This window comes from Macaca nemestrina, chromosome 1 (assembly GCF_043159975.1).
Source record: "Macaca nemestrina isolate mMacNem1 chromosome 1, mMacNem.hap1, whole genome shotgun sequence".
Lineage (NCBI taxonomy): Eukaryota > Metazoa > Chordata > Mammalia > Primates > Cercopithecidae > Macaca > Macaca nemestrina.
Genome location: NC_092125.1, coordinates 161130763 through 161202851, shown reverse-complemented (window position 1 = coordinate 161202851; position 72089 = coordinate 161130763). Strand labels below are relative to the sequence as shown.

The following is a 72089-nucleotide window of genomic DNA, read 5'->3' as shown; positions in this document are numbered from 1 at the left end:
TTATTCTATGAATTCATATATTCATAGTGACTTTTAACATTTTAAAAGTAAGAGGATCTACACCAAGATGGCCGAATAGGAACAGCTCCAGCCTCCAGCTCCCAGCATGAGCAACATAGAAGATGGGTGATTTCTGCATTTCCAACTGAGGTACCAGTTTCATCCCTCACTGGGGCGTGTCAGACAGTGGGGGCAGGACAGTGGGTGCAGCCCAGTGAGCGAGAGCCAAAGCAGGGTGAGGCATCGCCTCACCCAGGAAGCGCAAGGGGGAAGGTAATTCCCTTTCCTAGCCAAGGGAAACTGTGACACACAACACCTGGAAAATCAGGTCACTCCCACCCTAATAGTCTGCTTTACCAAGGGTCTTAGCAAAGGCACACCAGGATACTATATCCTGCACCTGGCTTGGAGGCTCCCACACCCACAGAGCCTCCCTCATTGCTATCACAGCAGTCTGAGATCTAACTGCAAGGCGGCAGCGTGGCTGGGGGAGGGGTGCCCGCCATTGCTGAGGCTTGAGTAGGTAAACAAAGCAGCTGGGAAGCTCGAACTGGGTGGAGCCCACGGAAGCTCAAGGAGGCCTGCCTGCTTCTGTAGACTCCACCTCTGGGGACAGGGCATAGCCAAATAAAAGGCAGCAGAAACCTCTGCAGATGTAAATGTCCCTGTCTGACAGCTTTGAAGAGAGTAGCAGTTTTTCCAGCACAGAGTTTGAGATCTGAGAATGGACAGATTGTCTGCTCAAGTGGGTCCCAGACCCCCGAGTAGCCTAACTGGGAGACATCCCCCACTAGGGGCAGACTGACACCTCACACCTCCCATGGCCGGGTACACCTCTGAGATGAAACTTCCAGAGGAACGATCAGACAGCAATATTTGCTGTTCTGCAATATTCACTCTTCTGCAGCCTCTGCTGCTGATACCAGGCAAACAGGGTCTGAAGTGGACCTCGAGCAAACTCCGACAGACCTGCAGCTGAGAGTCCTGTTAGAAGGAAAAATAACAAACAGAAAGGACATCCACACCAAAACCCCATCTGTATGTCACCATCATCAAAGACCAAAGGTAGATAAAACCACAAAGATGGGGAAAAAGCAGTATAGAAAAGCTGGAAATTCTAAAAATCAGAGCACCTCTCCCCCTCCAAAGGAATGCAGTTCCTCACCAGCAACGGAACAAAGCTGGACAGAGAATGATTTTGACGAATTGAGAGAAGACGTCAGGTAATCAAACTTCTCTGAGCTAAAGGAGGAATTATGAACCCAGCACAAAGAAACTAAAAAACCTTGAAAGAAGATTTGATGAATGGCTAACTAGAATAATCAATGCAGAGAAGTCCATAAACGAACTGATAGAGATGAAAACCATGACCCGAGAACTACATGACAAATGCACAAGCTTCAGTAACTGACTCAATCAACTGGAAGAAAAGGTATCAGTGATTGAAGATCAAATGAATGAAATGACGTGAGAAGAGAAGGTTAGAGATAAAAGAGTAAAAATAAATGAACAAAGTTTCCAAGAAATATGGGAATATGTGAAAAGACAAAATCTATGTCTGATTGGTATACATAAAAGTTACAGGGAGAATGAAACCAAGTTGGAAAACACTCTGCAGGATATTATCCAGAAGAACTTCCCCAACCTAGCAAGGCAGGCCAACATTCAAATTCAGGAAATACAGAGAACACCACAAAGATACTCCTCGAGAAGAGCAACTCCAAGACACATAATTGTCAGATTCACCAAAGTTTAAACGAAGGAAAAACTGTTAAGGGCAGCCAGAGAGAAAGGTCGGGTTACCAACAAAGGGCAGCCTGTCAGACTAACAGCGAATCTCTTGGCAGAAACTCTACCAGCCAGAAGAGAGTGGGGGCCAATATTGAACATTCTTAAAGAAAAGAAATTTCAACCCAGAATTTCATATCCAGCCAAACTAAGTTTCATCAGTTATGGAGAAATTAAATCCTTTACAGACAAGCAAATGCTGAGAGATTTTGTCACCACCAGGCCTGCCCTGCAAGAGCTCCCAAAGGAAGCACTAAACGTGGAAAGGATCAACTGGTACCAGACACTGCAAAAACATGCCAAAATGTAAAGACCATCAATGCTAGGAAGAAACTACATCAACTAACGAGCAAAGTAAACAGCTAACATCATAATGACAGTATCAAGTTCACACATAACAATATTAACCTTAAATGTAAATGGGCTAAATGCTCCAATTAAAAGACACAGACTGGCAAATTGGATAAAGATTCAAGACCCATCAATTTATTTTATCCAGGAGACCCATCTCAAGTGCAGAGACACACATAAGCTCAAAATAAAGGGATGGAGGAAGAACTACCAAACAAATGGGAAACAAAAAAAGGCAGGGGTTGAAATCCTAGTCTCTGATAAAGCAGACTTTAAACCAACAAAGATCAAAAGAGACAAAGAAGGCCATTACGTAATGGTAAAGGCATCAATTCAACAAGAAGAGCTAACCTAAATATATATGCACCCAATACAGTAGCACCTCGATTCATAAAGCAAGTCCGTAGCGACTAACGAAGAGACTTTGACTCCCACACAATAATAATGGGAGACTTTAACACCACACTGTCAACATTAGATGGATCAACGAGACAGAAATTTAACAAGGATCTCCAGGAATTGAACTTAACTCTGCACCAAAGAGTCCTCACAGACATCTACAGAACTCTCCACCACAAATCAACAGAATATACCTTCTTCTCAGCACCACATTGCACTTATTCCAAAATAGACCACATAGTTGGAAGTAAAGCACTCATCAGCAAATGTAAAAGAACAGAAATTATAACAAACTGTCTCTCAGACCACAGTGCAATCATACTAGAACTCAGGATAAAGAAACTCAATCAAAACCGCTCAACTATGTGGAAACTGAACAACCTGCTCCTGAATGACTACTGGGTACATAACGAAATGAAGGCAGAAATAAAGATGTTCTTTGAAACCAATGAGATCAAAGAGACAACATACCAGAATCTCTGGGACACATTTAAAGCAGTGTGTAGAGGGAAATTTATAGCACTAAATGCCCACAAGAGAAAGCAGGAAAGATCTAAAATTGACACTCTAACATCGCAATTAAAAGAACTAGAGAAGCAAGAGCAAACACATTCGAAAGCTAGCAGAAGGCAAGAAATAACTAAGTTCAGAGCAGAACGGAAGGAGATACAGACACAAAAAACCCTTCAAAAAATCAATGAATCCAGGAGCTGGTTTTTTGGAAAGATCAACAAAATTGATAGACTGCTAGCAAGACTAATAAAGAAGAAAAGAGAGAAGAATCAAATAGATGCAATAAAAAATAATAAAGGGGATATCACCGCTGACCCCACAGAAATACAAACTACCATCAAGGAATGCTATAAACACATCTATGCAAATAAACTAGAAAACCTAGAAAAAAAAATGGATAAATTCCTGGACACATACACTCTCCTCAGACTAAACCAGGAAGAAGTTGAATCCCTGAATAGATCAATAATAGGCTCTGAAATTGAGGCAATAATTAATAGCCTACCCACCAAAAAAAGTCCAGGACCAGAAGGATTCACAGCTGAATTCTACCAGAAGTACAAGGAGGAGCTGGTACCATTCCTTCTTAAATTATTCCAATCAACAGAAAAAGAGGGAATCCTCCCTAACTCATTTTATGAGGCCAATATCATCCTGATACCAAAGCCTGGCAGAGATACAGCAAAAAAAAAAAAAAGAGAATTTTACATCAATATCCCTGATGAACATCGATGCAAAAATCTTCAATAAAATACTGGCAAATCTAATGCAGCAGCACATCAAAAAGCTTATCCACCATGATCAAGTGGCCTTCATCCATGGGATGCAAGGCTGGTTCAACATATTCAAGTCAATAAACATAATCCAGCAAATAAACAGAACCAAAGACAAAACCACATGATTATCTCAATAGATGCAAAAAAGACCTTTGACAAAATTCAAAAGCCCTTCATGACAAAAACTCTCAATAAATTCGGAATTGATGGAACATATCTCAAAATAATAAGAGCTATTTATGTCAAACCCACAGCCAATATCATACTGAATGGGCAAAAACTGGAAGCATTCCCCTTGAAAACTGGCACAAGACAGGAATGTCCTCTCTCACCACTCCTATTCAACATAATGTTAGAAGTTCTGGCCAGGGCAATCAGGCATGAGAAAGAAATTAAGGGTATTCAATTAGGAAAAGAGGATGTCAAATTGTCCCTGTTTGCAGATGACATGATTGTATATTTAGAAAACCCCATCATCTCAGCCCAAAATCTCCTTAAGCTGATAAGCAACTTCAGCAAAGTCTCCGGATACAAAATCAATGCGCAAAAGTCACTAGCATTCTTATACACCAATAACAGACAAACAGAGAGCCAAATCATGAGTGAACTCCCATTCACAATCGCTTCAAAGAGAATAAAATACCTAGGAATCCAACTTACAAGGAATGTGAAGGACCTCTTCAAGAACTACAAACCACTGCTCAATGAAGTAAAAGAGGACACAAACAAATGGAAGAACATTCCATGCTCATGGATAGGAAGAATCAATATTGTGAAAATGGCCATACTGCCCAAGTAATTTATAGATTCAATGCCATCCCCATTAAGCTACCAATGACTTTCTTCACAGAATTGGAAAAAAAACTACTTTAAAATTCATATGGAATGAAAAAAGAGCCCGCATTGCCACGACAGTCCTAAGCCAAAAGAACAAAGCTGGAGGCATCACACTACCTGACTTCAAAGTATACTACAAGGCTATCAAAACAATGTGGTACTGGTACCAGAACAGAGATATAGACCAATGGAACAGAACAGAGCTCTCAGAAATCATACCACACATCTACAACCATCTATCTTTGACAAACCTGACAAAAACAAGAAATGGGGACAGGATTCCCTACTTAATAAATGGTGCTGGGAAAACTGGCTAGCCATAAGTAGAAAGCTGAAACTGGATCCATTCCTTACTCCTTATACAAAAATTGATTCAAGATGGATTGGAGACTTAAATCTTAGACCTAAAACCATAAAAATCCTAGAAGAAAACCTACGCAATACCATTCAGGACATAGGCATGGGCAAAGACCTCATGTCTAAAACACCAAAAGCAATGGCATCAAAAGCCAAAATTGACAAATGGGATCTAATTAAACTAAAGTGTTTCTGCACAGCAAAAGAAACTACCATCAGAGTGAACAGGCAACCTAGAGAAGGGGAGAAAATTTTTGCAATCTACTCATCTGACAAAGAGCTAATATTCAGAACCTACAAAGAACTCAAACAAATTTACAAGAAAAAAACAACCCCATCAAAAACTGTGCAAAGGATATGAACAGACACTTCTCAAAAGAAGACATTTATGCAGCCAACAGACACATGAAAAAATGCTCATCATCACTAGCCATCAGAGAAATGCAAATCAAAACCACCATGAGATGCCATCTCACACCAGTTAGAATGGCGATCATTAAAAAGTCAGGAAACAACAGGTGTTGGAGAGGATGTGGAAAAATAGGAACAGTTTTACACTGTTGGTGGGACTGTAAAGTAGTGCAACCATTCTGGAAGACACTGTGGCGATTCCTCAAGGATCTAGAACTAGAAATACCATTTGACCCAGCGATCCCATTACTGGGTATATAGCCAAAGGATTATAAATCATGCTGCTATAAAGACACATGCACACGTTTGTTTATTGCGGCACTATTCACAATACAAAGAATTGGAACCAACCCAAATGTCCATCAATGACAGACTGGATTAAGAAAAGGTGGCATATATACACCATGGAATACTATGCAGCCATATGAAAATATGAGTTCATGTCCTTTGTAGGGACATGGATGCAGCTGGAAACCATCATTCTTAGCAAACTATCGCAAGAACAGAAAACCAAACACCGCATGTTGTCACTCATAGGTGGGAATTGAACAATGAGAACACTTGGACACAGGAAGGGGAACATCACACACCGTGGCCTGTCGTGGGGTGGAGAGACGGGGGAGGGATAGTATTGGGAGATACACCTAATGTAAATGATGAGTTAATGGGTGCAGCACACCAACATGGCACATGTATACATATGTAACAAACCTGCACGTTGTGCACATGTACCCTAGAACTTAAAGTATAATAAAAAAAGAAAAACATTTAAAAAGTAAGAATAAGTGAGAGCTCATTGAGTGTTCTTGCTAGGCACTATATGATTTTTTCTTGTATTACCTCATCCAAGTTGCATTATATGTAGAAGAGTCTCTTTAGATTCTGTGGGATCTTTGTCTAATTACAAAAAGATAAAGTTTTATTTATTTGGGCTCCTTTGTTTGCATTTTGAAGAACTTCAGGAAAGATAAATATAAAACTGTAAATTTTTGTACCAATCATTTTGAAGTTTTAGTTGTGTTCATATTGACATGCCACATTGTCCTTGTTACATGGTAGGCTTTCAATGTATATTTAGATTGGCTAACTTTACTAGTCTATTGTTATCTTGTGTTATTGCTTTCTAAATTATATTTATATGCTTTAGAGGTCATACATTATTTTTCTGGATTAGTGTTGGAATTTAATTTTAAAATAGGCATGAAAACAATAATTAATACTATTTATTATGTCTAATTTATGCTAGCCGCTGTGCTAAATATTTGACTGAATAATTCACATTTCATTCTTATTTTTTTTTTACATAAGGACTTGTTTTTATTATTACTATAGCTTTACAATGATATCATCATTATTTTATTATCCTTATTGTTATCATCATCATCATAATCATTGCTCTGTTACTTTCTCTTCTTACAAATAGGAAAATTTACGTTAGTTGGGAGAATAACAACCTTGATAGGAGGTGCAAATCAATTTTATTTAAAGCCACTGAGTGAAAAAATATAGCTGCTCAGATCTCACAGGACATCATTCTTTTCTTTGAATCTTACAATTTCTATGATTCAACTATGACTTCAGGCAAATGATCCTGGTCTTATCTTTTCTATGACCTCAGCTCCAGTTCCAGAGCTCCAGTCTCCTGCTAGACCCTGTATCTGAATTTTCTGCCATCATCTTACAATCTAGAGATCTAAAACTCAAACAAGCATCTCTCCCGATAGGCCAGCTCCTCTTCCCTATTTCGGGCCATGAAGCTTCATTTTCCCACTCATGAGGCTGAACAATTTTGCTCTTTCTTTGTCTCTCCATGGCTCTACCTATGGCCATATAATCGTCAAACTCTCTATTGAAAATTTTTTTTTAAATTTATTTATTATTATGATACTTTAAGTTGTAGGGTACATGTGCATAACGTACAGGTTTGTTACATATGTATACTTGTGCCATGTTGGTGTGCTGCACCCATCAACTCGACATTTACATCAGGTATAACTCCCAATGCAATCCCTCCCCCCTCCCCCCTCAACATGATAGGCCCCGGTGTGTGATGTTCCCCTTCCTGAGTCCAAGTGATCTCATTGTTCAGTTCCCACCTATGAGTGAGAACATGCGGTGTTTGATTTTCTGTTCTTGTGATAGTTTGCTAAGAATGATGGTTTCCAGCTGCATCCATGTCCCTACAAAGGACACAAACTCATCCTTTTTGATGGCTGCATAGTATTCCATGGTGTATATGTGCCACATTTTCTTAATCCAATCTGTCACTGATGGACATTTGGGTTGATTCCAAGACTTTGCTATTGTGAATAGTGCTGCAATAAACATACGTGTGCATGTGTCTTTATAGCAGCATAATTTATAATCCTTTGGGTATATACCCAGTAATGGGATGGCTGGGTCATATGGTACTTCTAGTTCTAGATCCTTGAGGAATCACCATACTGTTTTCCATAATGGTTGAACTAGTTTACAATCCCACCAACAGTGTAAAAGTGTTCCTATTGGCCGGGCGCGGTGGCTCAAGCCTGTAATCCCAGCACTTTGGGAGGCCGAGGCGGGCGGATCACAAGGTCAGGAGATCGAGACCACAGTGAAACCCCGTCTCTACTAAAAATACAAAAAATTAGCCGGGCGCGGTGGCGGGCGCCTGTAGTCCCAGCTACTCAGGAGGCTGAGGCAGGAGAATGGCGGGAACCCGGGAGGCGGAGCTTGCAGTGAGCCGAGATCGCGCCACTGCTCTCCAGCCTGGGCAACAGAGCGAGACTCCGTCTCAAAAAAAAAAAAAAAAAAAAAAAAAAGTGTTCCTATTTCTCCACATCCTCTCCAGCACCTGTTGTTTCCTGACTTTTTAATGATCGCCATTCTAACTGGTGTGAGATGGTATCTCATTGTGGTTTTGATTTGCATTTCTCTGATGGCCAGTGATGATGAGCATTTTTTCATGTGTCTGTTGGCTGTATGAATGTCTTCTTTTGAGAAATGTCTGTTCATATCCTTTGCCCACTTTTTGATGGGGTTGTTTGTTTTTTTCTTGTAAGTTTGTTTGAGTTCTTTGTAGGTTCTGGATATTAGCCCTTTGTCAGATGAGTAGATTGCAAAAATTTTCTCCCATTCTGTAGGTTGCCTGTTCACTCTGATGGTAGTTTCTTTTGCTGTGCAGAAGCTCTTTAGTTTAATGAGATCCCATTTGTCAATTTTGGCTTTTGCTGCTGTTGCTTTTGGTGTTTTAGACATGAAGTCTTTGCCCATGCCTATGTCCTGAATGGTACTACCTAGGTTTTCCTCTAGGATTTTTATGGTATTAGGTCTAACATTTAAGTCTCTAATCCATCTTGAATTAATTTTCGTATAAGGAGTAAGGAAAGGATCCAGTTTCAGCTTTCTACTTACGGCTAGCCAATTTTCCCAGCACCATTTATTAAATAGGGAATCCTTTCCCCATTTCTTGTTTCTCTCAGGTTTGTCAAAGATCAGATGGCTGTAGATGTGTGGTATTATTTCTGAGGACTCTGTTCTGTTCCATTGGTCTATATCTCTGTTTTGGTACCAGTACCATGCTGTTTTGGTTACTGTAGCCTTGTAGTATAGTTTGAAGTCAGGTAGTGTGATGCCTCCAGCTTTGTTCTTTTGACTTAGGATTGTCTTGGAGATGCGGGCTCTTTTTTGGTTCCATATGAACTTTAAAGCAGTTTTTTCCAATTCTGTGAAGAAACTCGTTTGTAGCTTGATGGGGATGGCATTGAATCTATAAATTACCTTGGGCAGTATGGCCATTTTCACGATATTGATTCTTCCTATCCATGAGCATGGTATGTTCTTCCATTTGTTTGTGTCCTCTTTTATTTCACTGAGCAGTGCTTTGTAGTTCTCCTTGAAGAGGTCCTTTACATCCCTGGTAAGTTGGATTCCTAGGTATTTGATTCTCTTTGAAGCAATTGTGAATGGAAGTTCATTCCTGATTTGGCTCTCTGTTTGTCTGTTACTGGTGTATAAGAATGCTTGTGATTTTTGCACATTAATTTTGTATCCTGAGACTTTGCTGAAGTTGCTTATCAGCTTAAGGAGATTTTGGGCTGAGACAATGGGGTTTTCTAAATATACAATCATGTCATCTGCAAACAGGGACAATTTGACTTCTTCTTTTCCTAACTGAATACCCTTGATTTCTTTCTCTTGCCTGATTGCCCTAGCCAGAACTTCCAACACTATGTTGAATAGGAGTGGTGAGAGAGGGCATCCCTGTCTTGTGCCAGTTTTCAAAGGGAATTTTTCCAGTTTTTGCCCATTCAGTATGATATTGGCTGTGGGTTTGTCATAAATAGCTCTTATTATTTTGAGGTACGTTCCATCAATACCGAATTTATTGAGCGTTTTTAGCATGAAGGGCTGTTGAATTTTGTCAAAAGCCTTTTCTGCATCTATTGAGATAATCATGTGGTTCTTGTCTTTGGTTCTGTTTATATGCTGGATTCTGTTTATTGATTTGCGAATGTTGAACCAGCCTTGCATCCCAGGGATGAAGCCCACTTGATCATGGTGGATAAGCTTTTTGATGTGTTGCTGAATCCGGTTTGCCAGTATTTTATTGAGGATTTTTGCATCGATGTTCATCAGGGATATTGGTCTAAAATTCTCTTTTTTAGTTGTGTCTCTGCCAGGCTTTGGTATCAGGATGATATTGGCCTCATAAAATGAGTTAGGGAGGATTCCCTCTTTTTCTATTGATTGGAATAGTTTCAGAAGGAATGGTACCAACTCCTCCTTGTACCTCTGGTAGAATTCAGCTGTGAATCCATCTGGTCCTGGACTTTTTTTGGTTGGTAGGCTATTAATTATTGCCTCAATTTCAGAGCCTGCTATTGGTCTATTCAGGGATTCAACTTCTTCCTGGTTTAGTCTTGGAAGAGTGTAAGTGTCCAGGAAATTATCCATTTCTTCTAGATTTTCCAGTTTATTTGCGTAGAAGTGTTTATAGTATTCTCTGATGGTAGTTTGTATTTCTGTGGGGTTGGTGGTGATATCCCCTTTATCGTTTTTTATTGCGTCGATTTGATTCTTCTCTCTTTTCTTCTTTATTAGTCTGGCTAGTGGTCTGTCAATTTTGTTGATCTTTTCAAAAAACCAACTCCTGGATTCATTGATTTTTTGGAGAGTTTTTTGTGTCTCTATCTCCTTCAGTTCTGCTCTGATCTTAGTTATTTCTTGCCTTCTGCTAGCTTTCGAATGTGTTTGCTCTTGCTTCTCTAGTTCTTTTAATTGCGATGTTAGAGTGTCAATTTTAGATCTTTCCTGCTTTCTCTTGTGGGCATTTAGTGCTATAAATTTCCCTCTACACACTGCTTTAAATGTGTCCCAGAGATTCTGGTATGTTGTATCTTTGTTCTCATTGGTTTCAAAGAACATCTTTATTTCTGCCTTCATTTCGTTATGTACCCAGTAGTCATTCAGGAGCAGGTTGTTCAGTTTCCATGTAGTTGAGCGGTTTTGATTGAGTTTCTTAGTCCTGAGTTCTAGTTTGATTGCACTGTGGTCTGAGAGACAGTTTGTTATAATTTCTGTTCTTGTACATTTGCTGAGGAGTGCTTTACTTCCAATTACGTGGTCAATTTCGGCGTAAGTACAATGTGGTGCTGAGAAGAATGTATATTCTGTTGATTTGGGGTGGAGAGTTCTATAGATGTCTATTAGGTCTGCTTGCTGCAGAGATGAGTTCAATTCCTGGATATCCTTGTTAACTTTCTGTCTCGTTGATCTGTCTAATGTTGACAGTGGAGTGTTGAAGTCTCCCATTATTATTGTATGGGAGTCTAAGTCTCTTTCTAAGTCTCTAAGGACTTGCTTGATGAATCTGGGTGCTCCTGTATTGGGTGCATATATATTTAGGATAGTTAGCTCCTCCTGTTGAATTGATCCCTTTACCATTATGTAATGGCCTTCTTTGTCTCTTTTGATCTTTGATGGTTTAAAGTCTGTTTTATCAGAGACCAGTATTGCAACCCCCGCTTTTTTTTGTTCTCCATTTGCTTGGTAAATCTTCCTCCATCCCTTTATTTTGAGCCTATGTATGTCTCTGCGTGTGAGATGGGTCTCCTGAATACAGCAGACTGATGGGTCTTGACTCTTGATCCAGTTTGCCAGTCTGTGTCTTTTAATTGGAGCATTTAGTCCATTTACATTTAAGGTTAAGATTGTTATGTGTGAACTTGATCCTGCCATTATGATCTTAACTGGTTATTTTGCTCGTTAGTTGATGCAGTTTCTTCCTAGCCTCGATGGTCTTTACATTTTGGCATGTTTTTGCAATGGCTGGTACCGGTTGTTCCTTTCCATGTAGAGTGCTTCCTTCAGGGTCTCTTGTAAGGCAGGCTTAGTGGTGACAAAATCTCTAAGCATTTGCTTATCTGTAAAGGATTTTATTTCTCCTTCACTTATGAAACTTAGTTTGGCTGGATATGAAATTCTGGGTTTAAAATTCTTTTCTTTAAGAATGTTGAATATTGGCCCCCACTCTCTTCTGGCTTGGAGAGTTTCTGCCGAGAGATCTGCTGTTAGTCTGATGGGCTTCCCTTTGTGGGTAACCCGACCTTTCTCTCTGGCTGCCCTTAAGATTTTTTCCTTCATTTCAACTTTGGTGAATCTGGCAATTATGTGTCTTGGAGTTGCTCTTCTCGAGGAGTATCTTTGTGGCGTTCTCTGTATTTCCTGGATTTGAATGTTGGCCTGCCCTACTAGGTTGGGGAAGTTCTCCTGGATGATATCCTGAAGAGTGTTTTCCAACTTGGTTCCATTTTCCCCCTCACTTTCAGGCACCCCAATCAGACGTAGATTTGGTCTTTTTACATAATCCCATACTTCTTGCAGGCTTTGTTCATTTCTTTTTCTTCTTTTTTCTTTTGGTTTCTCTTCTTGCTTCATTTCATTCATTTGATCCTCAATCGCAGATACTCTTTCTTCCAGTTGATCGAGTCGGTTACTGAAGCTTGTGCATTTGTCACGTATTTCTCGTGTCATGGTTTTCATCTCTTTCATTTCGTTTATGACCTTCTCTGCATTAATTACTCTAGCCATCAATTCTTCCACTTTTTTTTCAAGATTTTTAGTTTCTTTGCGCTGGGTACGTAATTCCTCCTTTATCTCTGAGAAATTTGATGGACTGAAGCCTTCTTCTCTCATCTCGTCAAAGTCATTCTCCGTCCAGCTTTGATCCGTTGCTGGCGATGAGCTGCGCTCCTTTGCCGGGGGAGATGCGCTCTTATTTTTTGAATTTCCAGCTTTTCTGCCCTGCTTTTTCCCCATCTTTGTGGTTTTATCTGCCTCTGGTCTTTGATGATGGTGATGTACTGATGGGGTTTTGGTGTAGGTGTCCTTCCTGTTTGATAGTTTTCCTTCTAACAGTCAGGACCCTCAGCTGTAGGTCTGTTGGAGATTGCTTGAGGTCCACTCCAGACCCTGTTTGCCTGGGTATCAGCAGCAGAGGTTGCAGAAGATAGAATATTTCTGAACAGCGAGTGTACCTGTCTGATTCTTGCTTTGGAAGCTTCCTCTCAGGGGTGTACTCCTCTCTGTGAGGTGTGGGGTGTCTTGTAAGGCAGGCCTAGTGGTGACAAAATCTCTAAGCATTTGCTTATCTGTAAAGGATTTTATTTCTCTTTCACTTATGAAACTTAGTTTGGCTGGATATGAAATTCTGGGTTTAAAATTCTTTTCAGGGGTCAGGGACCCACTTGAGCAGGGAGTCTGTCCCTTCTCAGATCTCAGCCTCCGTGTTGGGAGATCCACTGCTCTCTTCAAAGCTGTCAGACAGAGTCATTTGCGTCTGCAGAGTTTTCTGCTGCGTTTGTTATAGTTTACTGTGCCCTGTCCCCAGAGGTGGAGTCTACAGAGACAGGCAGGTTTCCTTGAGCTGCTGTGAGCTCCACCCCGTTCGAGCTTCCCAGCAGCTTTGTTTACCTACTTAAGCCTCAGCAATGGCGGGCGCCCCTCCCCCAGCCTCGCTGCTGCCTTGCAGGTAGATCACAGACTGCTGTGCTAGCAATGAGGGAGGCTCCGTGGGCGTGGGACCCTCCCGGCCAGGTGTGGGATATGATCTCCTGGTGTGCCTGTTTGCTTAAAGCGCAGTATTGGGGTGGGAGTTACCTGATTTTCCAGGTGTTGTGTGTCTCAGTTCCCCTGGCTAGGAAAAGGGATTCCCTTCCCCCTTGCGCTTCCCAGGTGAGGCAATGCCTCGCCCTGCTTCAGCTTTCGCTGGTCGGGCTGCAGCAGCTGACCAGCACCGATCGTCCGACACTCCCCAGTGAGATGAACCCAGTACCTCAGTTGAAAATGCAGAAATCACCAGTCTTCTGTGTCGCCCGTGCTGGGAGTTGGAGACTGGAGCTGTTCCTATTTGGCCATCTTGGATGCAACTCTCTCCACATTTCATTCTTATAGTGGTCTTGAAATTATTTTTATCATATTTATTTTTATTTTACCAACAGAAAAACTGAAAATCAGAGAGAACATATATATTAATTAATTTCTACAACTTTCAGGTAGTGAATTCAAATTAAGTTTGCCTGTCTCGAGAGCCCATACTCTTAGTCATTGTGTTATCTAACTGGTTAGAATTCATGCTTTTTAGCCATTCCAGGTCCATTATGTGTAATTTGAAAATCTGTTTACAAGATAGTTGTGAACTAGAGAGTAGTGTTTTATGTGAATTTCTTGATTTAGAGAATCAAGAGTGACTGAAAACATTTCTATGTGACTTCATTCTTTCATTCATCCATTCAACCAATAATTTTATCTTATGTCTCTTGCTCTGAAAGGCAATAGTCTGGGTGCTTGAAATAATATAAAATGATGTTATACTCAGAATTTGCTTTTAGAAGCTTATAGCTGATTACAGGAACTCCTGTATAGCATAATTCAACTCTAAAATATAATATGAAGTTGTTTATTGAAGAGAGGGACACTTTTAATTTTAATCACCTGCAAACTTTTTTATATGTGCGGTTTAAGTTTCACTCATGTTTTGCTTTATAATTGTTTTCTAGATTGCTGGTAATCTATTACTGTAAATTAAGCAGTTCCCCATCATAATTTGTATTTTTGCTACCATTGTGTCTTCATTATTTAACCAGTTAATATTGTCCACTGTCTTCTCATTTTTACATACATTAGAGCAGTACAGCCTTTTAAAAATTTTATTTCATTTCAAAATGTGTTATTTATAATTTGTATTTTTTATAATTCGACTTTTTATTTACAATATGTTACTACTGGATTTTATAGGTTTCTGTCTTCAAAGCAGTCAGATACATACACACACACACACACACACACAAACATATATGTATGTTTTGTTTTTCAACTCACTGATCTTAATCTACATGCAAAATCTGGAAGATTCACATTGCTGAGGTTTGCCACCTGGGCAAGGAAAAAATAGTCTTCTGGGAAAATCATAATACCCATTAAAGATTCTATTCCATTTTATTTATTTTCTTTAACTTAGAGAGAACCTCCTTTATGTCATTATACTCTTCTTTAAATACCTGTAATAACCATAATATCTTCACTTTTGTCAAATTTTGGGAAGCATCTTGTGCTAACTCTTGAGGTGGCAAAAATAACGATTAGGTCTAGCTACAAGAGATACATATTAAATACAAATTAATATGCCTTCAAATTTATCATCCCCAAAATATAAATATTTGATTTTAAGAATATTATATTTTCATAGCCAAATTCAATGTACAAGGAGAAAAGCACATGATAAAATAGCATGAGAGAGATGAATGCCAATTACCACCCAAAGGATCAAACACAAATTTTCAGAAAGAGTATAATATACAATCAGGAAACTAGAACCAAATTGTGTTTTCATTGTAGAGAAACAATTTAAATCTTGCTACATTTACACATGTTTATGGAAAAACACGTAGCTGAGTGACTGTCAGTACAGATGGATTTGTCTATAAATGGGTAAATTTTGGAAAGATTTTAATGATCCACTCTACTTTCTTTTTAATGAGCTACATCAACGTGTTTACCTCAACAATGTAATGAATTCAGAGAATCTTGAACTTGAATCCTTATTTTGGGCTCTTGTGCTTATGTGTAAAATTATATCCGTTATATATCTACAGGAAAAGGATACATTTTCCTACCATTTTTTTCATGAGTATATTAGAGTAAATAAAAACATGATGAATATTATGAAAATAAATTATTAACTTTATGTCTATTATACTGGTCATAACACTTCAGGATATTAAAATATAAAATATCAAGACCAAAGTAGTTTAGTGTAAAGGACTTTCTTCACATATGTTAAATATTTCTAAAATTTTGAAATTAAAAATCTACAACTGTACATGAAGACTCATTAAAAAACCAAGTTATCCTAATGATTAGTTACATAAACTGTACGAAGATTTGGAGCATGGAGATCTGCAATGCACAGGTCAATTTGTACCGAAACTCCAGATATTCTACATTTTAACAGCTTGAATTTCTGATCCACAGTGATGCTGCCTATACTACTAAATAACAGTATTTACTAATTTAATACTTTTTTTGAAGTGCTCAGGGACAAACGTAATGGGCAATATGAACACAGTTTATCAGTGAAACCTAAAAAACTGGATGAAAAGAAGGTTTAGGATTATAAAACTCATTTGTTATTTTGTGTGTGTGTGTGTCTTAGGTGCATGATTTTAGGTGTTTTTAAATGTCCACTAGGGTCATTCAGCTTTATACAGTATTTTATTTCTATAGTAGTGTGTGAACGGATGAGGGTTTCAATAACATCAAGTAATTTACTACAGACAGCACCTATTGCTATGGATAAATGGCTGAAAATTCAAAATTGTAGTCTAAATGATGAGTTTAATGAGATTTCCTGTCAGAGAGTGAGTAAAGACTAAGCTTACTTCAGAATCTGTGGGCGTGGAAGTATCCCTGCTTGACCCACATCTGTATCATTGTTAGATACTATCACATGCATCTTCAAGGAGTGTGAAACAAATTATTGTTATCTTCATCCAAAGATAGAGGAAATGAGTAGGTTATTTTCAACTTTCTCTCAGTTTCTGACACTTACACAGTGGCCTGAAAACTGAAAATATATCTCAAATTACACTTCCATGACAGAGACATAAGAAAGCAAAATAACTCATCAAAGTATGCAAAGTTCCTAGTTCAGTTCTCTGGAAAGGATAGGGTGGCAAGTAGACAGATTTTCTGTCACTCTGATCTAATGGTAACTAACTGTCATAGAAAATGTGTTAGGTATCAGTCCAAAAGGCTTTTTAGATAACACTTGAAGCCTCAACTTATAGCGAGTATCTGAGCATTCATAAATACACACCTCTAATTTCTGTATATTTTCCTCTTGTACATAGGCACACTTACTTTTCCCTTTTTTTCTCATTCATCAAATATGCCTTCATTGCTCAAACCATCATTTTTATCAGTGGACTCTCATGGCATACTATCTGCAAGTCAACAAGCCATAAACTGAGCAAATCTATCCATTAAAAAATCATGCAATGACTCAAATTGATGATCCAGTTTAATTTGTCAAGCATCCTCATTGATCTCATCTGACTGTGAATCAATTTGCTGCCAAATATGTATGTGTGCGTTTCAGTTTCACTGCAAGTTAAAGATTCATTTTTTCAAAGAGATTTTATGTTCAATAAACCATCCCACTTGACTCAAAGAGATTCTTCCTGAGATACTGGTAAGTAAATAGAAGTTTTGGAAATTTGCTTACGATCTTATTTGAAATAAAGGCAAAGTTTTAAGTTGTCATTTGGATTGAGGATTAGGAGAAATAGTATTAATGTTATGGTGAAGATTATTTCTGGCATATTTAATTACAATATGTGGCTAAAGTAACACAAATAGGCAATGACAACAGATTACATACTTATTGGTACAAAAGAGAAGGATTCAATTATTAGAATTTTTGTTAAAATATCAACATTATGATCAGTGACTAATGTTTAACATCATTAAGTTCAGGCTTTTATTAAATTTTGGAACTAATTTTATAATGTTAACATTAATTCTACAGAACTCACCAATACAGCAGGGATTCAGTTTTTATATCTACATTGCATTTTTATCTACCTCCAAATTTTACTGATTGCATCCAGAAATAATTTGCCTTTTTTCTGACCACTGCAGATATGTTTTGTTTGCATCCTGCAATTTGGAGGGAAAAAAAAAAAGCTAAACTAAATACTCAGTTTACCTCATGATATTCAGTTTACCTCATCATCCTACATGTGTGTATCTTGTCCCTTCAAATCATCTGGTCCCAATAAACATGAATCATGCCATCAAAGAACATACTAGTTTTCTCTTAAAGCTGGAAGATATTACCACTGACTTGGTAGCTTAGAAAACACACATTTATTTTATTATAATTACAGAGGCCTGAAGTCACACTGGGCTAAGATCAAGATGTCAGCAGAACTGTGTTTTATTCTGGAAATGATAAGAGATAATCTATTTTCCCAGCTTCTTGGGGATGCTTGCATTCCTTTGCTCCTGGCCTCATTTCAGTAGTTACATCATTCTGACCTCTGCCTCCACTGTCCCACATCCCCTTCTCTGACTCTTATTCTCCTGCTTCCTATAAGGACTCCTGCAATTATTCTGAGCTCACCCAGATTGTCCAGAGTAATCTCAGGAGCCTTAAATTAGCTACATCTACAAACTCCCTGTTGCTGTGTAAGGTAAATTATTCACAGGCTCCACAGGGTTTGGGAGCCATCATCTGCTTAACCAAAAGAGCCATGTAGGAAGGGTTTCAGGTATTTTTTTAAAAGAGTTGAATAAAAGATTTTCAGTTTTATGCATAGATATAGATTTCCTATTTTATAAATTGATTTTACAATGTACATTTGAACTTTTGTTTTTTCCTGGCTCGTTTTCTCATTTCTTTATATTGCTATGCACTTATTTGTTGTTTTTTGTTTTTGTACATCTTTTCTACAACCCGGAATTTATTTATTTGTTTGAGGAAAGAAACAACAAAGTTAGTCAAAACTTTTTAACATTAGAAGAATAGAATAAATTATCCACAAAAATTTTGGACATTAATCATATTTTACATGATTTGCACAATTAGTCTTTGGAAAATGTGGATGAGAAATGGGAAGCACATGTATTTTTTTATACATTTTTTCTTAAGAAATTACTCTGAGTTTCAGCACTTAGGTGGTGACCTTAATTTTCTTTTCTTTGGGAAGATACGGCTATTTATTAAATGGTAATTTTTCCCTACACTGAAAGCCATAAAATCCTGTGAAAGTTGTATATTGTCCACAGTGCCACTTTAGTGGAGGTTCTTCTAAAGGTTTATAGTAACAAACTGAAGAAAGATATTTAACCCAGTGACTGTTTCATCCTTTATATAGATGAGAAAGGTAACTAAGTCCTCATCTGCTTCCTCAATGGATACAATTTTTGCATTTCAATGTATTTTTATCATATTCAGTCCTAATAAACTATGAGAGTTATGAATGATTATGAGAGATACAAGTTACTTTCTCTTTGGAAAATATACAATTCTTTGTATTTTATCCTTCATTTATATAACTTTTATACATGTTGTATCTTTGCATATAAAGATGGGAAGAAATAAGCAAGTGATAATTTATTTTTGCGACTATTGTTATAATAGATAATACATACTGAGCTCCTCCTCTGTGCTAGGCACTTAGTACCTCATATCTACCCATTTAATCCTCAAAACAACCCCATGAAATAGATACTTTTAATACCCCCTAGTCTACAATTGTGGAAACGTGGAGACACAAAGCTTAAACAGCTTTCCCAAAATTATATTAATGGCCACTAATGTGGAGGAGTGATGTGCACTTAAGTCAACGGTCTTGGAAGTCCACATTCTTAGCTGAAAGGGAAATCTACCTTTATTAAAGGTATGAGATGGAGCTAAGTTTCTTCATCTGTATTCTGTAAGTTGGTTATTATAATAATAAACACTATAGGATTCTCAGTTCTCAAAAACAAAAAATAAGGGGGGAAAAAGGACAGCCTGTGATGTAAAATGTAAATGTGCGAAGTAGTTTACAACTACAGACTTTCAAGGATTTAGTCAAGCTTACAATCATTCCAAAGTACTCATGAACAAAGTTCTGAATGATATAAAGGTGAATTAGAGACTGCCATTGCCATTGTTGTTGCCTCAAAGGAGCCCTAGCAGGTCTGGTATGACTTATAGTAAATCTCCATACAGTCTATGAAATAGTGTTAATAAAATTTTCAACCCTTCTGAGCGCACAAAAAACAAACTCATTCTGACAAATTTCTATGACAAATCCTAATCTGAGACAAAGGCCACAGAGAGATCTGTTCCAAACCTGCAGGAGGCATCACAAAGCAGTCCTTGCTGCTAGTGTAGCCTTTACTTCATTGGTATTTTGGAAACTTAAAATTCACCTTATTTATTTGTATTTGAGTCATTTTACTAATATTCTTGATTCATCATTTCTACTGAATAGGAGTCATCTTCAGTATTCCAGCATCCAATCCCAAGAGCAGCAATTCTAATTTGTGATTCCTACCTGGTGACTGGGACCTGACTACTTGCTGAAAGAATTTGGCTCTGCTGTCTCCCTGCTTACTCACGCTTTGTGAGTAGCATCCAGTCTATTTCTTAGTGACTGACACCCTTTGACTAGCACAGTTGAACTTAGTTAAACAAAAATGTATTGAGTGTAAAGTGATTTAATATCCAATCTCTGGAGTCAAATCTTGGCTCCATCATTTACTAGCTGCGTGGCTGTGAGGCAGTTACTAACCTTTGTGATTCCAGTTTACCTGCCTCTAAATAAAGTAACAAAAACAAACCAACAAAAACAAAAGTAACAAAAATGTTTGGACTTTTCTATGTATACAAACTTGAGAAAAAATAAGAGAATTAATACTCGAACTGACAAAATCAACAATTGTGTCATAACCCATGAGAATATGGAGGGGAAAAAGGAGTAAATTTATGCATTTCACCTTCCTATCATCTCTATCCAGGATTTTATGTTGGACGTATCATGTCTGGCATGACATGGGATCTAGTAAGACTGAAATTAGAAAGAAGTACAAAGAACTGAGTGGATGCAGGAATCTAAGAGACATAGTTGTAGGGAAAAAGCATGGGCAAGTGTGGTTTGGTCAAGTGACTTGTCAAAAAAGGAGCCAGCATGAGACACTAAGTTGAGTTGCCCAGAAAAAGCAGGTGAGATGACTGGAAACTGCACTGCACCTGGGGGAAGCCATGAGTAGGGCCATTTAATTATGCAGGTTGATGTCTCTTCCCTCAAGTCACTTTTAATGAGCTGGGAGTCTGAAGTGGCTGAGATTCCTTTGACAGCAGTGTGGTTCAGGTTCTGCCCAGCACCTAACATGAGAAGCAAGGTCTCTAAAATCATGCATCCACTGAAAGTCACAAAATCACAGAAAATTATCTCATTTTCTTTTTACATTAGAAGACCAATGTCTATGTTGTTGGGGTACTTTTCTTTCTGAACGTTTCTAATATTTCAAGGATTCTATTGTGCAACATGGATAAAGGGGAAAACATTCTCGGTATGTCACCCCTATATTCACATTGGTCACAAATGAGAAGAAAGGTAAATTTCTAATTTTTTTCTTGTTAAAATTTAGAAATTGCTGGAACATCAGTTGAGATCATGATTTTACACATATGCTGCAGTGGCTTTGATTTCAGTTTGTGGAAACAGTTAACAATTTTATTTATACTGGGAAGATAAAACATTCTATTCTTTCTCAAATGAACAGGAGCTGTGGGCTTATGGTCCTATCTTCTTTTCCTAACATATAGGAGATGTTAGAGTGTTAGTGTGGGCACTCACATATGACACATGGGGGTTGGACTAGAGTGGGGCAGTGGGAGTATAAGTAAGAGTCTCCTAAAGTCCTTATTAAGTGTAACCAGGAGTATACGCAAAATAAACTGGCTTTTATGTACAGCGCTCACTATTCCTGAAGGCTGTTCTGGATTATATAATTCAGTGAGCTTCCTTCAGGGCCATACCTTCATCAAAAAATCAAGGAAAATTTCAATTCAATGGTAGGATTACTGTACATATTAGAAGTGATTAGCTGCATTCATGAATCCATAATCACACCTGCAAATGAGGAATGAATCTATAGAAATAGGAAGCATTTCAAAGCCATGAATATGCATGCAGTGTGTGTTACCAGAAATATCATAATAAAAATAGTTTGTAAGTATCCAGGATCCAGCAATACTGCTGTTATTTTCCAGATGTCAGAACTCAGTCATTTTGACCAAAACAAATATACCTGAAGTTCAGTATTGAGAAGTTACCATGCATGTGCTCATTTCAGAAAAGCCAGTTTTATATGTGTTAGAGACACATAACTACTCTGAGAAGTGGCTTCAGGGGTACCAAGAAAGCTCAATCAATACTTCATTCACCCTGTCTATATATCCTCTCCCCCAAAATAATATTTATGTGTTGGCTGATGCCTGGATTTTTCTTTATTAAAACTTTACTTTTAGTTTATTAAGGCTATGTTTATAATTTTTAAATGGTAGAAAATACCCCATGCCCACAAATTTAAAACAAACCCTGCCATCAGCCTGTTAGCCTTAAAAAATATAAATTATAGATGATCTCTTAAGGGACATTTTTAATAGAGAATATTGGAGATAGCATGAGGTCTTTGAGGTTTGGGAATTTGGGTTAAATATATGTTTGCAATACTGCAATTAAGTCCAGATGAATATATTAGATACACCTGAAGACACACAGTACTTTCTGATTTTCTAACCCTCCATTCATAATATTGGCTTTATACTTTCATTACTTTCTGAATAATGGCAACTGAGAATTATGGATGTATAAAAATGAGGCTTACTCAGAAGCAAACAACACCACACTAAAACTACAAAGGCATTGGGAAGTTAATTTTCCTTTATTCTAATTACATTGGCTTCTTCTCTCTAGATTTAGAGCTTAAATTACCAACTTCTTTGTGAATCATATATTGATGTCATCAATACTCATTAGTGTTACAAACCTCTTGGGGGAAAGCAATGGTGAAGCCTTAGAAACATGTAGTTTTATGGAACACTGATTAACCCTATAAATATGTGCCAAAGAGGAGAATCCTTGGGAAATGCCTGTTTCATTAAAATCCTCACTTTGTATTCTAATAGATCACCTTGCTGTCTGGAGAAGACAAACTAATTAAAATAACAAGAGCTATTTCTTTCTTTTAACCAGTTAGGTGTCTTTTTTCAAAGATAGATTTTCTGTTGGTAAACCTTCACTTTATTTTACCTAATTTAATTAGGATATGAATTGAGTGATGATGCAATATGATCATAACAATGCAAATATTGAGATATTTGTTGAGTCTTAGAATATCATATAATATGATATGAATATAAGAAGAAGCAAATTTAAATGAATAAATATGTATTTTTAAGGACTGTTCTGGGCCAATTATTATTCAATGATGAAGATAAGGAAAGCGCTCCCCTTTTAGATTCCACAATATAGGAAATGAAACCAATTAATAACCAGGTAGCACACAATATTATATGGTGCTTAATATAGTCTGAATCTGTGTCCCTGCCCCAATCTGATGTTTAATTGTAATCCCCAGTGTTGGAGCCGGGGACTGGTGGGAGGTGACTGGATCAATGGGCAGTTTCTTATGGTTTAACAGCATCCCCCGGTGTTGCTCTTGTGATAGTTATCATGAGATATGGTTGTTTAACAGTGTGTAGCACCTCCCTGCCTCTTGGTCTTGCTCCTGCCACGTAAGATACCTACTTGTGCTTTGCCTTCTGCCACAAGTAAAAGTTCCCTGAGGTCTCCCCAGAAGCAGATGCTGCCCAGCTTCCTATAAAGCCTGTGGAACCATGAGCCAATTACCTCTTTTCTTTATAAATTATCCAGTCACAGTGATTTCTTTATAGTAGTGTGAGAATGGACTAATACAGAAAATTGGTACTGAGGAGTGAGACATTGCTATAAAAATATCTGAAAATGTGGAAGCACTTTGGAACTGGCTAATGTGCAGAGGTTGGAAGAGTGTGGAGGGGTCATAGGAAGACAGGAAGATGAGGGAAAACTTGGAACTTCCTAGAGACTTTTTGAATGGTTGTGACCAAAATTATGATAGTCATATGGACAGTGAAGTTCAATCTGAGGAGATCATAGATGGAGATGAGGAACTTATTTGAAACTGGAATAAAGCTAACTTTTGCTATGCTTAACAAAGAGCCTGGCTTGGGAGCCTGGCTGTGGTATGTCCCTGCTCTAGGGATCTGTAGAAATTTGAACTTGAAAGTGATGATTTAGGGTTTCTGGTAGAAAAAAATATCTAAGTAGCAAAGAATTCAATATGTGACCTGGCTACTTCTAACAACCTACTCATATGCATGAGCAAAGAAATGAGCTAAAACTCAAACTTATATTTAAGAAGGAAGGAAAGTGTAAAATTTTGAAAAATTTGCAGCCTGGTCTTGTGGCCATGTGAAAAAAGGAAAAAAAAAAATTCAGTGGAAGATTTCAAGCAGTTCAAGCAAGCTGCAGAATTTTGCGTAACTAAAGAGGAGCCAAATGTTAATAGCCAAGATAATGAGGAAGCCGCAAAGGCATTCTAGAAATGTCCTGACAGTCTTTCCCATCACAGACCCAGAGGCATGGTTTCATGGACTGGAACCAGGAGTCAGCTGCTCTGCACAGCCTTGGGACATTGCTCCCCGCATTCCAGTTGCTCCAGCTCCAGCCATGACTCAATGGGTTCCAGACATAGCTCAGGCCACTGCTTCAGACAGTGTAAGCCATAAGTCTTGGCAACTTTCACGTGGTGTTAAGCTGGTGGGCACAGAGAATGTAATTGTTAATGTTTGAGAACCTCCACCTAGAACTCAGAGGATGTATGGAAAAGCCTGAATGTCCAAGCAAAACCTGCTTCAGGGACAGAGTCCTCCTGGAAAACCTCTACTAGGACAGTGCAGAGGGGAAATGTGAAGTTGGAGCCCCCACACAGATTCCCCACTGGGGCACTGCCTAGTGGAGCTGTGGGAAGAGGGCCACCCTCTTCCAGACGCTAGAATGGTAGATCCACCAGCAGTTTGCACCTTGTCTTTGGAAAAATGCAAGCACTTAAAGCCACTCTTTGAGAGTAACTGCATGGGCTGAAGCCAGGAAAGTCATGGGGCAGAGTTGCCCTTGGCAGACCACTCCTCACACCAGTGTGTCCTGGATGTGGGACATGGAGTCAAAGGTGATTGTTTGAGATCTTTAGGATTTAATGACTGTCCTGCTGGATTTTGGACTTGCATGAGGCCTGTAGCTTCTTTCTTTTGTTGGATTCTCCTATTTGGGATGAAGTATTTACCCAATGCCTGTACTCCCATTGTACCTTGGGAATAGCTTACTTCTCTTTTATTTTACAGACTCATAGGTAGAAGGAACTTGCCTTGTCTCAGATGAGAATTTGAACTTTGGACTTTTGAGTTAATGTTGGAATGAATTAAGACTTTGGGGGTTATTGAGAAGGCATAACTGTATTTCAAAATATGAGAAGAACATGAGATTTAGGAGGCGCCATGGGCTAAATAATATGGTTTGGATCTGTGTACCTCCCCAGATCTCATGTTCAATTATAATCCCCAGTGTTAGAGGTGGGGACTGATGGGTGGTGATTGGATCATGGGGGCAGTTTCTAATGGTTTAACGCCATCCTCCTAGTGCTGTTCTTGTGATAAAGCTCTCACAAGATCTGGTTGTTTTAAAGTGTGTGGCACTTCCCCCCACCTTGGTCCACCTCTTGCCATATTAAGATAAGCCTGCTTGCACTTTGCCTTCTGTCATCAATAAAACCTCCCTGGAGCCTCCCCAGAAGCAGATGCTGCCATGCTTCTTGATATGGTTTGACTCTGTGTCCTCACCCAAATCTCATCTTGAACTGACTCCCATAATTCCCATTGTTGTGGGAAGGACCTGGTGGGAGATCTTTGAATCATGGCAGTGGTTTCCCCCATACTCTTCTCATGGTAATGAGTAAGTCTCATATGATCTGACAATTGTACAGTTAGAAACTCCTTTTGCTTGGCTCTCACTCTCTCTTTGCCTGCCTCCATAAGTGCAAGACTTGACTTGCTCCTCCTTGCCTTCCATCATGATAGTGAAGGCTTCCCTAGCCATGAGGAACTGTTAAGTCCAATTAAACCTCTTTCTTTTGTAAATTGCCCAGTCTTGGGTCTATCTTTATCAGCAGCATGAAAATGGACTACTACATTTCCTGTGGGACTGTGAGCCTATTAAACCTCTTTTCTTTATAAATTACCCAGTCTCAGGTATTTATTTATAGTAGTATAAATGGACTAATACAGTTCTTAATATCATAAGGAAAATCCAACAACTCACAGGATGCAACAATTGTGATGACATATACTGGGGACATATAAATCAGTCTTGTGAGTAGAGAGTGGTAAGGGACAGTTTTCCAAAGAAAATTTTTTAAAGCTGTGAGCAGTGGGGTAAATAGAAAACATCAAAACACCAACAGAATATTCTAAGAATGTTCGAAGTAAAGAATTGTTATGTGAAAAATGTATTTCATTAGGGAGACTCAAGTGTACCCTTTACTGAGGAGAAGTGAAGCAGAGCACAGTCTGAAGAAAAAAAAAAGGGACTATATAATACACATCCTTTTAAGGCATATACAAGGCTTGAATCTCATCTTTAAACTAGTGGAGAACATTGTATAATTTTAAACCAAAACTACATGTGCTTCCTCAGGTACTCTGAGACCAAAGGTAAGAGTTCTGTCAGTAATTAGTTTAGCAGTCAATACTCAGTAGCAAATAGATATTTTCTTTTGCTATCTCTCTCTCTGATTATATTTCTCTCTTTCCCCTTCCTTCCCTCATTCCTCATTCTCCCTTCATGTTTTTGGATTCTCTTGATAGCTCTTTCTGTCTCACACACTTATAAATGTTTCCTAATGAATAAGTTTTTAAAAAGTGAGTACATATTAGCACTCATTGACTTACATTCAAAGTTTTGAAAGAAAAAAGAATGTCAGTCAAGAATCTGTTTTAAAAACTTTTTTTCTATTCTCCCTCTTAAGTCCATCAAACAAGAATCTTATATTCAGCAAGACTGTATTTCAAAACTTAAGGTGAAATAAATAACTTCACAGATAAACAAAAACTGAAAGAATTATCGATAGCCTGTTCACTTTATAGAAAATATTAAAAGGGAATCTTCAGACTGTAAGCAAGTGACTTCCAACTATAATTTGAATCCACATAAAAAAAGAGAGAGCACTAATACAGGTAATTTTGTAATTATAATAATCAGAATAAATGCCAACTTATTTTTCTTTCTTCCCTGATATGATTTAATAAGCAGCCAAATGAAACAATGTGTATGTAATTGTGTTGTTGTACTTATAATATAGAAATGTAAGGTATTTGACAAAATACCGCAAAAGAGATGGATTGAGAGTAAACCTCAGTTACCATAGGGCAATGACACCTGGTGATAACTCAAATCCACAGGAACAAATGAAAGAACTAGAAATGATAAATGTTAATATAATATACCCTCTAATTATAACTGGTTCTTTTTTCTTCTCTTTATTTAAAATATATAAAAATAAAAATATTATTTATAAAACAATCTAATACAGGGCAGCAGGACACATTATTTGAAAGTGAACACAGAACATTATTCAGTATAGTCTATATTGTAGGCAAAACAACAAGCCAAATCATATCTAAAACGATTGAATCTCCAAAAGTATTTTCTGTAATCATAATGCAATAAACTTACAAATCAAAAACAGAAACAATTTTGGAAATTTGCAACTATATGAAAAATTTAAAAACAATGTTTTGATTCTCCTTGGAGTGCGGAATAATAGGCTCCCTTAAAAAAATTTTAAGAGCGTCACCCTCAGAAACTCTTAGAAAATGGAATCCAGCAGACATTTCCCGTGAGGGTCAGGAGAAAGACCCACACGTCAAACGTGGTACCTGAATACGCACCAATTAGCTCCCCAAAACAACAAAACCCGCAACCCCCATCCCCCTACTAATACATAACTCAAAGGGAGTCAGAACTCCAGTGCAGTAAAGAAAGCTTAGGAAAAGATTTAAGTTCTGAGGAGTCCAAATATTAATTAAGAGCAAATCAGGGACCCCTTGCCCTCCCGCTACCACAGAATGTAAGACCTTTCAGCTTCCAGCCAGAGGCTGGGGATCCCGAGCAAAAGCCTTCCTGGGACATCAAGGGCTTCCTTGGTCTCAAGGACTCCCAGGGCAAACCTAGTTCCCCCCAAAACTTGAAGTCAGAGAAGCTGCGGCTACTCATTCCACAAAGTGCTGGCACTTAACACCCACAACCTGGAAGGCTGTGGACCGATTCCTCTAGGGTGGTGACCTCCCATCAGCAAAAGGTGTCATGGTTTGGAATGTTCACTGTCGCTGAGGACTTGGTTAGAGTCTCAGGGCATAAAGACCTTTTTTCACCGTTACCTAACTTTTTCCCCCTCTCAAGATTTTTTTTTGGTATGTTGTACAGCAGTATATTTTTTCACTTATTTATTCCATTAGTAGATACAGTTTGTACAATGTACAATGGTTTCATTTCAGAAAATAAAAAAATTTCAAACCATGAAAAAAATTGTATTTATAATGACCTAAAAATAATAAAATACCTAGGTATAAGTTTAAATATGGAAGTGCAAAGCTTACATAAAACAATAATTATATAGTTTTATGTTTTATAAAACTATAAAACATTGTTCAAGTAAATTAAAGAAGACCTAAATAAATTGGCATTCCATGTCCATAGATCAGAAGACTTACTATTAACAAGGTTAATATTCCCCAGGTTGATGTATAGATTCAATAAAATTCTATAAAATCTCATCTTGTTCTTTTGAAGAAATTCATAACATGATCTTAAAATTTACATCAAATTCAAGGGATCCAGACTAGCCCAAATAATTTTGGAAATGAAGTGATTTTAGAGCACTCATTATTTCCAATTTCAAAACACACTACAAAGTCACAGTAATCAAAATGATTCAATACTGGTGAAAGAACAGACATACAGATTAATGGAAGATAATTGAGAGGCCAGAAATAAAATAAACTTTATATATCTATAGTAAATTGGTTTTCCACTAGGAAACCAAGACAATGCACTAGGAAAGAATACTGTTTTCAACAAGTGATACAGAATGAATCTATGAATTATTTTGGGCAGTATGGCCATTTTCACAATATCAATTCTTCCTATCCATGAACATGGAATCATTTTCCCTTTGTTTGTGTCCTCTCTTATTTCCTAGAGCAGTGGTTTGTAGTTCTCCTTGAAGAGATCCTTCACATCCCTTGTAAGTTATATTCCTAGATATTCAATTATCTTTGTAGCAATTGTGAATGGGAGTTCACTAATGATTTGGCTGTTTGTCTATTATTGCTGTATAGGAATGCTTGTAATTTTTGCACATTTATTTTTTATCCTGAGACTTTGCTGAAGTTGCTTATCAGCTTATGGAGATTTTGGGCTGAGACAATCGGGTTTTCTAAATATACAATCATGTCATCTGCATACAGAGACAATTTGACTTCCTCTCTTCCTATTTGAATACCCTTTATTTCTTTCTCTTGTCTGATTGCCCTGGACAGAACTTCGAGTACTATGTTGAATAGGAGTGGTGAGAGAGGGCATCCTTGGCTTGTGCCAGTTTTCAAAGGGAATGCTTCCAGGTTTTGTCCATTCAGTATGATATTGGCTGTGTGTTTGTTATAAATAGCTCTTATTATTTTGAGATACGTTCTATCAATACCTTGTTTATTAACGGTTTTTAGCATGAAGGGATGTTGAATTTTATCAAAGGCTTTTTCTGCATTTATTGAGATAATCATGTGGTTTTTGTCATTGGTTCTGTTTATGTGATGGATTACATTTATTGATTTACCTATATTCAACCAGCCTTGCATCCCAGGGATAAAGCCAACTTGATAATGGTGGGTAAGGTTTTTGATGTGCTATTGGATTCAGTTTGCCAGTATTTTATTGAGGATTTTTGCATCGATATTCATCAGAGATCTGGCCTAAAATTTTCTTTTTTTTGTTGTGTCTCTGCCAGGTTTTGGTATCAGGATAGTGCTGGCCTCATAAAATGAGTTGGGGGGGGGATCCCTCTTTTTCTATTGTTTGGAATAGTTTGGAATAGTTTCAGAAGGAATGGTACCAGCTGCTCTTTGTATCTCTGGTAGAATTCGGCTATGAATCCGTCTGGTCCTGGGCTTTTTTTGGTTGGTAGACTATTAATTACTGCCTCAAATTCAGAACTTATTGGTCTATTCAGGAATTCAACTTCTTTTTGGTTTATTCTTGGGAGGGTGTATGTGTCTAGGAATTTATGAATTTCTTCTAGATTTTCTAGTTTATTTGCATAGAGGTGTTTATAGTATTCCCTGATGGTAGTTTGTATTTCTGTGGGATCAGTGGTAATATCCCCTTTATCATTTTTTACTGTGTTTATTTGATTCTTCTCTCTTTTCTTCATGAGTCTGGCTAGCAGTCTATCTATTTTGTTGACCTTTTCAAAAAACCTCCTGGATTCATTGGATTTTTGAAGGGTTTTTTTGTGTGTGTGTCTCTATCTCCTGCGGTTTTGCTCTGATCGTAGTTATTTCTTGCCTTCTGCTAGCTTTTGAATTTGTTTGCTCTTGCTTCTCTAGTTCTTTTACTTGTGATTTTAGGGTGTCAATTTTAGATTTTCCCTGCTTTCTACTGTGGGCATTTAGTGCTATAAATTTTCCTCTACACAGAGCTTTAGTCATGTCCCAGAGGTCCCAGAGGTACATTGTGTCTTTGTTCTCATTGGTTTCAAAAACTTATTTATTTCTGCCTTAATTTCTTTATTACCCAGTAGTCATTCAGGAGCAGGTTGTTCAGTTTCCTTGTAGTTGTGCAGTTTTGAGTGAGTTTCTTAATCCTGAGTTCTAATTTGATTGCACTGTGGTCTGAGAGACTGTTTGTTATGATTTCTGTTCTTTTGCATTTACTGAGGAGTGTTTTAATTCCAATTATGTGGTCAATTTTAGAATAAGTACGATGTGGTACTGAGAAGAATGTCTCTGCAGAAACCCTACAAGTCAGAAGAGAGTGGGGGGCCAATATTCAATGCCTTTTTTTTTTTTTTTTGAGACAGAATTCTGCTCTTGTTGCTGAGGCTGGAGTACAATGGTGTGATCTCAGCTCACCACAACCTCCACCTCCCAGGTTCAAACAATTCTCCTGCCTCAGCCTCCCAAGTAACTGGGATTACAGGTATGTACCACCATGTCCAGCTAATTTTTTGTAATTTTAGTAGAGACAGGATTTCTCCATGTTGGTCAGGCTGATCTCGAACGCCTGACCTCAGCTGATCCACCGACCTTGGCCTTCCAAAGTGCTGGGATTACAGGCATGAGCCACTGCGCCTGACCTCAACATTCTTAGAGAAAAGAATTTTCAACCCAGAATTTTATATCCAGCCAAACGAAGCTTCATAAGTAAAGGAGAATGAAAATCCTTTACAGACAAGCACATGTTGAGAGATTTTATCACTACTGGGCTTGCCTTATAAGAGCTCCTGAAGGAAGCACTAAACACGGAAAGGAAAAACCAGTAACAGCCACTGCAAAAACATACCAAATTGTAAAGGACATTGATACTCTGAGGAAACCATCTGAATTAAAGGGGAAAATAACCAGCTAGCATCATAATGACAGGATCAAATTCACATATAACAATATTAACCTTAAATGTAAATGGGCTAAATCCCTCAATTAAAATAACAGACTGGCAAATTGGGTAAAGTGTCAAGACCCATGGGTGTGCTGTATTCAGGAGACCCATGTAATGTGCAAAGACACACATAGGCTTAAAATAAAGGAATAGAGGAATATTTACCAAGCAAATGGAAAGAAAAAAAAAAAAAAAAGCAGGGGTTCCAATCCTAGTCTTGGATAAAACAGACTTTAAACCAACAAAGATGAAAAAAGACAAAGGTTATTACATAATGGTAAAGGGATAAATGCAACAAGAAGAGCTAACTATCTTAAATATATATGCACCTAATACAGGAGCACCCAGATTCATAAAGCAAGTTCTTAGAGACCTACAAAGAGACTTAGACTCCCACATAATAACAGTGGGAGGCTTTAACACCCCACTGTCAATATTAGACAGGTCAACCAGACAGAAAATTAACAAGGGTATTCAGGACTTGAACTCAGCTCTTGAGCAAGTGGACCTAATAGACATCTACAGAACTCTCCACCCAAAATCAACAGAATATACAACATTTCTAAATGTCACTGAATTGCATTATTGAAGTTGGTGATGTTATGTGCATTATATTCTAAAAAGCCATTATTTAAAATATAATTTGTCATATTTAGCAAATGATAAATAAAGCATATTATCATCTCAATAGATGCAGAAAAAGCATTTGAGAGAGTCCAACATCCATTTCTGGTAAAATATTTCAATAAATGAGTTATAGTGATGATATGGTTTGGCTCTGTGTTCCCACCCACATCTCACCTTGAATTGTAATAATCTCCACATGTCAAGTGTGGGACCAGGTGGAGATAACTGAATCATGGGGGTGGTTCCTCCCATACTGTTCTTGTGATAGTGAGTTCTCATGTGATCTGATAGATTTATAAGGGGCTTTTACTTAAAACCCTTTTGCTTGGCACTTCTCCTTGATGCCGCCACGTGAAGAGGACATGTTTGCTTCCCCTTCCACCATGATTGTAAGTTTCCTGAAACCCCCAGCCATGCTGAACTCTGAGTCAATTAAACCTCTTTCCTTTGTAAATTACCCAGTCTTGGGTATGTCTTTATTAGCAGCATTAGAATGGACTAATGCAAGCAGTGAACTTTTTCAATCTACAAATCTACAGCTAAATTTATACTTTATAGTGAAATTATATGTGTTTTATTATAATGTCAGGAATAAGAAAAGACTGTCTGTTCTTGAAGTTTCTATTGAACATGGAACCATATATTCTAGCCAATGTAGTAAGGCAAGAAAAATATATAAAAGTCATCTAATGGAAAAGAAGTAAAAGTGGCTTCATTGCAAACGACATGACGATATGTGTAAGGCATCCAACAAAATGTACAAAAGTCTGCCACAACTAATAAGACTAATAAGTGAGTTTAGAAAGACTGTTGGAAAAAATAAATTGTGTCTATATACTAACAGTAAATAGTCAGAATTTGAAATAAAAAATACCAATCCTAATCAAAATTCCAGCAGGTTTTTATACCTGGAAATTGACAAATAAATGCTAAAATGTGTACAGATATTCAGCAATTTTTGGATAGACAAAACAGCTTTATAATAAGCTCTTTAGAGCAGGATTAAGCACACACAATTTCAATAATTATTTTAAATTAATCACCACATGAAATGATGGTGAGGATGTGGAGGAACTGGAACTCTCATATGCTGCCATTGAGAATGAAAATAATACTACCACTTTAAAAAATGGAGCAGTTTCTCATAAAGTTAAATATACTGTCACCATAAAATCGAGCTATTTCATTTTGAAGTATTTACCCAAGATAATTGAAAGCATATGACCATATCAAGACTTGTATATGAATATTGGTAGCAATTTTATTTGTAATATCCAAATTTGTAACAACTCAAATGGTCAAAAACAGAGGAATGGAAAAGTTATAGTAAATTCATACAATGGACTATCACCCAGAAATGAAAAGGAATAAAATATTGTTATATACAATAGGATATATGCATCCCAAAATATTTATGTTTTATCAAAGTAGCACAGTATATAATCCCATTCATGTAAAATTTGAGAGAATTAAAATTAATCTAGAATGGCATAAAATAAATCTATCATTGTCATGCCATGGTGTGGGGTGAATGGTGAGAGCAGAGATACATTGTGAGTTTCGGATCCTAAAGAGGCATGAAGAAATTATTGGGTATGATATATATGTTGAATACAATATTGATTTTTGAGATGGTTTCACAGACATATACATGTCAAACATACCAAATTATACACATTAAATATGTGCAGTTTATTATATATAAACTATACCTCAATAAAGATATTTTAAAAGCATTTGTTTTAAAACTTCCTTACCAGGAAAACAATGGAATCAAAATATTAACAATGTAAAATTTGCAGGTTTAAATAGATACTGAATGATTACTGAAGGAGTGCAGTGGCATAATGATTTACAATTTAAAGAGATTTTCCTGGATTTAAGCCAATACTAGTTATAAAGAAATCCCTTTAATGTTTTTTTCCCTACAATTTAAATGAGAAATGATGGTTAATTGAACTAGTGCTGTTTTTAGATATTTAGAGGGATGTGAGTGGTATATGGATATATTTAGGAGGGACTTTGTGATTAATGTGTGTGTAAAGGATGTGAGGAGTCAAGGATTCCTAGAATTCTCATTTGGGAAACTGAGCAGATGGTGCTAAGCATTAAAAAGTTTTGTTTTTATAGAAAATTATTTCATTTTAGTCAAATAAATGGAAAGGATTCTGTGACAGATTTAGAGAATCATTGTGAAGCTGTATGAGATTGTAGGACATATCCATCAGTAGAAAGACTGAAACAGATGAGGAACGATAATCATAAATACTCATAGTCTGGATTGTGAATAGGATACCAAAGTGATGAGACGTAGGGTTTGTTCATTACAAGACTTTTCTTCATTCCATTTCAGTTGTCCCCTGTAGTGCTGGAGTGGGGAGTCAAGGAGTTGGCTTTCTGGTTTCTAGGTACGTATTCCTCATCTAATATACCTCTTATCAAGTGTTGGCATCTACTCTCCGATATCCTAATAAATAATTATTATGCCTCTGCTTGAAACTATATTGTGACAGGAACAATTCTCTGGCAAGAACTGTCTCAATCAGCCATTAAAATTATTGAAAGATTCCTTTTTATATTAAATTCAAAATCTACCCCCTTATTAATTCAATTAGCATATTTTTGAAGGCCTATGATATTGAAGTCTTACATAAAACACTATGATTAGATAGAAAATGAATTTTAAAATGTACCTGTCCTTTACTGCCTCATAGCCTACTGAATTCATAGCTTACTGAATTCCAAATATTTTTCTTTGTTCATCAGAGCACGAAATATGAGGTGCATGTATTCCACAACAATGCTCAAATCCATCCTAATTCTACTTAGGCTAAATCTCTTCACTTTCCCAGATTTTCTTCAAACACCATGTCTTGAGTTCAATGTGGTAGTTGTTGCATGGATATCCTTCGTTGTATTAATGCTGTCTTAAAAGTGTGTCACAAAGGTATGATAATCAATTCAAATACAATGTGCAAATATTAAGGCAGTCTAACATGGCTTTAGATCATGTGGCAAGCAAAATCACTGTTGTATCACATTCAGCCCCTAGACAAATGAGTACAGAGAGATGGAAAAACAACTAATTTATGGTTTAGTGTTGCTACTTCTAGTCAGCAGAATCAGCTCTAGTTTAAGCTGAAAGGAGATTATTTAGGGATATATAGATAAGTCACTGTACGCTTGGGAGGACTGAAGAAACAAACAAACTCTTGACTGAGCCTCTTGGGATGATTGTTAGCCATCCATACTGTAGCACAAGTCCTCCAAAGGGGTGACAGCAATTACCACAATCAGGAAGCACTAAGTCAGTAGGCTGCCACAGAACTGCCACAGCTCCTAGTGACAGAAGTACATAATTTCTGCCATAGTTCAGACAGTGCTGAATTAGGAACTGCCACACCAGCTGCCAGTTTCAGGATACGCTCTTACTGCCACAATCAGCATGAGAAAAGCGGATGGCCCATTGTGTATGTCTTTCCCTGTGTAATTCAGCCAAAATCAATGTCATAAACAGGGACATATGATTTCCAAAACCCAAATCACTAAAACGCATCCTACAGCAGGTGAACCAGACAAGGCAGCTTGATAGATCTCACTCTGTAATGATGAGATTTACACTTTGCAAAGCAATCAATATGGGAAGAGAGTGACAAACAGATGTGGGGTAAACTGATATCCACTGTTATCTGTTCATAGTTTTTCAGCATCAAGATACACACACATATATGTCTATATCTCTATATCTTTATCTGTCAATATCTATGAAATTCAGATAAAGAAAAAAAAAAAACCACATTCCCACCTATATTGGCCTCAGGTAAATCCCATGACTCTTCTCTCCGGCCTTCCCCAGAGGGACCTGTGGTCATGTCCCAGAGTGACTATACAATGGGCAAAGGGTAGTAATCAGAACTTCCAGGACTTATAAGATATTGAATCTTAAATTCATATTAATCTCTAGAGATCTGGAAAACCACTTCAGTTTGAGCACTTAAGTGATCAATGGAACTGTGATTCAAGTCAGTCTTATTGTGGTTCAGTGTGCCACAGACCAATCCTATGGGTATGTTTCCACTTGTAGCCGTTAGGGTGGTAATAACTGGCAGAAAGCCACGTGGGTTTCCCCAACCAGTGTGGAGATTTTATATTACGAAGGGTCAAGTAGAAGTCTCTGAAACGGTCTCTGTCTCCCTTTCTACTTTCTAAGATGTCAATGATTCATTCCTTGAAGAAAATAACAGATTTAAGTACCAAAATTAGATAATGAAAAAATGCAGATGTGATGATCCCTCTCCTATTTTTTCTCTGTATTTGACCCATGAATAAGCCAGGTATGTTATGAATAAAGACTGTTATCTCAAATGCAGTCTGATGGTAATGCCAATCACAGCTCCAGTTCTAGATATGATGTCTTTATACTAGCAGATAAACAAGGGCCTTGGTGTCCATTATCCAGTTATTGACCCGGAAAAAAATGCTTTTTGTTCCCATCCCTATGAGAATAATTAAAAGAAATTTGCCTGAATGACAGGGAAAAGCAGCTTGCCTTAACGCTATGTCAAAGGTACCATTCTCTGTCATAACATAGTCTAGAGAGATGCTGATCATCTGGATATCTTACAGAGCATTGTGCTCACTCATTACATGGATGACAGTATACTGATATGACCTAGTAAACGGGAAATAGTAAGAACTCTAGGTGCACTAGGATTGTGCCCCATAGATGAGGTTTCAAATTGAATTCAAATGTTTAATAAGATATCATATATGTTATGAATTGTTTAAGCATCTTTCAACACATTCTTATACAGGTTAAAGTTTAGCTGTGGACAGTATTATTTCAGTGATTCAATGAGGGTATGTAGGACCATTTACTTTAAAGCATGAGATACATTGCTGTACCTTGCATCTCTGACACAAACAAAGAGACACAAGCTTTGTGTGCCTCACATTTGGAATAAAAACCACATTTGAAAATCTGCTTTGATTCATTTGCTGGTTTACCAACAAGGCTCAGCACTCTAACCAAAAAAAAAGACTCAGCTTTAATTCTGAGCTAATGTTCATATTGCCAGTCACTTGTGCTTTATGGTCTAGTAGATCCAATGGTATTGGAAGTATTGTGATAAACAGAGAAGTTGCATAGAACTTCTGGAGAGCCATCACAAAAGGATAACAGCACAGATTTTTAAGGTTCTGAAATAAAGCCATATCTTCTCCCAGTAACTATTCTCTATTTGAAATGCAGCCCTGCCTTGTTATTGGGAGTTTGTAGAATGAACACCTGTTCATGGGACACCACAACTATACAACTTGTATTGTACATCATGAATTATTGTGGGTGATCTGATCCACTGAACCATAAAATTGGATGTGCATAGCAGCATTCCATTGTGAAATGAAAATGGTATATATTATGCTTGGCCACATAGGTTTTGAAAGGCACAAATAAACTGTATGAACAGATGGCTCAGAGTCCCGTGGTACTTGCTCCTGCTGCTTCACTGCCTCTCCCTCAGCTACTCATATGACCTCACGGGGAGTTTCCCATGATCAGTTAATGGAGTAACAAAAAATTTGAGGCTGGTTTACTGTTAGATTTCCAAGATATACTGGTACTGGCTGGAAGGAGACTGCTACTGCATACATCTGTGCTCCATAAAAACCCTTGAACACCGTGGTAAAGAAAAAACCTTTTGATAGTTCACTTCCTAGGGAAGGAGAGATGGCCTGATTAATGCATCTACAGTGATTGATTAGGGGCAGCTAATGAATTGGCTGCTGTCTAAGTGTCCGGTCATATTGGGAAAAAAAGAGAAGAATATTCTCCAAGGATTTCTTGGAAATAGGAATAGAGCTATAGCTTTAGAATGGACAGAGTGTGAAGATATTTATATCTTATGTAAATTCCCACTAGGAAAAAATCCACTTTGGTACAAAGTATCAGTAATCTGGTAGACAAGATGAGCCATCCTGTGGGTAACAGTATATATTTTCCCCTAGTCGTATTGCTTTTTTTAATTTTAGTTTTTAATTTTTGTGGGTGCATAGTAGGTATGTATACTTACAGGGTACCTGAGATGCTTTGATACAGGCATGTAATGTGAAATAAGCACATCACAGAGAATGGACTATCTATCCCTTCAAACATTTATTCATTCAGTTATCAACAATCCAGCCACACTCTTTAAGTTATTTTAAAATATACAATCAAGTTACTATTGGCTATAGTTACCCTGTTGTGCTATCAAATAGTAGGTCCTATTCATTCTTCTATTTTTTTGACCCATTAATCATCCCCACCTCCCCTCCATCCTATCACTATTTTTCCCAGTTCTGGTCACATCCTTCCGCTCTCTATGTTCATGAGTTCAATTGTGTTAATTTTTAGATCCCACAAATAAATGAAAATGTGATGTTCGTCTTTCTATGCCTGCTTATTTCACTTAACATAATGATCTCCAGTTGCATCCCTGTTGTTGCAAATGACTGGATCTCATTCTTTTTATGGCTGAATAGTACTCCATTGTGTATATGTGCCACATTTTCTGTATCCATTCATCTGGTGATGGGTATTTAGGTTGCTTCCATATCTTAGCTACTGTAAACAGTGCTGCAACTAAGATAGGAATGTAGATATCCCTTCCATATACTGATTTCCTTTCTTTTAGGTATATACCCAGCCATGGATTGCTGTATCATGTGCTAGCTCAACTTTTAGTTTTATGAGGAACCTCCAAACTGTTCTCCATAGTGGTTGTTCTAATTTATATTCCCAGCAATGGTATACAAGTGTTCCCTTTCCTGTATATCCTCCTGTATATCCTGTATATCACCAGCATTTGTTATTGCCTGTCTTTTGAATATAAGCCATTTTAACTGGGGTGAATGATATATAATTGCAGTTTTTATTTGCATTCCTCTGATGATCAACGATATTGAGCACCTTTTCATATGCTCTTTTGCCATTTGTATGTCTTCTTTTGAGACATGTCTAATCAAATCTTTTGCCCATTTTTTGATCAGATTGTTAGTTTTTTTCCCTATAGAATTGTTTGAGCTCCTTATGTATTCTGGTTATAAACCCCTTGTCAGATGGATAGTTTGCAAATATTCTCTCCCATTTTGTGCATTGTCTTTTCACATTGTTGATTGCATGCTTTGCTGTGCAGAAGCTTTTTAACTTGATGTAATCCCTTTGTCTATATTTGCTTTGATTGTCTGTGCTTGTTGGATATTGCTGAAGAAATTTTTGTCCAGACTCATGTCCTGGAGATTTCTCCCAGTATTTTCTTGTAGTAGTTTCATAGTTTGAAGTCTTAGAATCAAATCTTTAAGTCACTTTTATTTTATTTTTGTATATGTCAAGAAAGAGGTATCGAGTTTCATTCTTCTGCAAATGGATATCCAGTTTTCCCAGCACCATTTATTGAAGGGACTGTCTTTTCCCCAGTGTGTGTTCTTGGCACCTTTGTCAAAAATGGGTTCACTGTGGGTGTGTAGATTTGTTTCTGGGTTCTCTATTCTGTTCCATTGGTCTATGTGTCTGTTTTTATGCCAGTACCATGCTGTTTGGGTTTGTTTGCCCTGTAGTATAATTTGAAATCAGGTAACATGATTTCTCCAGTTTTGTTCTTTTTGCTTAGGACAGTTTTGGCTATTCTGGGTTATCTGTGGTTCCATACAAATTTTAGAATTTTTTTTCCTGTTTCTGTTAAGAATGTAATTGGTATTTCGATAGGGATTGCACTAAATCTGTAGATTACTTTGGGTCATATAGGCATTTTAACAATATTGATTATTCCAGTCCATGAACATAGAATAATTTTTCATTTTTTATTGTCTTCTTCAACTTCATTCATTAGTGTTTTACAGTTTTCATTATAGTGATCTCTCATTTATTTGGTTAATTTCCAGCTATTTAATTTTATGTATGGCTATTGTAAATGGCGGATTTCTTTATTTCCTTTTTACATTATTCATTGTTGGCATATAGAAATGCTACTGATTTTTGTATGTTGATTTTCTATCCTGAAACTTTACTGGATTTGTTTGTCAGTTCTAATAGTTTTCTTGTAGAGTATTTAGGTTTTACAAAATATAAGATCATACTATTTGCAAAAAAAATCGATAATTTGACTTCTTCCTTTCCAATGTGGATACCGTTTATATCTTCCTCTTTTATGACTGCTCTAGCTAGGATTTCCAGTACAATGTTGAATAACAGTGTTGACAGTGGGCATCCTTGCGATGTTACAGATGCTAGAGGAAAGACTTTCAGTTTTTCCCCATTCAGTATGATACTAGCTGTGGGTCTGTCATATCTGGCTTTTATTATGATTAGGCATGTTCCTCCTATCTCTAGGTTTTTGATGGTTTTTATCATGAATTTTGTCATGTATGTTGAATTGTGTCAAATGCTCTTTCAGCATCAGTTGAAATGATCATAAAATTTGTCTTTTATTCTATTAATATGATGTATCACATTTATTGATCTACATATGTTGAACCATGTTGCATCCCAGAAATAAGTCTCACTTGGTTATGATGAACGATCTTTCTACCATATTGGTGAATTCAATTTGCTAGTATTTTGTTAAGGATTTTTGCATCAATATTCATCAGAGATATGGCCTGTAGTATTTATTTGTTTGTTTATTTATTTATTTATTTATTTATTTATTTATTTGTGTGTGTGTGTGTCTTTGTTTGGTTTTGGTATCAGGGTAATACTGGTCTCATAGAATGAGTTTGGAATAATCCCCTCCTCCTCTACTTTTTGGAATAGTTTTAGTAGGATTGGCATTAGTTCTTTAAATGTTTAGTAGAATTCAGCTGTGAAGCCATCATGTCCCTGACTTTTTTTACTGGGAGACTTTTTATTATGGCTTTGATTTCATTACGTGTTACTACTCTGTTCAGGTTTTGGAATTCCTTTTGGTTCAATCTTGGTAGGTTTTATGCATCTAGGAATTTTTCCATTTCTTCCATATTTTCCAATAAATTGGAATATATTTGCTCATAGTAGCCACTAATGATCCTTTGAATTTCTGCAGTATTAGCTGTAAAGTCTCCTTTTTCATTTCTGGTTTTATTTATTTGGATCCTCTCTGTTTATTTCTTAGTTAGCCTGTCTAAAGGTTTGTCAACTTTCTTTAACTTTTCAAAAAAAAAAAAAAAAAAAAACAGGTTTTGTTTTATTGATCTTTTGTATTATTTTCTTCATTTCAATTTCATTTACTTCTGCTCTGATGTTTATTATTTCTTTTCCTCTACTAATTTTGGATTTGTTTTACACTTTTCTAGTTTTTTAAGATGCATCATTAGATTGTTTATTTGAATTTTTCCTCTTTTTTGAGGTAGGCATTTATAACTACAAACTTCCCTCTTAGTACGGCCTTTGCTGTATCCCACAGGATTTGGTGTGTTGTGTTCCCATTATCATTTGTTTCAAAACATTTTTTTCAATTTTTTTCTTAATTTCTTTATTGACTTACTGGTCATTCAGGAGCATATTATTATTATTATTGTTATTTTGTGACAAAGTCTTCCTCTATCACCTAGGCTGGAGTGCAGTGGCACAATCTCAGCTTACTGCAACTTCCACATCCCGGGTTCCAGCGATTCTCCTGCCTCAGCCTCCCGAGTATCTGGGACTACAGGCACATAACCCTATGCCTGGCTAATTTTTGTACTTTTAGTAGAGATGGGGTTTCAGCATTTTGGCCAGGCTGGTCTCGAACTCCTGACCTCAAATGATCCGCCTGCCTCGGCTTCCCAAATTGCTGGGATTACAGGCATGAGCCACCAGGCCCAGCCCAGGAGCATATTATTTAACTGACATGTATTTGTATAGTTTCTAAAATTCCTCTTGTTCTTAATTTATAGTTTTATTCCATTGTGATACAGAAGATGCTTGATATTATTTCCATTTTTGATTGGTTTAAGACTTGTGTGATCTAACATATGTTCTGTCTTTGAGAATTATCCATACTCTGAAGAAAAGAATGTGTATTCTCCAGCTCTTGTATAAAATGTACTGTAAATTTCTGTTAGATACATGTGGTCTATAGTGCAGATTAAGTCTTATGTTTCTTTGTTGATCTGCTGTCTGGAAGCTCTCTCCAACGCTGAAAGTGGCGTGTTGATGTCTCCAGCTATTATTCTATTGGGGCCTATTTCTCCCTTGGCTCAAAAAATATTTGCTTTATATTTATGCGTACTCCCATGTTGGGTATATATTATATTTAAAAGTGTTATGTCCTCTTGCTAAATTGACCCCTTTATCATTATATAATGATCTTATTTGTCTTTTCTTAAAGTTTTTGTCTTGAAATCTGTTTTGTCTAATAGAAGTATCCTGCTCCTTTTTTGGTTTCTATTGGCATGGAATATCTTTTTCCATTCCTTTATTTTTAGTCTACCTGTGTCTTTATAGGTGAAGTGTGTTTCTTGTAGGCCAAAGATCAATGTGTCTTGTTTTTTTATCCATTCAGCCAGTCTTTTGATTGGAAAGTTTAGTCTATTTACATGCAATGTTATTATAGATAAGTGAGGGCTTACTCCTGCCATTTTGTTACTTGTTTTCTTGTTGTTTTGTGGTCTTCTTTTTCTTCTCTCTTTCCTTCTTGTCTTCCTTTAATGAAGGGTTGGTTTGATTTCATTGTTTACTCTTTTTACTTAGGATAAGAGTAGTTTACACACAACAGTTAGTGTTACAATATTATGTGTTCTTCTGTGTACTTATTATTACCAGTGAGAGTTTTGTACTTTCAGGTGATAAATTATTGCTCATTAATGTCCTTTTATTTCTGATTGACATACTCCCTTTTGCACTTCTTGTAGGGCAGGTCTGGTATTAAAGGATATTTCCACTGGATATGCTATTCTAAGGTAAAAAAAATGTTCCCCCTTCAGCACTTTAAATAGGTCATGCCACTCTCTCCTGGACTATAAAGTTGCCACTGAAAAGTCTGCTGCCAGATGTATTACAGCTCCATTTTATGTTATTTGGTTCTTTTCTCCTGCTTCTTTTAGAATCTGTTCTTTATCCTTGATCTTTGGGAGTCTGATTAGTAAACACCTGAAGGTAGTCTTCTTTGGATTAAATCTACTTTGTGTTCTGGAACCTTCTTGTACTTAGATACTGGTATTTTTCTTTAGGCTTGGGAGAGTGTCTGTTGTTATTCCTTTGAATAACATTTCTACACCCATCTCTTTCTCAATCTCCTCTTAAAGGAAAATAACTCTTAGATTTGCCTTTTTTGAAGCTGTTTTCTAGATCCCGTAGGCATGATTCATTGTTTTTATTCTTTTTTATTTTGTCTTCTCTGACTGCGTATTTTTAAATAGCCTGTTTCAAGCTCACTAATTCTTTCTTCTGCTTGATCCATTCTGCTATTAAAGAACACTGATGCATTCTTCAGTATGCCAATTGCATTTATCAGCTCCAGAGTTTCTGTTTGATTCTTTTAATCATTTCAATCTCTTTGTTAAATTTATCTGATAGAATCCTGAATTTCTTCTCTGTGTTATCTTGAATTTATTTGAGTTTCCTCCACACAGGTATTCTGAAAGGTCACACATCTGTTTCTGCAGGACTGGTCCCTGGTTTCTTACTCAGTTCATTTGGTGAGGTCATATTTTCCTGGATGGTGTTGATGCTAGTAGATGTTCTTCAGGGTCTGGGTATTGAAGAGTTGGATACTTATGGTAGTCTTCACTGTCTGAGCTAATTTGTAGCTGTCCTACTTGGGAAGGCTTTCCAGATATTTGAAAGGACTTGAGTGTTGTGATCAAAGCTGTAGTCACTTTAGGGGCCACCACAAACCCAGTAACACTGTGGTACTTTCAGACCCATGAGGTATCTGCCTTGATGGTCTTAACAAGATTCAGGAGAATTTTCTGGATTACCAGACAGAGACTCTTGTACTCTTCCCTTACTTTCTCTCAGAGCCTTTCTCTCTGTTCTGCATCACCTAAAGCTGCAGGTGAAGTGACACAATCGCCCCTGTTGCCACAACTACTATGACTGCACTGGGTCAGACCTGAAGCCAGCACAGCACTGGGTGTCTCCCAAGGCCTGCTGTAACCACTCCCTGGCTACTGCCTATGTTTGCTCAAAGCCCTGGAACTCTACAATGAGCAGGTGGAAAAGCAAGCCAGGCTTGTCTCCTTTCCTCCATGGAAGTGAAGCCTCCCAGGCCCTGAAGAATCCAGAGGTGCTTTTTAGGAGTCAGAGACTACAGTTAAAAACCTCAGATGTCTACTTGGTGTTCTATTGTGTTGCAGATAAGGTGGCACCCAAACCACATGACACAGTCCTTCCCACTCTTCCCTCCCCTTTCCAAAGGCAAAAGAGCCTCACTCAGTAGTTACCAGCCAATGTTCCCTTAGGCCCAAAATCCCCTAAGTTAGCTTGTGGTGAATGCTGCCTGGCCTGGGACTCACCCTTTAAGGCAGTGGGCTCCCGTTTGACCCAGGGCAGGTGCAGAAATGTCATTCAAGAGTCAAGTCTTGGAGTCAGATTCTCCAAGAGCTTGCTTAGTGCTCTGCCCCCCTGTGACAGTGCTGGTATCTAAGGTGCAAGACAAGGGTCTCTTTACTTTTCCCTCTGATTTTCTCAAGCTAAAGAAGTTTTGCCTCATAGCCACTACAGCTGAAAATGTGCTGAGTCTCACCTGAAGCCAGCAAGTCTCAGAGGCTCACCAAAGCTCTCCATATAGTACCTGAGTATTGCTGCTTTTTATACAGGGCCCAAGGACTCTTTGGTTAGCAGGTAATAAATGCGGCCAAGACTAGGTTCTTTCCTTCAAGGCAGCAGGTTAGGTTCCCTTCTGGCCCTGGGTGTTTTTAGAAATGTCATCTGAGAGCTAGGGCATGGAACAGGGGCCTCACAACTCTGTCTGGTCCCCTATCCTGCTTGGCTGAGTTTGTATCCAAGATGCAAGACAAAGTCCTCTCCACTCTTCCCTCTCCTCTTCCCAAGCAGAAGGAAGGGGTCTCATTTGGACCACCTGGGGTTAGAGGAGGGATGTTGCCAGCATTCCCTAGGCTGCCCCAGCTGGTGTTTCAGTATGTCATGTGTCCACAAGTCCACTGTCTCCTGGCCTAGTTCAGCACTAGGACTCACCTAAGAGTTGCAGTCCTAATGACCTGGACAACCTTACAAGTCTACTCAGAGACGCAGAGAAGTTTAGCCCTCTGTGGTGAGATTTGCGGACCCTCAAGTTTGGACCACTGGATCAGCGATTCCTCTCTGCTATGACTGGCTTAAATGCTCCATCTGCGGGCAGGCATCGGCTGAGTTTGCTCCAGCTTTCCCTTCTGCTCTCGCAGGCCAGTACTGAGTTCAGTGCCTCACAACTGCTGTGTTCTCCCTCCTCCAGGGTCCAGAGATGCTCTCAACACCACACTACTGTTGCCGGGAGTGCATTGGAGATTCTGGACTGTTTTTTTCTATCTCTTTAGTACCTCTTTCAGCGATATAAGTTGAAACCAGGTACTATGAATGCTCACCTGAATTTTGGTTCTTATGACAGTGGTTTTATTCTGTTTTGTGTTTCTGTGTAGATGGTTGTTAATTTAGTGTCCTGGCTGGGGGTGGAGGATGATCAGCAGAGCCTTCTATTCCACTGTCTTACTCCACCTCCATATGGCTTTTTAAATGAGCCCATGAACAAAATGACCATGGTGGAGACTGCACACACTTAACAATGTAGACTTTCTCTTAGCAAGGCTAATCTGAATGCCTAGTCTGTCAAAAGCAGAGATTAATAAGTTTTCAATATTTCATTATTCCTAGGAGTCTAGGCAGCCACCTGGATAGGGTTGATTATTTTCAACGCTTTTTGTCACAGTTGGAGCTGTATGTTGTATTTTTATAAGAACTTGAAGCACATCTCTCAACACCAACATTCATAGATTTAGATTCTCTCATGTGTTACTATTTCATCTCACATGTATCCTACCTGATTAGAGGACACATTACAGGAAAGGCAGTTGGTCAAGAGACACATGCCAAGGGTATTCACTAGTCTTAACACATTCCCTGTAACCCCAAATTAGTTGAGTCGATAGAATGATGGAATGATCTGCTGAAAGGTCAGTTATGATGTCAGATTACAACTAACTTACCCAGGTGACAAATGTGTTATTATTTTCCTCATTTTAACTGAGAAAGTAAAGTTCATAAAGGTTGTTTCATGATATATCCATTAGATGCCATAACTGCAATATTAATTAAAATGTAAAATTTTAAATTTATAATCCTTGGCATTTAAAATATCTCTCCAAATTTTACCCATCTGTCTATTGAACTTTATCTTCCATGACCACTTTCAAAAGATTCTGTGTTTTGTTTCATTAAAGTACTTAATTATTCTGCAAAAAGTATTTATTGTTCACCTGTTGTGCTTCAAACAGCCTGTGAGTTGCCAAGGATACAGAAATAAAATATGTGGTTCCTACCTTCAAGGAATGCACACTTTAGTGTGTAAATTGTCAGCCTGTATGAATGTAAGCATACTAGTATTTGCTTCATTCAACAAATATTTACCTAACTTTGGCAGGGTGAAGATATTGTTATAACCTATAGACATAAACCATAATTTTATGAGCTAACATTAAGAGATAAACAGGAAACATATATGGTAGGATATGATAAATGACCAAGAGTAACACAATGTGAAAATATGTAAATTATATCAAGCTATGTCATGTTGTCAGTTTCTGACTATTTTGGATGAAATATATCTTTTGTGTTAAGAAAGGGCATTTGATATGTGTCCATTTGATATGTCATACCTATCAGTTATAAATGGCAAAACACGACTGTGAAGAAGACTAACACACTATTTTTAAATTTTAACCTGTTGACATGTGTCAAATAACTTATCATTTAATCCAGTTTATATATAGAGTGATTGCTTGTTTTCTCCTGATGTTTTTTCTTTTTAAATTGATAAAACAGGAATAATGATTGATGACTTTTTCTTTCCAAATGATAGAAAATGAAGAAACCTAAATATAACTTTGAAGTCTTAATGCAACATAAACGCTTAAGTTATTAATATAGCTCAGCTGGATTTCTTTTTAAGTATTCTGAAAATAGAATTTGATAGAAAAGATGTAGGAGACAAAAGGGAATTTCCATGATCCAGGGAGAAACTTTGTCCTAATGGTGGGAAAAATAATGAGCATATTTAGACTATTGAGTCATTGTGGGTGGAGTTGTGGAGGAGGAATTGGAAACTAATGTTTTCTGTATAAGCTCTAAATTGGAAGGACTGTGTATGAACATTTATTACTTATACTTTGAACATTAATACCATTAGAATTCGAATGGAAAATGCTAACTTAAAATGTACATTAGGAAACATGTAGTATGCACAACAGGCAATAGTTAAAGCTTTCATTCTTTTGGAAAAACTTACTATAGGCCATGTACTTTTCTATGTGTTTATATGTATGAATTCATACATTATGCACAACTTTGTAAGAAAATGGACATTATTATCTTCACTTAATAGAAGAAAAAAATTAAAGCACAAAGACATTAAATAACTTGTCCAAAATGTCAAAGCCAGATAATTTGGCCACAGAGCCAAGATCTTAGCACTAATGCTATAGTGTAGAAACACTTCAAGATGAATCTTGGATTTGATGACTGAGTTCTCTCTCTCTCCATGTTTTTATTGTTACTGAGATTATAAAACCATAGTAGTTATCTGATTTAACATTATACATTGCTGACTGTTTTATTCTGTATATTAAACTAATCTATTCCACAGTCTTATGACACACTATGGAATACTTTTATGCCTCTGCAAGTTTCCTATAAACCATTTGAATCTTTGGCAATTTTATTTGAGTATTTTAAGATTTTTTAAAATAGGTGCTAACATCTGATTTGACATTTTCTTTCTCACTTTTCTGTAATTAACCTCTGTAAAAGTAACCAATAATTTCTAAGAATCTGTTTTCTGGACACTGTGCTGAATACTTTAGTGAGCTACTTAGTTTGAGTCTCAATGCCATTTCTTTATTATCTCATTTAATTTACTTATGCACAGAGTGATTACACTAACATTAAGTTGTGGAGCCTCCACTTTGCCAAAGCACTTATCTTCATTCTATTTCTATTCTTACTATTGTCTTCTGCATTTTAGTGTTTTATTGAAACTTTCCTATTATCTTTATTTGTTTCTCATTTGACTAGGCTAGATTTCTTTTTTATTTTCAGATCTCATACCTTCAAGCCTATTATATTTCTACAACAATTTTCTTATCTATTGAGAATTTTTAGTTGGGTATCATCTTATTAATTTTGAATTTCTAGCACTTAGCACACAAGCATTTGTGAATTTAAATCATGGATGTTATACCACTGCAAAATGAAAAGTTAAATATGTAGACAATTGCTCATTTTTTTAAACAGAACTGTCTTCAACTTCTCTATTTTTGTAATGTACCAACAACCAAAATCAAATATTAATCTTCTAGTTTTACTTTCTATTCAAATATGGTCATTTGAATTTATATTTATATTTTCATTTACCAATGTTTATATATATTTTATTATATTGTATATAATCATATGTAATTTATATATAATATATAATTTTGCTGTTTGGAATCTAGTTTTGAGATCTTCATTATTTCCAACACTAACTTCATCCTGCATATACTTATATTTATCTTTATGATTCCAGATTCTCTTCCATTTAACTTATTTTGCATACTTATGTCAGATAAATCTCCACCAAGTATGAAAATGTCAAACACTTACTCAAAAGGCTTAAATAATTCTAGTTCCTTTCCTGGGCTATGCCAGGAAAAGAACCAGCAAGGCATTTGTAATGAAAAACAATTTTTTATCTTTTATTTCAGTAAGGAATTTCAGAGCCTTTCAGTAAATACTGTCTTGACAATTCCTAAATGGTGATAGTTATAAACATATTTTTACTAATTTCAAATACATTAGCTAATAAGAAGAAATTTATTTCAAAGATAATTAGATGCGTGCTATTAGATATCAAAGTCAAAGTCAACCTTTTAAAATAAACACTCATGATAAAAACTGGGCAACATAGTTTTATGAGCTGGTTTCATCATTATTGGTATATAAAATAAAAAGTTAAATATGTGGAGAACTGAAATAATCTTTTCTTTCTAGATAGAACTGTCCAACTTCTCTATTTTTGTAACTTATGCCAATACTGTTTTTGTATAACTGTGGAAGCTATATCTAACCAATAATTTATTATGACACAAGGCACCTATATTTGTTTATTCACTTATAAAGCCTATGTGTGACATGAAAACATACCAATTAAAATAATCTCTACAAACTATTTTTGTTTACCAATTAAATTAACAGAATAGGAAGGAAAAAATTGATTATCATGTATAATAGAGCTTAAACTAGAGTGGAGATAACATTCTTAACTTGCTAAATACATGAAATATAAAAATTATTTCATATATGTCACTTTAAGGTAACTTACATCTTGACTTACGGTATAATTTCTATTAATAATTGATTGGACACATGGTATTTGTTTTCTCAAAATGGAGATATGAAATTCTATAAAGCAGGACAATCCTCATTATGGAGGCTTTCATGGAACACACAACTAGTCTCATGCTTATATATGGGTTACATTATAAAAGTTTATTTTTGTAGTAGATCTTGGATGTAATCATGCTTTGCATGAAGGAAAGATATTGTATTTTCCAAACTAACCCACAGACAACTGAAATTTATATTCACATGTGACAGGATTTCCAGCAGTGGCCTGGGGAAATGAGAAAGAAATCCTGTTCAGGAAATGAGATTGGCAAGAACTGTCTCACTCAAATAATCCAGGCTCACTCTCTGGATTTGGAGCAAGGTGTATTTGGACAATATTTGTTTAGTTATACCCCAGGAGGAAAACCGTACCTCCCCACCCATTTAAAAATTGACACATAACCAACTAAATTAAGAACTAAAGATTTAAATGCTACCGTGTCAATGCTCTCGATGTCACAGAGGACAACACTGAATTGAAGAACATCAATTTAAAAACTATGAGCTGAGGCCGAGGCCAGGCGTGGTGGCTCACGCCTGTAATCCCAACACTTTGGGAGGGCGAGGTGGGCAGATCACGAGGTCAGGAGATCGAGGCCATCCTGGCTAACATGGTGAAACCCAGCCTCTACTAAAAACACAAAAAAAATTACCCGGGCATGGTGGCGGGCTCCTGCAGTACTAGCTACTCTGGAGGCTGAGGCAGGAGAATAGCATGAACCTGGGAGTCGGAGCTTTCAGTGACCCGAGATCACACCACTGCACTCCAGCCTGGGCAACAGAACAAGACTCTGTCTCAAAAAAAAAAAAAAGTATGAGCTTAAAAAATGACTCAGAAGAGTCATACTGTAAATATGAAGATGATATAGAAATTCCATAAGCAATTGTTTTTTAATATATTTTTATACACGAGTGAACTATGATAAAGTATGTATAACATACTAAGTTAAAATATCTCAGTAAGTATAAATATTCTAGATGATTAGAATAGATTGTATGGTAGTTTAGTTGGCAGCCTGTATTTCATGTTATTGGTGCTTCATAATTAATGGGCTGATTTGTAATCTAGGGCATTTTAGATGTTATGAAATAGGCACTTCCCTCGAGTAGCTGTTCAAGGGATAGACTTGAGAGGCTGACCTAAATTGGATATTTAAAAAATTCAAATAAAGAACTCCTGTAATAGTCTAGGTGAGAGATTATGGTAAGCCAAAATTAGGGGCAGTTGGGGCTATGGGGATTTGGATGAATAGAACAAGGCGCATCTGAGAGAGCTATGAAAGAAGTAAAATGTTTAAAAAAAAAAAGTGATATTCTTATGTGTCATAAGAGAGATAAAAAAGATGGAAGAAAAACTTCCTGGACCATTAATAATTCTTGGTATATTGTTACAATAGTATATTATGTTTAAAGTATTAAATATCTATACATAAATAGTTAAAGAGGAAGTCTATAATGAGAAAATGAAAACTAAACAGAAAATTGTATGTGATACTGATTATAGTAATGCTTATTCAAAGAGGAGTCATGGAGATCAATATAACAGTGTGTTTTGGCAAGGAATTTCTTTGTATTTTTGTTCTTCTTTTACTTTTCAGGCAGTTAATCATGTGCAAAGCATGTTCACCAAGGGCAATATTGGAATAAGCCTATGGGATATGTTAAGAAAACATCTAAATATTAATCTAACTTCATTCACCTGTATGTTACTACTGTAGTCTTTTATTTGGAAATAAATAATGAACACTCTTTAAGGGTCTCTTGTTACATGATCTAAATAATATCAGTAAGCTTTGCCTATTTGTAAATGGAAAATGTTAAAATAAAAATAAGTTAAAAGAAAAGCTACATTCTCTAATCATTTTCTTGTATCCTGAGATTTTATAACATATGTTTAATTTAAATTTTTAATTATTTTATAATAGACATGTTTCTAAGTCCTAGTTTGATGTTTACAGCCTTGCTTCATTAGACTGAGGAGTATCCCTCTAGCTAAAATGACATGCATGGTTTGCTTTGTTGGGATGACACTTTATTCCCACATTGTAATAAGTCATATTGATCAACTGGATATTCTTCCGGCTGGGGCATTAGCCATTGTTTCCTAATGAGCAGTATAAACTGCCAACACTCTGTACATTGTTAAAATTTTCCCAGTCCTTTGATGAAAATATAATATGATTTACTCACTGTACACATCTGGCTAAGAGATTTGCAGATTTCTTTGGGCCTGAAACTCATTCATCATTGCTACGTTAGTTTGTGTAATAACTCACTTTTCTCATAGAGTTTCTTATGCTGTAAAGTAAGAAACATTTAAACAGTTACAGTAAGTTGTACAGGCTAAATAATCGATAGTGCAGTAATATGTGAATTAAGCACTGTTATTCTGAGAGAACTTACACAATTTAATAGAAAATGAGGACTCCTCATTTAAAAACACATGTTTTTTTTCTGAGGTATAAAAATATGAGTATGGTCTGAATGTCCATGAGAATGGAACCATGTCACTTAGAAAAATTTTGGGGGCTGGTTTCAATTCAGCCCTTTATTGTCAAATCTTGTCTTTTTCTTTTTGGCAAAGATTCACATTACTAACACCTGTTATGGTTATTATTTTCTTTTCATATGCTCTAACATTTTATCTTTGGGGGAAAAAGAAACTTGTTACTACATATTTGACCTTCTTAAGAAAAATGGATAATATGCCATAGTTTTGTCTTCGGTGCTTTCTATGACTTGCACCATATTTAGTTCCCGTAGTGCTTGATAATAGCCAATTCAAGATATTTTCACATTCAAAGTAGATGGATAATTCTTAATAATCTCTAAAGTACCTGTATAGTCACAAATAGTAATGTTCTTTCAATAAGGGTACCATTTTGATGACTTATTGACAGAAAAAAAACACAACAGAGAAGATAAAAATATATCAAATTTTGCTTTTTCTTTTAGATACAAATCAATGTTTTAAAACTTCTCCTGCTTTCATAAGAGCTATTAATACACAGTGTTTTTTATTTCTAAGCATGGGTCTTAATTTTGATTGAAAACTTTGAGAATTTTGAATATAATGGAAGAAGCAATTACCTCTATGGAAAATAAGACTGTATTAGTCCATATCATACTGCTGATAAAGACATACCCGAAACTGGGCAATTTACAAAATAAAGAGGTTTATTGGACTTACAGTTCCACAGGGCTGGAGAGGCCTCGCAATCACGATGGAAAGCAAGGAAAAGCCAGTCACGTCTTACGTGGATGGCAGCCGGCAAAGAGAACTTGTGCAGGGAAACTTCTGTTTTTAAAACCATCAAATCTCCTGAGACCCATTCACTATCATGAGGACAGCACAGGGAATACCCACCCCCATGGTTCAATCATCTCCCACTGGGTCCCTCCCACAACACATGGGAATTATGGGAGCCACAAGATAAGATTTGGGTGGGGACACAGAACCAAACAACATCAGAGACCAAAATTCAAGAATTAATGTTAAAAATGTGTAATTTTTTAATGCTACATACAAGAAGGAATGAAGGAGACACAAGCAAAATTTGGATGCTTATTACACCTCAGATTTTTTTTTTTTGAGATGATGATGCTTCAATATTTTGAAATATTTTCTATTATTGACTATGATTGATCCATTGTTTAGGAAACTGAATTATATATCAAATGTGTTAATACTGTAAAGGGTATCAAATATTTTTCTAAAATGTAAAAAAATGTTTTACTCAATTTGTTGCAAATTTAGAATGTCTCTGTGACAGTCGGAGGGGGCTTCAAGATGGCTGAGTAGAGGCACCTGGCACTTGCCTCCTCCCCAAAAAAGGAGCAAAACAGCGAATAGATAAACACACATTGAATAGAGTATCTAAGAGAGAACACAAGAATTCAGCAGGGAAGTGACAAAGTACCTCTAAGGCACAGAAGGGGGCAGAAGCAAAGCAACCAGCCCTGCTGGAATTAGAGACAGGAGAAACTACCTAGTGTGTGAAAAAGGTAAGTGAGAAGTCATCAGTGTTCCACATTCCTACTGAGAAGTGCTGCAGTCCTAGCCATGGGGTAGCCCCTTGTTGGGAGCTGTCCAGAGTTCACATGATAACACTGGTCCAGAGAGGGAGTCTACAGTAGGTCCCAAACACCGACTGAGACCAAAAACAGCTGCAGCATTGTGTTATTTTGAGATCACAACCTCCACCGGACTATATCCTGCCCTTGGGCCCAACAGCCTCTGCATCTCCAAATCCCTGGAGACCCACTAACATCCCCTTATGTTCACCTAGAAGGCTACAACATTATGACAACAGCTGGACCTAGCAGTGTTGCCAGGTCCCCAGCACTGCAACCTACGTAGTGTCCTACATCCCAGGGAATGGTTAATGAAGTGAACTGGGGAGGGTATCCCTGGGACAAAGGGAACTGAAGCGTATTGTCTTCAGAGCCTGAGAGCCACCTTCCTGGGGCCACTGGCACTGACAGCAACTATCCTAACAGGAGGACCACTACACACCTGCACAATCCTTCAGAAAGCCTGGGGACTAGTCTACCCAGGTGCCCTCCCAGGCCTAAAGATATGTCTTCCATGCTCACTGCCACTAGTGCCACTATGCCATCTAGGGGTCTGGGGATCAATCCATCCACCTGCTACAGTTGGTACCCACACACACCCACAGGTGGACTATCACCACCTCCAGAAGTGCCTGCACATGTAGTCCAGGGGGTAGGGGATCCACCCAGTCTACCCACCACAGCCTGTGTTCATGTGCACCATCAGGGACCTGAGGACAGGCCCACCCCACCCAATACCCCTCTCTCCAGGGACCTGTGCACAATGTCTGAGAGTCTGGTGACTGACACGTTCTGGTTGTCATTGTGGACATGTGCAAGCAGACCCATCCATCACCAGTGGTCAATTGCACCATACAGGAGTCTGAGGAAACACATACCCCACTTGGCACTGCCCCTACCAGTCTTTGTACATGTCATCTAGTAGCCTGGGAATTTACTCTCCCTGCCTGCTGCCACTGGTTATAACACACACCTTCTACCTCTTTAGGTCCTGATGATGGGACTTCTCTGTGTGATGTTACCTGCGTACATTACCAGGGACCTGAGTATTGACTAGTGCTGTCTGTTGATGCTTGCACCCATGAACCATCAAAGAGCCTGATAAGGCCAGGCACAGTGGCTCATGCCTGTAATCCCAGCATTTTGGGAGCCAAGGTGGGTGGATCACCTGAGGTCAGGAGTTCGAGACCAGCCTGGCCAACATGGTGAAACCCCATTTCTACTAAAAATACAAAAATTGGACAAGGTAGCAGGCATCTGTAATCCCAACTACTCGGGATGCTGAGGCAGGAGTATAGCTTGAACCCAGGAGGCAGAAGCTGCAGTGAGCTGAGATTGCATCACCACACTTCAGCCTGGGTGACAGAGTGAGACTCCATCTCAAAACCAAACAAATAAAAAAGAGCCTGATGACACCTCTGCCCTGCTTCACCCCCCTCTGCTAGTACCCACATTCACCTTCCAGGGACCTAGGGAATGACCCACATCAGCCACCACTGCTAACACTCATGCATGCCTTCCAGGGACTTGCTTGCTTCCAGGGACAACCTTCCAGGATGGGCTTGCCAGCATGCTACAATCAACACAGTCAGCACCCACCCATACACACACACACACACACAAACTGCATGGGGGCCTGGGTACTAGGCTGTACAGCTTGCTGTTATTACCACTGGTGCCCATGCATGTCACCTGGGAGACCAAAGGTTGGCTCACCACTGCTACTGCCATCACTGATATGACATACTCCATCCAGAGGCCTGAGGATCTGCCCATCTACTGGGTAACTACTGCCAGTGCCAACATCTGAGCAAGCTGTCTGGAGGCCCAAGGATTAACCTGCCTGGACCTGCTACCACTGGTTTGTTTGTATGATGTCCAGGGGCCCAAGAGCAAGCACACTCAGTCCACTGCCACCACCAATGGGACCTGAGGATTGGCCCACCTGGCATCCCCATCCCCAGCAAAGCCACATCATGGCCTCCACTAACAACCACACCCTAAGCTACTGAAGAACTCACAGACACCACTAACACTGATTACAGCTGAAGAAATTGTAACACTGCTACACTACTCTCTATGCATATGCATATAACACTACTCTATTCACTGAGAATCAAAGTGAAATCACCCTACCAAAACAATACTATAGATACATCTATAGGAAAACATCTTATCCTATGAAAGCCAGTCCATAGAACTGGAAGAAATGACTGTTAAACCAGATGTGCTGATATCTCAAAAACATAACAAACATATAAAAGCAAGGAAACATGACACCTTCAGAAGAACAAAGTAATTATTCAGCAACAGATTCTAATGGGAAATAAATCTATGAAATGTCTGAAATGGAATTCAAATTAGTAATATTAAGATCAGTGAAGTACAAGAGAATATAGAAAAATATAAAAGAAATGAGAAAATCCATTCATGATCTGAGTAAGAAGTTCACTAGCAAAATGGATATTCTAAAAAAGAACCAAACAGAAATCCTGGAAATGAAAAATTCAATGAGTGAAAAAAAAATCAAGAGCTTCAATCATAAACTAAATAAGCAGAAGGAAAAATTTTTGAACTTAAAGACAGGTGTTTAGAAATAACCTTGTCAGATAAAACCAACCAATCAACAAACAAAAAAACTAAAAAAGAGAGAGTAGAGCCTGTGTGATATGTGGGACACCGTAAGCTGACCAAATATTGGAATTTGGGGCATTAGAGAAGGAAAAGAGATTGGCAAAGGAACAGAAAATCAATCAAACAAAATAATAACTGAAAACTTCTTCAATCTTGGAGTAAATACAGAAATCCAGATACAGGAAGCTCACAGAACACCAAATAAATTCACCCCAAAAGATCTTCTTCGAGGTATATTATAGTCAAATTGTCAAAAGTCAAAAACAAAGAGAGAATTCTAATAAGAGCAAGAGAAAAGTGTCAGGTCACATGCAAGGGAAGCTCCATCAGACTAACAGTAGATTTTTCAACAGAAAGTATACAGGACAGGAGATAATGTCATGATATTTCAAATTGCTGAAAGAAACATAAATTGTGTCAGGCAAGAGTACATTACCCAGCACAGCTATCCTTCAAATATGAAAAAGAAATAAAGTCTTTCAAAGGTAAGTAAAAAACTGAAGGAATGCATCACCAATAGATCATCCCTACAATAAATGTTTAGGGTACTCCTACATCTAGTAGTGAATGGAAAAAAATGTATCATTATGTAAACATAGCCATGAAACTTACTGATGGAGAAGACACAGAAATGAGAAAGGGAAAGAACTCAAATGTTACTACTACAGAAAACCACCAATCTCTAATGATATATAAGAGATAAATAAATTAATTAAGGGTATACAAAACAACCAGAAACAATTAACAAAATGACAGGAATAGGTCCTCACCTATCAATAATAGCTTTCAGTATAAATGGATTAAATTCACCAATTAGAAGATATAGATTGGCTGAAATGATTAAAAAAGAAGACCCAGATATATGCTATGAGAAACTCACTTCACTTGTAAAAGACACATGCAGACTGAAAGTAAATAAATGGAAAATAATATTCCATGAAACAGAAAGCAAAAGTGAGTAAAACTAGCTAGAGTTACAGCACATAAAATAGGATTTGAGTCAAAAAGAGTGAGAAGAGACAAAGAAATTCATTAAATAACGATAAAGGGATAAATTCAGCAGGGGAATATAACAATTCTAAATATATACATCCAACAGTGGAATACCCAGATATATAAAACAAATATTATTAGATTGAAAGGGATTTATATACTCTTACATAGTAATATTAGGGACTTCAATGCCCTGCTCTCAGCAATAAACAGGATAGCTAGGCAGAAAATCAACAAAATACTTTGGATCTAAACTGAACTTTAGAACAAAATGGACCCAACAATAATTACAACACATTTTATGCAACAGCTGCAGAAAACATATTCTTGGATACATGGGACATTCTCCAAAATAGACTCATATGTTAGCCTACAAAACAAGTTTTGACACATTTTTTAAGTCAAAATTATATCAAATGTCTTCTTGAATGACAATGGAATAAACCTTGAAATCAGTAACAAACTTTGCAAACTGTATGAATATATGAAAATTAAATAACATGTTCCTGAATGACTACTGGGTCAATGCTGACAATAAGAAAATAAAAAGTTTTCTCTAGACAAATAAAAATGAAAACATAATATATCAAAACATACGATATACAGCAAAAGCAGTGGTAAGAGGGAAGTTCGCAGCAATAAGCGCATATGTCAAAAAAGCAGTAACATTGCAAATAAACTACATAATGAAGCACTTTCAGGAACTAGAAGTGCAAGGAAAAACAGAACCCAAAATTAGCAGAAGTGAAGTAATAAATATCAGAGCAGAACTAAATGAAATAAAAAGGATAAAAACAATACAAAGTACCAATGAAATGAAAAATTAGTTTTTTGAAAAGATAAACAAAATTGACAAACTGCTTAATTGACTAACAGAAAAAAGACTCAAATAGATGAAATTAAAATAAAAAATATACATCAAAGCGACAATGGATCATCAGAGACTATTATGAAAAATTATATACGAACAAACTGGAAAACTTAGAGGAAATGGATAAATTCCTATACACGTACAATGTACCGTTACCATTATTGGTCTCTTCAGGTTTTGTATTTCTTTCTAATCCAGAAAGAAATAGAATTTGAATATTTAGAAAAACTACCTTTGAGGAATCACTTTTATATCTCCTTTTTTATTTTGATTTCATTTGAGTCTTATTTTTTTCTTAGTCAATTTGGCAGTTTATTAATTATCTTATCTTTCTAAACAAGAAAGAAATAGAAAAATAGAAGAGACCAACAATGATCATAGGAATGGGTAATGATATTGAATGAATAATAAAAATTTCCCCAACAAAGGAAAGGCCCAGATGTCGTTACCGCTGAATACTACCAAGCTTTAAAATATGATTAACATAATTTTTCTCAAACTTTCTCAAAAAATTAAGGAGAAGGTAATACTTCCAAACTCATGCTAGAAGACTGCATTACTCTGATGCCAAAAATAGACAAGGTACAGCAACAACAACAAAAAACTGCAGACCAATATTCCTGATGAACATAGATGCAAAATTCCTCAACAAAATACTAGCAAATTGAATCCAAGAACACATCAAAAATATACTACATTATGATCCTATAGGATTTGTCACAGGTATTAAAATATAGTTTGACATAGTGCAAATCAATAAATGAGATATATCAACAAAAGGAAGAACACAAATCATGTAATTATCTCAATAGATGCAAAACCCACTTGATAAAATTAACTCTTCATGATAAAACTCTCAACAAATTAGGCATAGAACAAACATATCTCAACATTATAAAAACCATATATGACAAACACACAGCTAACATTATACTGAATGAAAAAAAACTAAAAAGAGAAACACGACAATGATGCCAACTTTTACCATTCATATTCAGCATAGTACTAGAAGTCCTAGCCAGAGCCAACAAGCAAGAGAAAGAAACAGAAGTAGCATACTGGAAGAGAAAGTAAAATTATCCTTCTTGCGAATGACATCATATTTGAGAAAAACGTAGACTACACCACAAAAAATTCTTGAAACTAAAAAGTAAAGTTGCAGGATACAAAATCAATATACAAAAAATTCTAGTTCTTCTATACCAATAATAAAGTAGCTGAGGGAAATCAAGAAAGCAATATCATTTACAATAACTAAAAAACATATAAAATACCTGGTAATAAATTTAGTCAAGGAGGTGAAAGCCCTCTTCAAGGAAATCTACAAAACCTTGATGAAAGAAATTAAAGGACACATATAAATAGAAAGATGTTTCTTGCTTATGGACTGAAATAATTAATATCATTTAAATGACCATACAACCCAAAGCAATCTATAGATTCAATGCAACTCTTTCAAGATTCCAATGACATTCTTCACAGAGATAAATAGAAAAAAACTATCCTGAAACTCCTATGAAACCCCCAAAAAAGCCAAGTAGCCAAAGTAACACTCAGCAAAAAGAACAAAGTTGGAGCAGGACAAAACCAAACTTCAAAATGTACTACAAAGATATAGTAACCAAAATAGCATGGTATTGTAATAAAAACAAACACAGAAACTAGTGGAGTATTTATACTGGTTTATAGATAACCCAGAAATAAATCCATATATTTAAAGCCAACTGATTTTCAACAAATTTGCAAAGAGCTTAAGTTTGGAATAGGACACCCTGTTTAATAAATAGTACTGGGAAAACTGGGTATCTACATGCAGAGGGATGAAAACAGTTCCCTACCTCTCACTGAATACAAAAATCAACTTAAAATGGATTAAACACTATAATGTAAAATCCAGAACTATAATATTACAAGACAGTATCATAGGGTAAATACCTCAAAACATTAAGCTGGAGATTTTATGGCTAAGACCTCAAAATCACAGGCAACAGAAACAGAAATAGACAAATGAGGCCATTTTAAAATGTATACAAAGTTTCTTCACAGCAAAGGAAAGAACAGAGTAATGATAAAACTTGTAGGATGGGAGAAAACATTTGCAAACTATTCATCTGACAAGGGACTAATATTCAGAATATAGAAGGAAGTTAATAACAACAAAATAATAACAATAAGTTTAAAGTGAGCAAATAATATGAGTAGACGTTTCTCAGAAGAAGGCCTACAAATGGCCAGTAAGTATATGGAAAAAAAGCTCAATATCAGTAATCGTCAGGGAAATGCAAGTCAAAACCACAATTAGATGTAATTTTACCCCAGTTAAAATGTCTCTTATCAACAAGACAAAAATAAATGCTGGCAATGATGTAGAAAAAAGATAACTCTTGTATACTGTTGGTAGGAATGTAAATTAGTAGAGCCTTTATGGAAAACAGTATGTAGGTTTCTCAAAAAACTAAAAATGTAATTATCATGTGGTCCAGCAATCTCACTACTGTATATTTATCTAAAGGAAATCAAATCAGTATATTCACAATAGCTAAGGTATGGAATCAACTAAAAGTCTGTCAATGCATGAATGGATAAATAAAATGTGGTATATATACACAATGAAATATTATTCAGACATAATAAAGAATGAAATTTTGCCATTTGCAGCAACATGAGTGGAACTAGAAGTCATTATGTTAACTGAAATAAGCCAAGCACAGAAAGAAAATATTGTATGTTCTCACTCATATGTGAAAGCTAGAAAAAATGATCTCATGGAGGTAGAGAATAGAAGGATACTTACCAGAGGCTGAGACTGTTGAGGGTAGGAAGGTGAAGCGAGGTTTGTCAATGGCTACACACATACAGTCAGATAGAAGGAATAAGTTCTATTGTTCAATAGCACAGTAGAGGCACTATAATTATCAACAATATATTGTATGTTTCAAAGTAGTAAGTAAAGAAGATTTGAAATCTTCCCAACACTAAGAAGTAGTAAATGTTTGTAGTGTGGAATCCTAAATACTGTGATTTGAGTATTACACATGGTATTCATGTTTCAAAATATCACATGCACCTCTAAATAAATTTTTATGCATCAATAAAAATTGTTTAGAAAAGAATATCTTTAACTGGCAGTTTTTATAAATGTAGTATTGTCTATTAGGGCCTTTGAGTTCTTCAAAGATGTTCAATTTATTACAATTTGTAATCAAACTATCTATTAATATAAAACAGTTATCTTGAAATGTATTGCTATTTTATTTTCTTCCCAGATTTTCTTCTTTTATAAGAAATTTGATTAAAACATTTTAATAAGTGTCATATTTTCAGTATCATATCAGTGGTATGAGTGCATGGTTGTGGGTATAGGACTAAAGGTGGACAGGGTTAGACTAGGATGGTGATTTATTGGTAATAGATTGTATAGGAAAACATGATTCATGTAATATAATAGGAAAGAAAACCAAAATGTCAAAATAGTGACTAACATACATAAGTTGGGTTATTGAACAGGGTTTGGGAAAATCTAATAAGTTTCATTTAGTGCCTTATGAATTTGAGGCAAAGACACCCTATCAGCATAGGAATAGTCTATTCAATGAAAACATTGACTGAACAGGCATTTAGACTAGAACTTGAATGCAGATGTGGAATTACAGATTCATATTTAAAAATTGAGAGAAAGAGAATACAAATAAATATTTAAAGAATTAGAATTCTTGAAATGTCATAGGAAAGCCATGCACATCTAAAAAGAAAGAGCATAAAGAATCAGGCTTTTTTTTAAAAAAAACCCTTCAGATTATTAGAGAAGAAAAACAGAAACAGTGATATGGAAGTCATTGGATAAATGGGAAAATAACTTAAATAATGTATTGCTAGAAGTGAAATAGAATTCGGATATTTTCTTTAGTAATGCCTGTCTATTTTCTTTCTTTTTTTAAAATCTTGTGGTTTTTTTTTTAAATAAGGTATAAAGAAATGAATAGAGAATTTGTCCTTTATTCTTCCCTTCCTCCCTCCCTCTCCCTTCCTCTCCCTTCCTCTCTCTCTCTCTCTCTCTCTCTCTCTCTCTGATGGTATTATCCTCTTTCCATTTGTGCCATGTTTCTTACAACTTCTTTTCTCATGGTGCTTTTGATTTGCATCTCCCTGGTGGCTAGTGATGTTGAGCATTTTATCATATACCAGTTTGCCATTTATATGTCTTCTTTTGAGGAATGTCTATTTAGATTCTTTGCTCACTTTTTAATGGGATTATTAGTTTTTTGACTGTTGATTCTTTTGAGTTTCTTATATATTCTGATTATTAATCATCTTTTGAATGTATAGTCTGTAAGTATTTTCTCTCTTTCAACAGGTTGCCTTTTTATTTTTGATTGTTCCCTTTGCTGTGCGGAAACTTTTTACCTTGATATAATACTGTTTGTCTATTTTTATATTGGTTGCCTGTGCATTTGGAGTTTTACCCAATCAAATTTTTGCCCAGACCAATATCCTAAAGCATTTCTCCAATGTTTTATTTGAGTAGTTTTATAAGTCTGGTCTTACATTTAAGTCTTAAATCTATTTTAAGTCGATGTCTGTATATGATGAGAGATAGAGGCATACATTTATTCTTCTGCATACAGCTATTCAGTTTTCCCAGCACCATTTGTTGAAGATGGTGCCCTTCCTCCAGTGAACATTCTTGCAGACAGGCTTAGCCAATCACCTTATTGTCTCTTACAGCACTACTTCACATCAAGATTCCTACATTTGAATCTCTGGTCCTGGCCAGGACTTTTGTTTTCAGCTATCTAAACACTTTTAATTAATTCATTGCCATCTATCTCATGCACCATTCCTAATGTTTCTATACCTCACTGACCTTATTATGTTTTCAAACTCTCATAACATTGTATTTATTTTTTAAATTTAGGAATCGCTTAGAAACTTTCCTGTGTGCTTTCATGTATATATAAATATGTATGTGTGTATATATATATGTATGTATATATGTATACACATATACAGAAATAAATATGTATGTGTGTATATGGATATAGAGTTGATCTTCTTGGTCTATGTATATGTATACTTTGGTGCACATGGACGTACAGATGAAAGTAATAATCACTGGGACTCCAAAATGGGGGTGGTTGAGCAGGGTGCAGGTTGAGAAATTACTTACTAGGTACAATTTCCAATATTTGGTGATGGTACACTAGGAACCCAACCCCCACCATTACATATATAATACCCATGTACCAAAAAGTATATGTACCCCCCAATGTAAAATAAAAGTTAAAAAGGAAGTGTCATTTATATATTTACCAAAATGTATGACTTAAATCAATGAATTAAAATTATTTTTGCTTGTCCAAATTTACTCAATCAATATAAACAAAGCATTATTTTTTTTTAAATTTATGTCCATTGAGTCGATTAATTCACTGGGTAAAAATGTCTTGGTTACCACTCACAACCTTCCATTCAAATGGCTTCTTGGCCACCACTAAAAGGGAGAAAGACTGAGTCTCAAATTAAGAAAGAATTCATATTCTGATAAAGCTTTTCCTATTTTATATGATATTTTGATGCACTTTAAAAGAGTGAATCTCAAGCCTACTCTAAAGTGGATAATTTTAAAGATGGATATCTGAAGCCAGCTCTAAAATAGAATTATGGCAATGAAATAATAAGGCAATTATACATTGGCTGCGTGCATATGTCTACATGTTCTTCACAAAAGTGTTTCTTCTAGAAAAACAGGCACTTAATGGAATTCTTAGCTTAGTCCACAATAACTTCATTGACAGAGTGGAGCTGTTAGAAAGACATAAGCATAGCCATTATAAGAAGCTGATGATTAATACCAACTTCTGATGAATACATAGTAGCTATTTATTGTGGTGCTAACAGATGATTACATACTAAGCATATTGTATAATGCTTCAGTATAAATTAGATGAATGGTTTTCTTGTTAAAAATTTTAAAGGGCAAATAACATTGACTATATTTATATAGCTAGAGGCCAATAAAACAGATATTTTTTGTTATTCAAACCAAAAGCTAAAAAGATATTTTAAATGCACTGCATTTTTAGATGAACGTGCACATTTGGGGTCGAGTCTCCTTTCATTAAGGCACCAGTAGACTTAACTTTTATGGCATGATATATTTCTGTCATAAACAACAGAACTCACAAAATCTCTATATACATATTTAATAGGTCAGGCATGTGCTATACAAACCTACAAAATACCTTTCCATTTTCATTATTTAAGTGATAGTCTTTTCTTATCCTCCAAGGAAATGTTCCTTAATATAAACTTACAACAAACCAATCTGGCCAATGTGGTGAAATCCCGTCTCTACTAAAAATACAAATGCAGGCGTGGTGGTGCACGCTTGTAATCCCAGCTACTTTGAAAGCTGAGGCACGAGAATCACTTGAACACTGGAGGCAGAGGTTACAGTGAGCCAAGATCGCACTACTGCCCTCCAGTCTGGGTGACAGAGTGAAACTCTGTCCCCCCCAAAAAAGCAAACAAACAAAAAAATTTATAACATAAATGGAGTGATGTATGCAACCACAAGCATTGATGTTTCCTTATAGGCAAAATAATAGAAATGTTTTTCATTTGTTTTGACAACTAAAGGCAAATGCTTTACAGACACTTTCTTTGTAAAGAGAAAAATAAAAACGTTGAAGGATTTGATTAAAATGTATTAACTCAACATAATAACAAATTATTTTTAACATTTATATGCCCTGCATTCTCTTTTGATTATAAAATCCTTACCATTTTGAAGGATTTTAACATCCTTTAAAATTCTCTTAAGGAAATCTTACTAGTAAAAACTTCACAGGAAGAGCACACATTAATCCACAGAGTCGCCCCTATGAAAAACTATGACATACACTAAAAAAAAAAAAAAAAAAAAAAAAAAAGGATAATTTTTTTTTTAAATCTGCCTTCGCTGCCTTCCTATGTACCAATTGGTTCTCCCATTTATTGTCCCATTTTTCACACATAGAGTACAATTTTTAAGATCAATTCCCTATTGTTAGGAAGGTCTGACATCCTAGCAGCCCTATTTGTAGCACTTCCACTGAAAATTGGCCTATTCTGAAGCACTTCAGACTCTAGACCAATCCCTTCACATGAGGTCACTGAATCTGGTTCTAGGTTGTATAGATTGTCCCTTAAATCAGGCAGTGGGCGAAGAGGTCAATTATGGGCAGAAATCCATCCAAGCTTCCAGTGCCAAGTCAGTGGTGCCCTGTTTTCATCTTCCTTCTGTTTCCTACTTCTTTTTTTCTAAGTAATATCTCTCATACTTTTCTGAAATTTAATTTCTATAAAGTAACCATGTTTTGTGATCCCTTAACAAGCTATGATCCTGCTGAAAGCAGCAGCATTTTAATAGCAACTTCTGAAAACTTACCTTAATAATCCAGAGAATCAAACCTACAAATAGTAAAATTTAAATAAAATTTTAGTTAAACTTTTAAGTAAACTACCATGGCCACTTTTATATAGCTGTGGATACTGTAGAGTTACTGGTTATAGGTTACTATTTTATTTAAACATATATAGACATAGACTGAACATATATTAATTATTTCATTTATTATGAAAGAAAATTACTCTTTATTTTAGCTTTAAGATAAAAGAAAAAAGGCCGGATGCTGTGGCTCACGCCCGTAATCCCAGCACTTTGGGAGGCTGAGGCAGGTGGATCACCTGAGGTCAGGAGTTTGAGACCAGCCCGGCCAACATGGCAAAACCCCCTCTGCACTAAAAACACAAACATTAGAAGGGTGTGGTGGCGCGTGCCTGTAATCCTAGCGACTCTGGAGGCTGAGGCAGGAGAATCACTTGAACCCGGGGGGGTCGGGTGGGGAGGGAAGCGGAAGTTGCAGTGAGCTGAGATCATGCCACTGCACTCCAGCCTGGGCGACAGAGTGAAACTCTGTCTCAAAAAGAAAAAAAAAAAGGCGGGGTGAATAAAAGGAATAAAATCATGAAAAATTAAAATAACCTGAGATGTTTAAATTCTTCCTAGGAAAAAAAATATATCTGTGTTAATAAAGCATAAAACATGACCATCCTAACTGCTTTCATGCTAATTATTTTTTTTTCTGTTTCCTTAAACTAATAACCAATGTTTCCAAACATAGAGAGGAGAAACAATTCCTAAGTGAGGGGTCAAATTCCAGCAATATGTAGAAATGATACAGAAATTTTATTATGTTTACAAACCAAACAGAAAATTCATCTACTGCTTAATATTATTCTTACCAAATTGGATGGAACCTAATTGTTGTAACAGTAGGTACGCTGTGTACTTCTTTTCATTCTCACTAATGAACAATATTTAAATTGCTGAAATACCTCCTGTCATTTTCCTGTTTATTTCTAACCTACTTTTCCTCTTATTACCATTAGAACACATATTGTTTAATTGAGTCTACCTTACTGCTGGTTCACCTTTGCCTTATGAGTTTTTTAGAAGGAGAAAACACTCTGTATTTTTGAGCAGATGCTTCATTATGGGAGGTGAGCAGCTCAGTTACATTGCCATTTCACCTTTTTCCCCATGTCTGGCAGTTGTTGTGGGCTGTTAAACAGCTTTAATAGAAGATGAGACCAGCCTCTTGCTCTAAGGGCACGAAAACTTTTTTATTGGTCTCACTATCTTCATGGTTCGTTAAGTACAACATAGAGTCATTTTACTGCAGCTAGTGGACCCCCAAAAGGACCTGACAGTTAAATGAAAGTTGTCAGTCTTCCTTCTGTTTTAGCTAGATTGGGTAATAAAAGGGCAGAACCTGGAAGTGAAAACCAAAACTGAGATCATGTGCCAAATAAAATAAATGTAATGAGTTCTTGCAAAATGCAGCAGAAGAAGGCAAGAGTATTTAACTGTCTAGACAAATAGAGGCCAGTGGTAATAAATCTATAATGAATGGCTTTAAGAAATACAACCGTGTTTTGCATAATAGATAAGTGGAAAGCTTGTGGTCTAAAATTTACCAAGAAGAATTCTTATAAGATGCAATGGAAAAAAATAGCATTTAAGTAAAGAAATTGTTGAGAAATGGTTAACAATTGTAGTTTATTCTACATGAGAAATATAAGGAATTAGAAATTGTTGATATTTATCTATTCTTACTCAAAAGGAAAGAAGACGTGTACTTCCACTTGACTTTTCACTTTTTAAAGTAAAGTTCCAATGATTAATCATTGTTGTGCCCACAAATGAAGAAACTCAATTTTAATTAGGAAACATTTTCTTGCTTCTTTTAGTGTCTCTGAATAAAACATCAAAATTTGTTTTAAATTTTGTGCAAATTTTTAAATAAATTTTTTAAACTGTGCAAAAATTTTATAAAGAATGTATAAATGTCCATACATGATTCTTGTTCCTATATTCTAAAATTTAGGATAGATTTTATACCACAGTTAAGAAAAGTCCTCTGAAGCCTCCCTCACCAAATTATAATTAATTATACAACTTGACCTTTGTTTTTTGAGAAGGATCCAGATTTTATAATTTACTGTGTAAGCTTTGAAGTTTGAAGTGGTTACTATCTAATATTTGCATTGCTGGAGGAAGAAAGGGGATGAGACAGAATTTACGGTAATGCATCTACAATTTTTTGGGGGGAAAACAAAACAGAAGAAAACCGAAACAAACCGGTTAGAGGGTTAGAAGATGAAGAAGGTAAAGGTAGTAAGTGATAATCAGGAAAGAAGTTTTGAATAAGTTTTGTCAATATTTTTAGTTTTCAAGGTGGTCAAAATGATAAGGAGTTCTAAAAGGACATTTGATTATTAATGCCTTAAGATATACCTATAACCCATAAGAAAAGTCATAAAAACTAACAAAAGAGATCATATAACCTGTATATTTTGTTGGAATTCACAAAATGATAATTAATAATACCAGTTTAGGGACGTCAGTTGGCATATAAAGAATTAATAGATGCCAAGAAAGAGTAATTAATTAATATTCAATATATCTAAGAGTTCTAAGATTTTCAGTGAATGGTAACAAAGTGTGCATAGCAATAGAAAAAAAATAAGTGAATGAAACAAAGCATAAAAGGTTTGAGGTCACGATGTAAATGTTACATTCAAATTTCTTATATAGTCAGATAGCTGGAAAGACAAATATTATGAGTCATTTGAAAATAAATTAGAGACATTTTTACAGGTAAAAATAAATTCTATACTCTGTTCTGAAGGAGTATATCTCCCCACTTATCATCTTCTGTAACTGAAATGCTGTGTAAATAATAAGAGCTACAAAATGACCTGGGTATTGGTAGGGTTAAAGGATAAAAATATAACACTTTATATACCTTTCAGGGAAGGAACTCATTGAAATGGGTAATTGTTATTCATATTTAAAAAGAAGAGAAGATACATTTTGGGCTATATCTACTTAAGCAGTTAAAGAAAACATAAATTATTAAAACATTAAAAATGCCATTAAATTGATGATAAGAAGTGTTAATTTGAGCTAGTTCAACCTTATAAATCACTTCCTGAAAAACACCTACAGTAAGAACTGCATCTTCAAACTAAATTATACAGATTCAGATGAAGCATAAAGGAAGACGTATGATTTGTCAGATAGATGTTAAGTGCCTATAAGAAAGCATGATGGTTTAAAAAATGTATCTCAGAGAAAATTGTTCATGGAATATCATAAGGTGGTTTGAGCTAATAACTTCTGTAAAGGCTTTACAGTTGTATCTATATTTTGTAGTGACTTTAAATTTTATGTCCTCAACCTACCCTAGTATAGACTGTATGTATATGTGTATATATATATATATATATATATATATAAAATACAAAATATCTTCTTTAAAAATAAAAATTATGTATATACATGCCTTCCTGGAGTTATGTCAAGAAATTTTTTAATATGTTATTTCTTAGATAAGTTTTTAAGTTTACAGCAAAATGCCAAGAATTTTTAAGGAGCAGATTTGCAACTTATAAACAGTCGGTAATATGTAATCACGGCTGGGTTATTTTTGTGTTTGTGTGGGAAATAAATAAACAGATATATAAATCTAACTCATGCAATTTCTAAAATGAATCAAAATAATTTTACAAATGATATCAAGGGAAGGAATACAATTTTGTGATTAAAGTATCATACTTTAAATAAATTTCAATCTGTTATGAGATTTTTAAATTATCATTTTATTAAGACTTTCTCAAGTTTCAAGAAAAACTTAGCCAGGTGCGATTTCCCTTTCAATATTTTGCTCTCACCTGTAAAACTTGAGTGGTTGCGTTTTGGGAAAGTCTGGAGCAAAAGAGAATGGGAAAGGTTCTTCTCCGACCAGCTCCAAGCATTGTTATTGCCTAGGAGAAGAAAAAATAAATCAAAGAGAACTAGCATTTTTTGAATCTCTTTATGTTTACATTATTCTTCAAGCTCAAAAAATCACTAAGCCATTAAAAATCTGACGATAACCCCCAACTCCTCATTAAAGTTGTTTTTGTTAAAATCACTATGATTCTACTTGCTGCTAAAACCTGGGTGCACTACATAGTGTTTGTTGTATTCAGAGTATCAAAATGATTTAAATTTTAATCTCCCCCTTTTATACTATTTATTTATAAATGTTGTTTATTGCTCCTAAAATTCTTGATTCCTCTGTTTTCATAGCACTACATGCTCCTGTTATACTTTCCTAAATACCAGACTTTACATGTTTTGCAGATTCTTTCCCCTCTTCCCACCTCATAAAATATACTAAATCCCAATCATCATTTATCTTCTGAATGAATATATTTCAATACAGAGACGAGGTTACATTCCCAGACATCTAAACCTGTTTCCAGCTTCACATGACACATGGAAACTAAAAATTACTCTAAATTTTCTTCCTCAATACTTTGCATCTCCCTATCTTTCCTTCTCAGGAAATGTCACCATCAATCATCCAGTAGTTTCTGTGAATCTTGGCAATAATCCCTTCACCCTTTCTATTTTTCCATTTTCAATTTGCCTATGGGCCTTACACTGTAGCATACACACCCTTAATATATGTCAAATCAATGATTTTACTTCCTTCTGTTTCCCCTTATTCCAAATGGTCATCTTCTCTAATCTTTATCATTGTAATACCTTTTCAGTTGGTCTCTACTTCCACTCTGGCCTTCTCCAATCCACTCTCCATGTATTAGTCAGAATGAGATTCATTAACAAACGAAGTCACATCATGCTACTCCTAAAAGTGAAAAGAAAATAAGTAAGAGGCATAGGGAGAATAAATGGAAAAATCAGTACACCATATATTTGCTTTCATTTCTGCTTGCACACTTGCCAATATTTTCCTCCCAACCTACTCTCCTCCCTTCAAAATCTTGCTCTACACAGGAAATAACAGTCAATATATGCTAACATTTTGGCTTTTTTCCTGAAGCTTTGAGGCGCTTTGTCTGCCTTTGAAGCAATTCCAATTTATATTCCAAATGTTTTGCTAAAAAATAAAAGAGATATTCAGTGTCCCAATCAGCTATATCTGTTTCCTCATCGTCTTCCACTGAGGAGTGTGGAAGGAATGTACTTAGCAGTACATTGGACTGCTAAGCCAATGCCACAAACACTATATTTAGTTATGGCAATAACTAAGATCAAAATTCCATTTTTATATTAGTAAGAATAACACTAATGTTTGTAACAAATAAACTAAAAACAGATAATGACTGAAATCATATAAAAGTTTATTTCTCAATAACATAAAAGTCAACGGAGGGAGTTCCTAGTATGTGAGGATTTCATCTACCAGCTGCTTCAGGGACTCAGATCTTTCTTTCATTTTTTGAGGATTGTTCATCCTCTGAGAAGTTATAATCTGAACCAGATTGCACAACAAGAAATATATATAGCATCACATCTAATTACCAGCCTTGGGCTAGAAAAGTTACACATGATTTCAACTCACACTCCACTGGAGCAAACTCAGCCCCATGTTCCCAACTACTACAAGTGTGTCTTGAATTTGTACAGTCACTCAGTGCCAAATGAATGGAGGGGTTAAAAAAGAATAAGTAAAGGTGTTTGTTTGTTTGTTTGTTTGTTTGTTTGTTTTTTGAGATGGAATCTAGCTCTGTCGTCCAGGCTGGAATGCAGTGGTACAATCTAGGCTCACTGCAACCTCCACCTACCAGGTTCAAGCAATTCTCCTGCTTCCGCCTCCTGGGTAGCTGGGATTACAGGTGTGCGCCACCACACCTGGCTAATTTTTTTAACTTTTAGTAGAGACGGCCATGGCTGGTCTCGAACTCCTAGCCATAAGTGATCCCTCTGCCTCGAATAAGTGAAGTTTTTGTTTGAAAAGGCTAGTAATCACGTAAACAATGAAGGTATAATGTAATTTCTAAAAGTTAAAAATGCAATTTTATAATTAATTTCTAATATAGGGAAGACATCCTGCCAGGGGGATTATTATAACAACAAAAATCATCAAGAAAGAAGAGAAAGTAAAACATGAGAAGATGGGAAAAATATGAAGCATGAAAAGATATATTAAATCTTAATATATCAGTACTTAAATCTAATTGTACAAAATTTTCCAATTAAAAGACAAGTTTATATGACTGGATAAACATAAATACACAACACATAGACACACACACAGACACACACACACACACACACACATCCCAATCAAATTATAAGCTGTTAGGAGCAATCACACCTAAAACCTAAAGATACAGAAAAGTTGAAAACAAAACAAGATAAAAGTAATATGAAACTGAAATAGCAAAAGAGAGCTGTCATATCTATTTTAATACTAAAAATAGAATATTATATTGAAAGCATATTTACAAATAGGAAATTTGAGGGCTAAATGCATAATTCTATGCTTTTCAATTTAAATTTATAACCAGGCAAAAATATTTAAAACTATAAATAATATTTTAATAGTATTATACAGGCTTTAATTGAAGGACATTTTTAAAATAATGTACTCCACAAGTGAAGAATGCCCATTAGTTAAAGTCCATATAGATCA

At 36.3% G+C, this 72089-nt stretch overlaps 1 long non-coding RNA gene across 1 annotated transcript; it reads left to right on the top strand.

Annotated features, from left to right (window-relative positions):
- Window positions 1-13657: 13657 nt before the first annotated feature.
- On the top strand, window positions 13658-51321 carry LOC105498378 (uncharacterized). Its single transcript, XR_011619850.1, has 4 exons — window positions 13658-26802; window positions 28827-28871; window positions 30702-34314; window positions 43894-51321. It is a non-coding gene; the product is annotated as an uncharacterized lncRNA (long non-coding RNA).
- The last annotated feature ends 20768 nt before the right edge of the window (window positions 51322-72089 follow it).